The 70,926-nt window shown below is 33.1% G+C and overlaps 10 protein-coding genes across 12 annotated transcripts; 4 read left to right on the plus strand and 6 right to left on the minus strand.

The window, feature by feature from the left end:
* Positions 1-1,544: 1,544 nt before the first annotated feature.
* LOC122594022 (pathogenesis-related leaf protein 4-like) lies at positions 1,545-2,074 on the plus strand. Its single transcript, XM_043766497.1, has one exon. It carries the CDS (start codon positions 1,577-1,579, stop codon positions 2,060-2,062), a length of 486 nt encoding a protein of 161 aa, XP_043622432.1. The 5' UTR covers positions 1,545-1,576; the 3' UTR covers positions 2,063-2,074.
* A 5,586-nt stretch (positions 2,075-7,660) lies between these two features.
* LOC122593156 (protein starmaker) lies at positions 7,661-10,564 on the plus strand. Its single transcript, XM_043765521.1, has 2 exons — positions 7,661-7,899; positions 9,077-10,564. Exon 2 carries the CDS (start codon positions 9,137-9,139, stop codon positions 10,400-10,402), a length of 1,266 nt encoding a protein of 421 aa, XP_043621456.1. The 5' UTR covers positions 7,661-7,899; positions 9,077-9,136; the 3' UTR covers positions 10,403-10,564.
* Positions 10,565-14,659: 4,095 nt separating this feature from the next.
* LOC122593340 lies at positions 14,660-16,491 on the minus strand. The gene is made up of 2 exons (XM_043765734.1): positions 15,805-16,491; positions 14,660-15,510 (listed from the first exon to the last, which is right to left on the minus strand). The coding sequence occupies exons 1-2, from the start codon at positions 16,404-16,406 to the stop codon at positions 14,844-14,846; spliced, it is 1,269 nt and encodes a 422-aa protein (XP_043621669.1). The 5' UTR covers positions 16,407-16,491; the 3' UTR covers positions 14,660-14,843.
* A 12,413-nt stretch (positions 16,492-28,904) lies between these two features.
* Positions 28,905-32,262, plus strand: LOC122593531 (plastidial pyruvate kinase 1, chloroplastic-like). Of its 2 annotated transcripts, none has more exons than XM_043765951.1 (7): positions 28,905-29,535; positions 30,044-30,143; positions 30,215-30,405; positions 30,511-30,626; positions 30,723-30,966; positions 31,047-31,281; positions 31,757-32,262. In XM_043765951.1, the coding sequence occupies exons 1-7, from the start codon at positions 28,999-29,001 to the stop codon at positions 32,083-32,085; spliced, it is 1,752 nt and encodes a 583-aa protein (XP_043621886.1). In that variant the 5' UTR covers positions 28,905-28,998; the 3' UTR covers positions 32,086-32,262. The 2 variants fall into 2 exon arrangements, with proteins under 2 accessions (XP_043621886.1, XP_043621887.1); XM_043765952.1 differs by having other exon boundaries at positions 28,906-29,535; positions 30,044-30,131.
* Positions 32,263-42,220: 9,958 nt separating this feature from the next.
* LOC122593213 lies at positions 42,221-44,524 on the plus strand. 2 transcript variants are annotated; one of them, XM_043765592.1, is made up of 4 exons: positions 42,221-42,562; positions 43,473-43,687; positions 43,829-43,936; positions 44,031-44,524. In XM_043765592.1, the coding sequence occupies exons 1-4, from the start codon at positions 42,373-42,375 to the stop codon at positions 44,151-44,153; spliced, it is 636 nt and encodes a 211-aa protein (XP_043621527.1). In that variant the 5' UTR covers positions 42,221-42,372; the 3' UTR covers positions 44,154-44,524. The 2 variants fall into 2 exon arrangements, with proteins under 2 accessions (XP_043621527.1, XP_043621526.1); XM_043765591.1 differs by having other exon boundaries at positions 42,225-42,562; positions 43,467-43,687.
* A 403-nt stretch (positions 44,525-44,927) lies between these two features.
* Positions 44,928-48,820, minus strand: LOC122593210 (amino acid permease 6-like). Its single transcript, XM_043765588.1, has 7 exons — positions 48,122-48,820; positions 47,707-47,940; positions 46,789-46,882; positions 46,491-46,705; positions 46,190-46,332; positions 45,842-46,069; positions 44,928-45,449 (listed from the first exon to the last, which is right to left on the minus strand). Exons 1-7 carry the CDS (start codon positions 48,201-48,203, stop codon positions 45,039-45,041), a joined length of 1,407 nt encoding a protein of 468 aa, XP_043621523.1. The 5' UTR covers positions 48,204-48,820; the 3' UTR covers positions 44,928-45,038.
* A 100-nt stretch (positions 48,821-48,920) lies between these two features.
* Positions 48,921-50,585, minus strand: LOC122593212 (probable glutathione S-transferase). The gene is made up of 2 exons (XM_043765590.1): positions 50,208-50,585; positions 48,921-49,363 (listed from the first exon to the last, which is right to left on the minus strand). The coding sequence occupies exons 1-2, from the start codon at positions 50,529-50,531 to the stop codon at positions 49,031-49,033; spliced, it is 657 nt and encodes a 218-aa protein (XP_043621525.1). The 5' UTR covers positions 50,532-50,585; the 3' UTR covers positions 48,921-49,030.
* Positions 50,586-52,354: 1,769 nt separating this feature from the next.
* LOC122593211 (probable glutathione S-transferase parC) lies at positions 52,355-53,646 on the minus strand. The gene is made up of 2 exons (XM_043765589.1): positions 53,242-53,646; positions 52,355-52,904 (listed from the first exon to the last, which is right to left on the minus strand). The coding sequence occupies exons 1-2, from the start codon at positions 53,563-53,565 to the stop codon at positions 52,560-52,562; spliced, it is 669 nt and encodes a 222-aa protein (XP_043621524.1). The 5' UTR covers positions 53,566-53,646; the 3' UTR covers positions 52,355-52,559.
* A 2,150-nt stretch (positions 53,647-55,796) lies between these two features.
* LOC122593638 (probable glutathione S-transferase parC) lies at positions 55,797-57,534 on the minus strand. The gene is made up of 2 exons (XM_043766064.1): positions 57,201-57,534; positions 55,797-56,336 (listed from the first exon to the last, which is right to left on the minus strand). The coding sequence occupies exons 1-2, from the start codon at positions 57,519-57,521 to the stop codon at positions 55,995-55,997; spliced, it is 663 nt and encodes a 220-aa protein (XP_043621999.1). The 5' UTR covers positions 57,522-57,534; the 3' UTR covers positions 55,797-55,994.
* A 9,018-nt stretch (positions 57,535-66,552) lies between these two features.
* Positions 66,553-69,312, minus strand: LOC122590842 (tubulin alpha chain). The gene is made up of 4 exons (XM_043763018.1): positions 69,103-69,312; positions 67,963-68,197; positions 67,462-67,832; positions 66,553-67,377 (listed from the first exon to the last, which is right to left on the minus strand). The coding sequence occupies exons 1-4, from the start codon at positions 69,193-69,195 to the stop codon at positions 66,724-66,726; spliced, it is 1,353 nt and encodes a 450-aa protein (XP_043618953.1). The 5' UTR covers positions 69,196-69,312; the 3' UTR covers positions 66,553-66,723.
* Between the last annotated feature and the right edge of the window lie 1,614 nt (positions 69,313-70,926).

Genomic DNA, 70,926 nt, shown 5'->3' on the forward strand with positions numbered 1-70,926 from the left:
ATGGTACTTTGTAAATAACAAAGATTTCTTTAAGATAAGGAAAGTATATATAATTATATGGTAAATTAAGTAACAAACAAAGCATAAGCACTTTTATTATTAATAATAAGAAAAGAAAAAGAAAAAAACCTTCATGTGAAGGATGATTCAATCACATGGAGACAGAGGTCATGGGTTCGATTCTCATCCCATGCAAAGGTTGGAGGACATTTTCTACCATTAAGGTTGAAAATGGAAGCAACATCTTTACTTAGGTAAAGGTAAGGTCTATCTACATCTTAACCTCCCTCATTCGCCTTTGAGGTATTGAGGCTCAAAACCCACAAAAAGCGGCACTGAGCAGTTTATTTCTTTCTCTATTTGGAATGATGATTGATGAAGTTTTTGAATTATGGTAAAAAAGAAGAAAAACAATGGAGTGATATTTGGAATCCCTGTGTTATATTTTTAGTGTTTAAACCTTGTGTTTCTCATTGAATGGGCTAACTAGCAAATGGACTAAAGCATAGCCTAGTATATAATAACTTGGACTAAAGTCTTGTTGCCCCTAATCCATGTGCTGCTGTGGGCTTAAGCTCAGCAGCCTGCCCATAGCCAAGGTCGACACTGATCATCTGTCCCAACACCAGGGAGGGATACCATATACAAATCGTCGTAATGCCACAATGCACTTATGATAAATGCTAAAATAAGTCCTATATTTGCAATTTGGACTTGTCATCCAAAATCTTCTTTCAATATCTTCCTCGTTTTCTGATACAAAATGTAAATATTTCATTCAAGGTATCGAGTAAGTTATTTTAGATTTTAGTTTTGTTACCAATGGAGTTCTCCAATCTCCATAGAAAAGAAAGTTTAAGGGACTGTTTGGCAAGGGCTTTTTAGGGGCTTTTAAGGGCTTAAAAGCTCTTAGCTTTTAAAAATAAGCTCATTTGAAAATTATAACCCTGTTTGGCAATACATAAGAAATCAAAAGCCCTAACCCCGAAAAACTCCTAAAAGCCCCAAAAGGTCTTTAAAATAAAAGCTCGTGGGAAGAGAGTTGGAAAAAAAGCCCCAGCCCGTAGCCCCAACGTCAAGCTCCAGCCCCAAGCCCTTAACTACAGCCTCAGCTCCAAGCTTTTGTGTCAAACATACCCTAAGAGTGACAAAGTCAATTGTATTAAATGAGGATTAAAAGTTACATCATTCATGATATAGGGGTATTAATTCATACACAAAATAACAAATTACACTTCACCTCTTATTCTTTTATCATATTTGCAAAATACACAATTTTGTGTGCAAACGCTAACGGGTAGTCTACTTTAAAGCCCAAACGAAGAGTGGTATTTTAAAGCCCAAACGACGAATGAAAACTAATGCATAAAATTCCAACTTGATTTGTAAGATTTATGGGTTTAAGCCCAAAGGAGCGTTTTCTTGACTTAACTTCGATTGACATGCTTAGCTTTATGACGTGCAAAATAGCCGTGCCAATTTTACATAACATCCTATAAATACCCTGTTGTAATCCTGCATCTCCATATCGAACACCACTTAATTATTTACCATAGTTAATTACATATATATACATATGAGGTCACTCAAGATCTCATTTGCACTTGTTTGTTTCTTAATTCTAGCCATCCTCCGCACTCCTCATGCGCAAAACTCCCCACAAGATTACTTAGACACTCATAACTCAGCACGTGCTAATGTAGGTGTCAAAAACATGATATGGAACACAAGTGTGGCTGCATATGCGCAAAACTACGCTAACCAAAGGATTTTGGATTGCAATCTCGTTCATTCCAATGGTCCGTTTGGTGAAAACCTTGCTAAGGGAGATGGAACCTTTACAGGAACCGCAGCAGTTAATTTATGGATAGATGAAAAATACTATTATGATCATATGACGAATACTTGTGTTGGCGGACATGCTTGTGGGCACTATACGCAAGTTGTGTGGCGTGATTCGTTCCAACTTGGGTGTGCTAGGGTTCAATGTATTAGTGGTTGGTCTTTTGTTATTTGCAGCTATTATCCTAGTGGCAACTACATTGGTGAAACTCCTTACTAGTGAATACATACTGTAGTTGGGTATTTACATCATTTGTTAAAATAAGTGTAATTTTGATATAATAATACTAAGCTACAAGTAGATGACAAGGTTGAACTATTGATTGCTTTATAAGATCCATATTGTTTTTTATGTATTATGTATACAATAATAATTAACTACTCTGCTAATTTTTGTGAATAAACGTTATAAGTAACACTACGCCAATACACCCTAATAGATAAACTCTTCAAGCATCGCTTAGGTGGTGTTTGATAACCACTTAATCCATAAGTCATGACTTAATCTTAATTGCCTAAGTTGGAAATTATGTTTGTTTCAAACTTATCTAATAAGTCATCACTTAATTAAAAAGTACAACTAAAAGATATTTTACATAATTATCCTTGATAACTATCCTACTATCCACTCCCTAATTCCTATCAAGAGCATTATAGTATTCTTAATTATTCAGTCGGTTAATTCAGCACACAAAACAAACAACAATTATTTATTTACCGTCTTACTCGTTTCAGACACACTAAATTCAGACAGACACTTAATCCACACAGCACTTAATGAAAATAAAACAAACAGGCCCTTAATGGACCATCATCAATGTGGACGGATTGGGCCATAAAATTAACTGACATTATCTAACAGACCCTACCGGCCTACCCCTGGGCCCTACCCTTAAAAAGTTTTTTTTTAGAAATAGTCCAAAGAATACTTCACAATAAATACATAAAAAGCGATTAATCTATATCAACTTCAGAAATAAAAACATAAAATGCGGGGATAGTGCTATATGTTGATGATGATTTCGATCTTGGTACATCTATCTATATCTATTTTATACTATCTATATAAACAAACTACCCCTAAAAAATTTAACACTCTACTTTTAAAATCTCTAATTCACCCTTTTAATCTATACTACCATCAAAACACTTTATCCTGAAATTTCAAAAATACCTTTTAAAAAAACCTTACGCGTGTTCCTTCCCTTTCCTTCCCTGAAGTTGCTCACATAATATACCCAAAAAACACACATGCGTTACTGAATTTAATAATCAATTAACATAAAAACGCTCACTCTAAAACAACGACGACGGTTTGCACTTTCAACTTGACTAAGAAATACTTGAGTTGATTCATACATTCATGTAATAACACGGTACCGCTACTTAACCAGCTTTTTTTCATATGCCCCGCCACATCGCGCGTGTACAAGGCCAGTATGACTGTATGTCTATATGCGTCATCATATATAGAGACGATTTGAAAGGAGGTCAATCCGTTGAGCCCAAAGAAAGAGAGAATTCGGCCCATGAAGTCGTAATTTAGTTATCACGGGAAGGAACAGTTTTGAAAATCAAAACCATGCGAAAAATAAAGTACGTAGGGGTCTCAAATCAGGTCTAGTAGTAACATAGTTTGAGACCATATTTAAAAAAGGGTTAATTGGCCGGACCCAACAAGGTAGTGTGTCTGGACAACGAGCTGAAAACATAGGCGGTGCCGAAATAGCCATAGGATTAATAACATGGTTTAGCATCGAGACACGTCAAAATCAAAAGAGTATAATTTATGTAGTATGTACAATTTATGTTAATTAATAGAACCCAATCAAGAATCAAGATATTGCCCTAAATTAACGAGCATCCATACGTACATGTGTTGTTTTTATCAAAAGTCATTTTTCTAGAAGTCGATCACCTTTTAATTTTTGACCTCGAATATGTTTTTTACTTTATTCATCACTATATTTTAGACTTTTAGTGCAGCTTTGTAGATTAGATATATATTCCATATCTATATGAAAAGAAAAGTAGTTTTTTTTGGGATCCTATTATATATGAGACTTTTATAATAAATTACATATAGGAGTTGGTATGGTAAAATAGGTATTAATGTAAAATAAATAGGACAAAATTTTGACCTTTAGATCATGGTTAAATTGATACACGACGATTTTCATAATGCACGGTGATTTTTAGTGAAGAGAACCATATTGTTTTTTTTGTTTTACTTTAATACTTGTTTTATTTTACCTAAAACCATTACATATATTTACATCTAGCATGTATATAGACATATTTATCTTTATTATCGCCTCATCGACCGCCACACAACACTTCAAACTAGCTGACGATCAAGTACGCAATAATATCTTCATTAGCGATTCAAAATAGAACTAAAATGAAATACCAACATTTAATAAATATTTTATAACAATATCTGTCGTCGTCTGTTGCTTATTAGAGCATCCACAATCATCAAGTCATGTAATGAACTTTTTTTTATTTCCATGTCACATTTTCTTTTCTTATTTCTTTTACGATAAAGACAAATGTTGTTAGAACGTGTTCTTTATTAAAAATTAAAAGGTGATTAAAAAAATAACTATTTTAGGCTCATTAGATTCGTATTAAAAAGAGATTTTCAAATATAAATTTTTTTTGAAAAATAATTAAAATAAGTGTGAATATATAATAAATTATATTAATTAGATAAGTTTAAGTAGGATAGAAAATGAAAATGTGTAAAATCAAGGTTAGAAGTAAAAGTTCAAATTTTATGAAAAGAAAAAACTATTACCAATAGCTTGATATTCTTCAAGCTTTTGAAAAAAAAAAAATCTTTGTTTGCAATGGTATCAAGTCATTGAATGACTCAGGGCAAATTAGTTGTAAAGGTATATTACTTGTCACTTTTATCTATTAAAGGTGTCAACCACCCCTCTAATATAATCTAAGGATGTGTAAATTCAGACTAATGTGATGATCAAAACCACTATCCGGTTTTATACATCTTAGGTGGCAGCGGTATTGTATGTGTTTTTGACATATATGTATTACCACGTCATTTTTCATTATTACATGGCATTAAATCTATTTTATTATTATATCGGTAGGTTGTAGCTGCATAACTGATCCTTCCTTTTATTTAAAAATAGAAAAATCCCAAAGCCACTAAATCTTGTTGACTTGCTTAGTTAGAAAACAGAGAGCAAAAATTTACTCCCATCCGTAAATTACATCTCAAATTTGAAAAACCCAAAAGCCCTAGATTTATTCATCTAATCAATCAATCCAATCTTCCCTTTTTTTGTTAAATTTTCAATCTTTTTAATTTAGGGTTTCAACAGCACCAACCTTAGAACCGATCGATTAAGCATCGACAATTGGATCTGGAGCAACACCATCCCCGATCGAACCACCACCAGCCATCAATTGAATAGTGGCGGCCAGAGAGGGCGGCGACATGGTGGCAGAATCGGTTTGATCGGCGATTGAAGCAGAAGAAGTCGAAACAATTGATTTTGATGATGATCTAAGGTTGTATAACGATTGTACATAACGTTTATTGGCTTTCAAGATTTCTTCATCGGTTCTCTTTTCTTTTTTTCGAGAATTAGACATTCTATGTTACATGGATTTGTAGAGAATTGAAAATAGAATCGAATTGATGGAAAGAAGGATCGAAAATCCGGCCAAAAGTGGCAGGAATTGGCCGAAAAGATGGCTGCCAGCTATGTGTGTGTAAATCGCACCAAGCTTGGTTTATGGCCGGCGGGTATTTGTGATTTGGGTATTTGTTATACTGTTATCATAAAGATGATGTGGTGGAATAACAACATGGCATGCCACGGAGGACAAAACAATCAAACATGAAGGGTGGTTTTTCCGATCTCTAGCTTAGCAAAAATTTACACGGTCATAGATTATATTAGAAGGTTTTTTTGGTTTATACCTTTAATAGTAAAAAATGACAAGTAATATACCTTTAAAACTAATTTGCCCAATGACTTATTTGATAGAAAAAAGCTTTTGATCAAATGTCATTGGAGTTGCTCTAATTTAGCATGGGCGTTTTACTTCAATACTCAACAAAAATATATAGCATAACACCTATGGTTATACTGGCTAATAGCTCTTAACTTTTAGACATATAAATTAAATTGATTAATCATTTTTCATTTCTTATAAGCATGCCTTATGGCCTAGCCTTCAAATTCCATTATTGATCCTGCCTCTTATTTTAAATTTTTAAGAAGTGAATCTTTTATCGTTATTAGCTCATAAGAAAGAAAAACAAAGACAAAACCATATTTATTTACAATAATTATAGTATATATGTATGTGTGTAGGTTTGAATTGTTTGACTTCATATTTATCTAGTAGACATGAAAGGTCGATCGATGACAATGAACTTTATTAAATTAAAAGGTTATGAATTTGATACTCTTTGTTAAATCTTGTTTTTATGAGGGCTCTGTTATTTCATTACGACAAAAATATCATTTATTCACACTTACTTTTAAGATTGATGAAAAAATTTCTTAATTTACTCATACTTAAAAATGTTTAAAAAGTATACACATTATTCAAAAATATGAAGAAAATTAAAATATTATAATTTTTTCATACTTATAAATATCAGAAGAAAAAGTTCACACCTAAAAGTGTGAAAAATGTCAAACATATTCACACTTAAAAGTATGAAAGTTCAATTGTAACACTTAATTTCTTCACACATCTTTTGTGTGAATTTGGTGTTACAAATTAATCCTCTCACTTCTAAGTGTGAACACTTGATATACTTCTACATATGAACTTTTCTTTTCCATATATATAAACGTGAAAAAATTATAATTTTTCAAATTTTTTCATACTTTTAAATGTTAAAACTTTTTAAACATTTTAAATATGAAAAAATTAAGAAATTTCTCCACACTTCTTAATACTAAATGTGAATAAATGACATTTTTGTTGTAGTGAATTTATCTTAGAAGAATTTTATCTTTCTAAGAATACAAAACTGATTTTATTTCTATAACGATATATAATAATATCAAATAAGATGGTAAAACTTTGTTAACTAAAAGTATGAATAGTCTTACTTAGCTTGTCAACTTATGTACGTGAGAATTCTCCAAATATTAGTTATATTGTGTCTACAAAATCCATATGCAAGTCATTTTGATAACGAAAATTGTAACAAATATAAACTAAATTGGCATGTTAAAGTAAACTTCTCAAGATTTATTTATCCTTTTAATTTTTGAGTTTTTTGATAATTAAAAAGACACCAGATTTATAAGTGCTGGTTAACCGATATATAAATAAGTAGATTTTTTAAAAATAAACGAATGAAAAATTTGTATAACTCTTTAATAAAAAAAAAAACATTTTAAGAAATGATAAATTCCTCAAAAACAACTTTTATAAAAATGACACTAATTATGATTTAAAGTTTTTAAATAAATAATTTGTATATTATCTATACTTCTATACTATTGAAAGTATGTAATATTTTCACTTAATACCTCTTAAAATACTTTCATATACACTATCCTCTTAACATTAATGATTAAATTACACTGTCAGTCCTTTATCATTTAAAATATGTTCATTAACCTTTTACATCAATTATATACACAACTCACTGCCGCTCCACTAACAACAGTCGTCTAACCATCACACTGCTCGTGTACCGTGCTAGTTTCTTTTTACGAAAACATTGAAGAAAAATGTAAAAGTGAAAATTGCAAACAAACAAACTCATGAGATACCCACATTTATGGTTAAAAAGCTTGTTTCATCACTTCCACCCCCACCATTATTGAACTCCCATTCTTTCTTTCTTTCTTTCTTTAGATCCACCCCCACACAACACAAACACACACAAACACTCAGTTAATGTCATATATTTGAGAAATATATTCTCTGTCTCTAACACACACATACTAACACATAGCTCACCCTATTGCACTCTAATGTTGACAAACCACATATTTTGACTTTCACAAATCATCCAAACTTGTTTCCCCTTTAGTTGACTTCTATCTTCAGGTAATTCATCTTTCATTTCCTTATCATCTATTCTAAATTTAAGTATAATATTCATTATATTGTGTGTATATCTATATTGTATTTAATAATTTGTTCTGTTTTTGTATTTCTATCTCCTAAATAACTGTTTTTTATTTCTGGGTTTTGGTTCTTAAGATGATTGTTTGTGGAAATTTGTTTAATTTGTATAGGGATTGCTTAAAGTTTGAGACTTTACCTATTAGGGTTTATGTTTCCAAATTTGGGGAAGAATAAGATTTTTATTTTTATTTTTTGCAGCCACTTCGATTCATATTTGTTTTAGTTTGATTTATTGATTTATGGTAGTTCCCTAATTGATTAAAGTTATGAGCTTTAATTACTAAATTTAATAGTATTAGAGTTTGTACTGTGTGACATATATAGATGGGCAAATGGAGATCTTCCATTTTCGGGTTACCCAGCGATGGCGAATCTTTTTGACTTAGATATACACGGTCTAACAGGGGTATCGTTTGACTGTTTTCGACCATTTCCCTTGCCACCTCCAAGATATGTACTAGGTAGGTTTCGAACCTGAGACCTCTTACTAGGAAATGGGACACCAAACCGCTGGGCCACCTTGGTGATGGATTGCGTAGGAATTTGGGAAATTCACCTGGTTTTGTAGGGTAGAAATTTGGGAAGATCATCTTGTTTCCAAAGATGGGCGGATTGCATATGTTCTCTTTAGTTGGCCCTTGGAATGTGGGTCAGTCTTGAGAATAAGTTTAGCATTGATTCCGCATATTGTCTTTGGAGTGGGACATATAGACTGTTTCCTTCTACGTATCGTCAAGGGGTGGGGTGTATAGACTGGATGGACAGGAATGTTAGTTTATCACGTTTTATCGCGAAATACTTTTTTATCTTTCCCTAGTCCATCTCATGAATTTAGGAGTATGTTTAACTTTATTTGCAAAACGTTGTTTCAATTAAGGAGTAAAACAAGGGTATCTTTACAAGTTGTCCAAGAAGGACGGCTGATACATAAGTTAAATCATCAACATTTTTAATTCTAAGAAAACTCTCTATTAGGAGAATGATATGACTACAGAAGTTGAAATGACGAAATTTGAGATATGACTAACGCATTTGGTACATGTAATGATTTAATTTGTTTATGTATTAGATCAGTTTAGATTGTTTGTATTTTCAGGTGAGTTTATTCCTGATATAATCCTGCTAGACGCAGTAAGGGTCATCTACAAATATCAATATGTATAGGCACTCACCTGTTAGAAACCCGAGGTCCAAAGGAATTAAGATAAAACATGTTTTGCAAGGTTTTTTGTTGCTTGCGATTTGCTTCTGGTTAATCTTTCAAGTCAAAAGGTCTCATGACAAGAAGAAAGAGTTTGATGTTCATGATAACAAGATCTCTTTGAGTACTAGTACACGAGGTAGTGATGAAATTGTTAAATTGGGAAGAAAAGATATCCAACCAAAAATAGAGGAAACAATAAAGGAAAATGAAATACATGAAGAAACACAAGAAGATGAAGATGAACATGAGGAACATGAAGATACCAAGCATGAGGAGGAAGATCAAGAAGAAGATAAGTTTGAGGAGGAGAAAGATGACGGAGGAGGAGGTGGGGATGACGAGATTGATGAAAATGAACAAGAAAAGTCGGATGTTGAGATTGACCGTGAAGAGGTTGACATCATAGATGAAGATAAGGAGACTGAAGAGCGTGAAGAGAAGGAAACTGAAGAGAAAGATGGTCAAAGTCAAAGTCATACTGAAAACGGGGATTCTACAGTTAACCATGATGAAGATGGATCCACTGTACATACAAACGAGGCCCGTGAAGAAAATTACAAGGCAGATGATGCTTCTAGTGCAGTTACTCATAATGGTCGCAACCTGGGAACCGAAAATGAAAGTAAGAATGGAACTTCAGATAACTCAAGTGGAGATGTTGGTCTAGTTGATAATGGTCAAACATCCGAAAACACAACTTCTTCAAATGTCACCGTGACTCAAGAAAAAGACTATGAATCTATTGTTACTTCCTTAAATGCTACATCATCCGTAAATTTCCATGATAATGGGCCTCCTTCAGGTACTTCTGTGATGACCTCTGATTCCACCGAATCTCATAACATCACAGTTTCAGCGGAGCAGGATGGTAACTCAAGCGTTGATGCTTCTGTTGGTAATCAGTTGGTTCCTAATACGACACTCACAGAAATAACAGAAGGGTCATCTAATTCAACCGATGATACTGAAGAGAAAAGTTTGGATCCTTCAAAAACAGAGGATGGAACTAATGAAGGTGATAGTGAAGGTGAGAATTTGGACACTAACAACGTAACAGAAGGAACAGAAGTGATTTTGGATTCAGATGGCATTGAACGTGATGCTATCGATTCCACTGATCCATCACATTTAGAAGAAAAAGAGGTACGGACGGATCTAGACACATTGCCCGAGATCGAAACAGAGGGTAGCAACAGTGAAGATACTGCTGCAGAATGAAACACGACGAAAAAGGTTTTTTTTTGGAGATGTTATTGTATTAATTTAAAATTTGTAATTCTTATTTCCAACTTGTTTTCCTTCAGAACTTGTTGGTTGTGTGAAATGTTGGTCAAAAATGTAGGCTGCTAGTCAATATTAATAGCCCTTTGGTTTGTAAAATCTACTTAGTGTTGCGTTCTTGAATGCCAAATTTTTCTGTGAATTTCCATTTAACCATTATAGTGGTTTACGACCTAAGCATTTGTGCAAACCAGGCTCTAAAAAACTATCAAGAAAGGCATATATATATATATATATATATAGGGGTGAGTTAGAACTCCTAAAAAAAAACTCAAGAACCATTCTGGACCACATATTCTTTTACTCTCTCTCTTTAATTAAATAATAAAATTCACTCAAATCATTCAAAATGTTCTAACTCACAAACCGTAAATCGTTAGACAAAATAAAAAGCATGGGTAGTCTTAAAATTATGTTCTCTTTCATTAGAGATCCAATTCGATATACTTTTAACGACTTTTTAATTTTCGTTTTCTTTTTGGTAGTTACACATAACTTACACATGTGTAGGTTGAACTTACACATGTGTAGTGTAGGTTGAACAAAAATTATGATTAGCAACGGGCTTCGCCCTTAAGGATATTCATAAACCAAAGCTAGTGAGGGTGATAGGTCATAGAGGGTGATAGGTCATAGGGTGATAGGTCGTAGAGGGTGATAAGTCATAGGGGGTGACCAGTGAGAGGTGATCTACCTAACGGGCTCCGCCCTTAGCTGCTATTCCTCCGCTATGGACTGACGGGCTCCGTCCTTGGCTACCATGGCTTTGCCATAGATTGACGGGCTCCACCCTTAACCTTCATTGTTATGTACATATGTTCATTTACTAATTTACATGTGAAAACAATGATCTTACACATGTATAGGATGAACCTACACATGTGTAGGATGAACGCGATGGGAAAAAAAACGAAAATTAAAAAGTCGTCAAAATTATATCGAATTGGATCTTTAATGAAAGAGGACAAAATTTTAAGACTACCCATGCTTTTTGTTTCGTCTAACTATTTACGGTTTGTGAGATAAAGCAATTTAAATAATTTGGGTGAATTTTCTTATTTAATGAAAGAGAGAGAAAATATAATAAAATGAGTGATCCAGAATTGTTCTCGCGTTCTTTTTTATTTGTGAGTTCTCAAATAACCCTTCCTCTATATATATATATATATATATATATATATGATAGATATATAAGGGCAACGAGACATTATGATACAGATTCACATTTTGAGTTAGAGCTGAAGACCAAGAACGAAAAACAGAATTAGATATCCGAAGATGGAAGAATGGCTAGAAGACTTGCCAACCATCGAAATATTTACCGTATATCTAAGAAATCCTATCAACTAGTTACGGGTTAGTCTCTAATTAGACAATGCTAAGGGTGTGGGAGTCTGCAGTTAAAAAAATATAACTTTGCTCATCATATTTTTTGTGCATTGTTCGAATTTATGAAATGCAAAATTTTAATTGAAGAATGAAGCCAAAGTTTTCTAAAATAGTTTTTCAATTTTGAGCTCAAATACCAGATTATAAGAGTATTTTCAACTTCAACATTGTTGTTAAAACTTTACAAGTGATTTTTGGCAGTTGCATAAAATCCATATATGTGTCGAACAAAAGATTCTCATTGTTTATGACAAATTCCAAAATTGAAACATCTACATCAATTTCGATCACAACTTTCTAGGTTACATAAAATTTAACGATCAGATTTTTTGTTTTGTTCATAAACCATTACCAACATCTTTTGTTTAAAAAACGAAGGTCATTTTCATATCCACTAAGAAATTGGCTAGAAGAAACTATTCATATACACCAAAACTCTTGTCTTGGCACATCTGAGGTGCCTATAAACAAAAAAAGTAAGTCGCGGGTTCAAGTTTCATCTATGTGGCGAGTGGATTTTTGAATTTTTTTTAAAAAAATCACTCTTATACCAAAGTTTCATTACTAATTTTAATAAACATTTGGATTCAACCACAAGGGTTGTGGCCGCCTCGTAAATCTTGGGCTCTAAAAGTGAAATAGATGGAGGTCTCAAGTTCGGATCCTATGAACAACAATATATACCTCTTGTGGCTACATAAGTTCCACCGCTGACGATTTTGGGCTCCCCACAAAGCGGATGGTCACCCATGGATTGGTCAATTCATAAGCCGAACGAATGCTTAAGATAAAAAAAAACACAATTGGATTCACTAGAGAAATTCATTAATGATAATATCAATGGACAAACGGGCTGTCTTTCTCTATGGGCCTCGCACATAGCCATGGGCCGTCTTCCTTTATCAAATTTATAGAAAAACATAAATTTGATTAGCATCAATCTCAACAATGACTATATATACATCATGGATTCTTTAAAGTTGAAATGAACTTTATAGGTGAAGTTGATGAATTAAAATCATTGGATTAAAATCAATGGTTAAGATTAAAACGTCATCTTTGAATTTTAGTTTATTGATTTTAATCCAATGGTCAAGATTCCATTAATCTTCACCTATGAAGTTATTTGAACTTTAGAGAATCTCTATCCATATATATATATATATATATATATATATACGTTAATTAGTTAAACCAAACAAACTGCACTTCAAGTACAGGTCCGTATTAGTTTTGATGTACGAAGTTACTCCAATCGTTAACAGTTTTCAAAAGGTTGATATTTCGGCAACCCAATAGGTATTACACACATAAGATGTAAATGAAGCTCATCTAACGTGTTTAAAAGTTGGGCGTGTAGCTGCAGTTGGTTGAGAGGGTGCAACCCTATTGTCGGATCTTACAAAGTAAAAGTTTATTGCCCATCCTCATGGTCGAACTTTCCTGTACGACCACTAATTTCACATATATAATAGACTTACGACAACATTTGTATTAGGTGAATTTTCCTTGTATCTTGTTAGAGACAACCAGACATATAATAAACATGTAGTCTTTTCACACAATTTGTATTGGCGAATTTTTATGGTGGTCCTTTTTCAGTATCTCTATTTTTAGTAAGGGTAGGGTTGTCTACATTTTAACCTCCCATATACAGTACTGTCAAGACGGTATTGAGACCTAAAACACGTAAAAGACAGTATTGGGGTTATTTACTTTTTTGTATTAGGTGAATTCATTGAACTTAATGCAGCAAATTCATTCACTCGAGTTCCTTTCAGAAATAAGTTTAATTCGTGTTAGTAGTTTCATCAAGCGGACGGTATGGACGGTAATACAACACTTATTAAGATCATCCGACGGATTTAAGGCAAATGCTTATTAACTGATGCACCAGCTTCATTTGAGATATGAGTTTCATCATATATAAGAAAAAGAAATATTACCTGGCCTAAAAGCACCATTCGAATAATATATATTCTTTTATCTAAATTATTACTCGTATATTAGACATTCAAATTCAAAAAACTACTATTAAACTTGATAACAAAAAGCAGAAAAGTAGATAACAAAAGCACTTTTAGTAAAAGACAAACAAGACACGTCCGTATACATATTATTCCTATAAATATACTTTTAGCCAATTTGTTTCAAATCGATCTAATACTTGCCTATAGACTTAAAAAATTTGCTTTGAGGTGAATCACGAGACCACTAAAAAGTACACATGAATGCATATAGCTCAACTGAGAGTTAGCTAGTTTTACTATTTCTTTTATCTATACTTTATATATAATTATATATCATTATAAATGCTTTTAAGTTTCTGGCAAAATATTATGGCGCCTGGTAACTCGACCACCTTTTTGGTAACCCGACCAGACTTTTTGCAGCGACCTAAAGAGGGGGTCCGCTTTTATTCTGTCATATTTACCATTATAGACATGAGAGCCCGCATTTTTTTTACTTTTGTAGCGAGAGTCACTGCAAAAAGTGGTAATAGTCTAGATACTAAAAAAGGTTGGTTGGGATATGATGGTAGTATTCTAGATACTAAAAAAGGTTAGTTGGTATATGGAGGCGAATATTATAAGTGCTTAGTTTAAATCTATTATTTAGTTTTTACTAAATGAATGAATTGAATGCTTTCTTTTTAGTTTTAAAAAAAACATTTGAATCATATTTACAACCCATTTAAAATCATTGTCGTACAGAATAAAATACCAATTAAACCATTGGATACTCCTTTTTGTACACCTATTATGGAAGTAACCCATGTGGACGCTTGTACGACCCGATCCGAAATCCTACACCAAATCATAAATCTCTTTATTATAAACAGCTGTACATACATTAATCACCCAAAAATAACTCATTAACAAAATTTAAAGTAATTAAAAACCCCTCGTGAAGCAATCTCACTGTACACTCTCTGGCCTCAAAATTTAATAATAGAAATAAACCAAAAAGATATTTTTTTTAAAAGATACTATTCACCGTCGTGTCTGAGCTCCTTACGAAGCTTTTGAGAAAACGACTGGCAAGCATCCACACTCAAATCCACTGCGGCCGCCAATGCAACAAATGCGGCCGCATCCTCCGTACAAGTCACATGGTGAACCCCGATCTCGACCTCGGGCTTACTATATCGACCTTTGCCCGCGACTTTTGATGACATCACAAACCCATGGTACATTAACTGTGCCCATGATGAGGACCAAAAATCCGACCCGGATCCCGACCCGGAGTCAAAACTACCCGTTGGTGTAGTCATTGGTGAGGATCCATTTCCGATATCTATGGTGAACTTTCCACCATTTTTGGAACTAATAGTAGAGTTCGATAAAGTAATCGGGTCAAGTCCAGCTGTTGCTCCATCTGGAAGTAATTCAAATTTATAGCCAAGATAGTCCCCGGTGGACTCCCGCCATGCTTCTAGTCGCCCCCATGGCTTCCATGTGTTCTGACCCGGGCGCAGGATTAGCCATGCGCCCGGATTAGATCTCCGGACATCGTCTGTCCCATGTGATGGGACAAACGGTGTTACCATTGAAGCCATGGCCACCGGCGACCCAGATAAATCATGGATTGTGATCGACCATCCTTTTCGTTCTTTTACTACCTTTCCTTGGTTCTTTACTTCCGATAGCGTTGACCTGAATTATAACATTAGCCATACATTAGTAAATTATTTTATTCGGGCAAACCTATGTTTAAATAGTTACAACATATATAAACCATCATATGTTCATATATTTAATTATTAATATATCTTAGACCTATTTTACAATACTTCTATATACACATAACGATTTAAACTATGTTTAGCTATACTTTGTATACCTTGAGGGCTTATATGATGGAACTTTTATCATATGGTCACGTAATAAAAGATTTTGACTACAAACAAAAGTAATGCAACAAAATACAAGATGCCTAAATGAACTTACCCAGATCTCAAATTGCGATCATTGGAATTTCTGAAACTGAATTTGCAAGTAAAGACAGCTTGACGAACATTTCCATTAACCTGAAAAACTTGAGGACTACATTCAGGTTCACCATCAAACTCAAATACAAATCTCGGGTCGGGTTCAACCCGAACATTCAAATGCAACTCAACACATGATTTCTTGTAACTCAAGTCATCGCCAACTTTCATCCATCCATTTTTCAACACAACACCACCCCATGAGTTATTATTACTATCCAATATCTTTGAATCCAACCCAATAGAAACAACCCCAACAAGCTTACCCGACCCGAAACCACAAACCGGGTAACCACGTCCATTTTTGTTAGAATATATCTCAATCTTAAAAGTCTTGTATTTTTCAACATACTTGTCAAAATCTGATTTTTTGAAGTTGAAACATGCTTGAATTTGGTCTGATATTTGACTATCATCATTATCAACATTATTTGTAATATCAACTGTTTGTGTTGGCAAATTTTTGAGCTTGATCTTGCAATAACAAGATTGCGAATCGTTACCCGGGAATTTAAGATTTAAATTCCCGATAACAATTCGCACAAAAGGACATGGATCCATTTGTTTAGATGGATTAGTCCTTTTTTTGGTGCTAAGTAATATCGACCGAAAAATAAGAGCGAAAGAAAATTGTAATGGAAATGGAATATGGAAAGTGAAGTGTGTTTGTATATATTGTATACACAATTAGATGCCAGCGATAATAATAATTAGATGGATGCCAGCGATATATTATACGGTTAATAATAATATAATTAGATGGATAGATAATAAATTTTTAAGAGACAGCTGGAAATTGCGGAGAAGAATATATCTGTGATTTAATTAAAATGCATGGACATGCGTGCAAGAATGCGCTGGGTGCACGTATGCAAACAGAGATGCCAGCGATTGATGGAATCTATTTATATATCTGTTCTACAAAGTTATAAAAATAATTAATTTAAAGTAGTGTAGGGTTTTACGATAAAGGTCCATCAAATATTGATGGTTGGAATTTTTAATGGTTTGATTGAATGAAAGTGGTTGAAATTGAGCAATATAAACTTACAAGCACATATAGGTGAACTAGCTTTGTACCCGCGTGATGCGACGGGGCATAGGAAAAAAAACTGGTTAATTAGCGGTATCACCGCGATTACCAAATCACCTTATCTATGACTATGTGTGTTTTAGACGACGGAGACGACGTCGCTTTTGGGGGGCGATGGCTATATGTGTTTTAGAGGGATGCGGTTCTGAGGGGATGTATGTGTGTCTTTTTTTCTGGTGGAGGGGGGGGGGGAGTATGGGTGTTTTTGGGTATAATATGTGAACAACTGCAGGGGAAGGGAAGGGAGACAAATTGGACGTAAGGTTTTCTTAACGATATTTTTGATATTTTCAGGATTAAAGTGTTTGGTCGTAGTGTAAATTAAAAGGGTAAAATAGAAAATTTAAAGGTAGAGTGTTTAATTTGGAAAGGGATAATTTATTTATATAGGGAGTATAGATAAGTACGTGACATATTACGAGTATTATTTTTATGGAAAATGACTAATCATCTTAATAAAATAGCTTAAAAATCTTTCTAACACTCTAAGATGGTGACATATGGTATCTACTAATTCTCTTTCCTAATCTTACCTTCTGATTTTTACACATGTCATAATCCAATAGTTAACATGATTTTTAGGCTAATTTGTTTGGAGGATTAATCATTTCTTTATTTTTATAATAACAAACATATTACAATATTCGGTTAAAAATTAGATAGAATGGTGATCATAACCTTTTTTAAATGGGTGAAAATTTACATATTATTTTTTTAGACATATATACATATAATATATATATATATATTCTTTTTTCCAATATAGGGGATGGAAACATAAGGCTATCGGGTATCTAACCTTAGGTGTGGAACACTCACATATTGTTTTTTTAATCCATAAAAATTATGGGGGCTCATGTATTTATTCATTAAACAAGAAATAATAAAATATTAGTATGTGAGGGTTTCCACACCTAAGCTTAGGTGCCGGATAGCCTTATATCCTCTTTTTCAATATATATATATATATATATATGACCAAACATGATAAAGAATCTCCAATTCTAATGAACTGAATTGAATTGAATGCTATTTCTCAAGAAAAATTAGGATATAAATCCTAGTATAAACATAGTTGTTATAATACGTACATGAGGTAGTTTAAGGTTTATGTAACATTTAACTGTCTAAGACAAGTGTTTGAAGTGTGATATTAATATGGAGAATGATAAATTTGTAACATAATTTAGACATCAACAAAAATGTATGTTTTATATATTTATAAACTACAAAGTATAATATGTACATTTGTTTTAGATGTAAAAAAAATTTATTGTTCGCCTATTAATATTTGATTAAAAGGTTTTCTTCCACCTACTGTGGATTTAAATGTATATGATTGGATAGACCAATGTCTCTTTAGACTTTTTAGTTATCTACATATATATATATATATACATATACCATTCAAAAACAAATATACCAATTGTATTTTAAGATATTGTATATATATTATCGTAAAATACTTTTGGTATACGATATCTATATATATATATATACATATATCATTCAAAAACAAATATACCAATTGTATTTTAAGATATTGTATATATATTATCGTAAAATACTTTTGGTATACGATAATTAAACTTTTGTGATTGGATGATACATCTCCCTTGGAACATGATCCAGTTTAAGATTAAATTAGTCAAATGGCTTTGTTGTTAAAACATAACCAACTCCTTTGGAATTGACTTAGTTTAAGGGCAAATTAGTCAGATGATTTTGTTGTTTAAAGATAACCAACATGGAGTTACGAGTTTTCCCTTTATTAAAAAAAAAAAAGTTGTTGATGATTTAGATAATCAAAAAGTAACTGCTCAGTGCTGTCTTCCGCGGGTTTTGAGCCCCAATACCTCGACGGCCGCCTTCCGCGGGTTTTGAGCTCCAATACCTCGACGGCCGCCTTCCGCGGGTTTTGAGCCCCAATACCTCGACGGTGTATGGGGGAGGTTAAGATGTAGGCAGACCTTACCTCTATCTAAGTAGAGAGACTGCTTTCTGTTTCTACCTAAATGGTAGAAAAGACCCTCCAACCTTTGCATGGGATGAGGATCGAACCCATGACCTCTATCTCCAGAGGCAAGGGTGTTTACCACTGATCCAACCATGCTGCTTATTTAGATAATCAAATAATCACTATTGTATTATATATTGTCAAGCAATGTAATGTATGTTTATGTATATAAGTTAGCAATTACAATCGTCTTTGGTACAAGTAAAAAAAATATTGCTACTTTCTTTCCTCGTCCAGTCATATAGTTTACCAACATTATATGGTGTATTTAAACTACGAAATAGTTTTGTCAGGCAATTTCAACATAGAATGAAGCGGTATTCTCCGATGTTCGTAGTCAAAGTAACGAAGTGTTTCACTCGATTGTGTCTATTTCTTTCGTATCATTGGATATCGAGTAGAAATAGGAAAGTTAATTTACCTTGGACGTGTTTGCTCTATAGTCCAACTAGTTTAATGTAACTCTTCTTTAATCTCTAACGTTTTGTCAGAGACTATCTATTATAATAGAGTTAAGTACTTTTTTCGTCCCTGTGATTTATCGTCTTATACTTTTCGTCCTCGCCGTTAACTTTCGGCTAAAATCATCCTAGTGGTTTGCATTTCGTCCTTGGATCCGTTAACCTAGGGGCATTTATGTCTTTTCATCCATCTTAAGTGCAAAATTCGTCCTTATGGTTTGTCATTTTCGGTATTACCGATAACACCGACTAGTACATACCTGTATTTAAAACATTGTATGTACATGTTTGCATTTGAAAGTGATTGAGTAGATTCTCAAATATATATGTATGTATAAGTTTTTGTTTTATTTGGATAAGTTACCATTATTTATTTTTTTGTAACGTAAAGGATGAAAAATGCAAAAACGAGAAACCACAGGGACGATTTTTGCACTTAATTGGGTGAAAAGATGAAAATGCCCCTCACATGACTTGCATGTGAGGGGGTTAACGACAAAGTTATAACGGTAGGGACGAAATGCAAACCACATGGATGATTTTAGCTAAAAGTTAACGGCGATGACGAAAAGTGATAAAACGATAAACTACATACAGGGACGAAAAAAGTACTTAACTCATAATAATAATAATAATAATAATAATAATAATAATAATAATAATAATAATAATAATAATAATAATAATAATAATCAATCCCTTATTTTTAGAAAGTTTTAGAAAATAGTTAAAATGCAAATGTGTTAAATTACCCTTAATAAATATCCATTATGATAAAAAAAAATTTTATAAATTAACAAATTTGCACTTAATGTTTACATTCTAACCCTTATTTTAATAATTAATACTTTAAGCTTTTATCTTCTAAATATTCCACTATCATTTTACATCAACCTACACTTGACATCGCCACCACCAATAATAACGTTACTGACACCACTATATCGCCGTCTCTACCACCGTCGCCGCATTGCGCAGGTAACATATTAGTTATCAATAATATTAATGTTGTTAAAAAATAGATTACTATTATTAAATGTTCCAAAGGTTGAAGGACATATCCTACAATTTAGGTAAAAACTGGAAGCAGTCTCTCTACTTAGATAGGGGTAAGGCTTGCCTATATTTTAACCTCCCGCATATACCGTCGAGATACCGGGGTTCAAAACCCTAAAAAACGATACCAAACAATTTCTTTCTTTCTTTCTTTTTAAATGGACGTATCTCCAATGTAAGTTGATAAGTAGCTTTTATTTGTTAGCAAAAAATATTTCAATTGCTTTTTATCATTAAAGAAGATGCTTTTTTTTATTATCATTATCTTTGCTTATAAAACAAATGGCCTATTTTTATTTTAAGTAATTATATCTTTAAATTATCAGAATTACCTTGACTTTTTATGTTTTAAACTTAATAAATTATAATTACACTCTAAACCTTTATTTTAATAATTAACAATTTAAGTTTTTATCTTTTAAAAATTTTCACTATCATAATTACATTAACTTACACCACTTGACACCGCCACCACCAATGGTATCATCACCGACACCACTGTACCACCTTTCCCACCAATGTCACTGCATTGTACGGATACCATGCTCGTATAGGTTAAAGTTTTTCAATATGTATATCAATGAAATTGTACACTCTCTCATCCGCTTTTATTATAATATAGTGGGTTTAAAAAAAAAATATATTTCAAAGGCTTTTAACTATTGGAATAAAAAGTTTATTAACTATTTCATAGCTTTTTATATAAAAGTTTTTAGACAACAACTTAACCATGAAGATGCACTGAGGTCATTCATATTCTATATCAAATTATTTGGTTTCAAACCCTTTTGAACATCAGTATATGTCCAAAAGGTTTTGTGATGTTATATATTCATCTAAGACATGCAAAAAAAAGCCCATTTAGGTTTGAGAAAGTATCTTGATCGACGTTGGCTACCTAGCCAGCGCCCCTCAATGTACCTGATGGAACTCTTTTGTGCCAACTAAAGCCAATGTTTTTGTATGGAGACTACTATTGAATCGATTGCCTACTCGATTGAACCTCTGTTCAAGGGGTTTGGACATTCCTTCAGCCCTTTGTCCGCTTTGTGAAGAAAATTTTGAATGCAGCTCTCATGTCATGGCTGGATGTCGTGTGGCTAGAAAAGTTTGGGCATCCTGCTTAAAAAAATGGCTCGACTTTGATCCGCCAACTACACTGGATCTGTTGATCAAGCTAACTTTGCTGCACTCGATACCTACATGGCCATCGTAATGCACTAGCATGCATACGATTAAAGTTGTAACAATTTATGACTACCAACAATGTATGTGGATTTATTATTATTATTAGTGTTATCAGTGTGGTGAACTATAAATGGACAAACCTTAAATAAATAATGAATATATATATGCTCTTCAGTCTTCGTCATACCTGAATCACCATCATAAAATCAAGAAAAGTCCAAGATAAAATAGAACCAGGCCGCGAATTGAAGATGATGAATCCATTGATTCTTGGGAGAGAATTATAATTAGGCTTGCGCCACGTCAGCTTTTCTTGCGCATAGCTCCACCCTCGTCTAGTAGGAGGGGGAGATACGACCTTTATACTAGAATATGCATTGTTGTGGAATAATATATATATGCAACTAAAACATCAACAGAAGGCGCACACACTGATACGTACAGAGACATAGTTATTACAGCATATATATAGGTTTACGTAGTGTACTAGCTAGAAATCGTCCTGGCTAGCTTGTCCTCGAGCTGAAGAAATGACAAGTGCGTAAGGGTAACAAGAGTAGGCTATACACACACATATAGACACACAATGTTAAAGCTTACGTACAGCATCCTGAAATGAGATTTCGGCTATCACGACCAAGTCTTCTTCAAAATCAGCTAGCGGCTGAGGAAATGGACAAGTACAACAAAAATAGCAATGTATAAGTTGATCGGCTTAATTACTTAAGAGTGTTACCAAATCAATGACGTATATATATATTTATATATAGATTGTAAATATTAACAAATTATAAGAACAAAGGAAGGAAACTATGATAAACGTAAATGTCCAAATTATTATTTATAAAAATGCTGATCAACGATAACATATATATATCCTACTAAATTTGCTGCTAGAATAGTGTGACATGTCTAGAGAACCTCACAATAAAATATGCATATATATACACATACATACATACATATACATCTCAAAATTTTGAACTGTTTTATTTCGATATTTAAATATTCCACCAACACATAACAAACACAATCATCCAGAGTCAGCGAAGCCGTCAAAGAGGCGAAGGCCCAGCCACCATCACCTCTTTGCCGGATATAGTTACTGAATTTCACAATATATATTTTTAAATCTGCTCTAGGATGAAGAAAATCCACCACCGCACAGTGTATATATATATATAAATAAATCTTCAAAAAAAAAAAAAAAAAAAAAAAGTCTTGTAAAGACATTATATAACAAAATTTGTCTTAGTCAATTGATCATTGCTTATTAGTTTTAAATTTGAGTCATAGTTTGACTAGTGGGGGTCCGGAGTTGATGTTCTTCTCTACGATTGTACTTATTGGCTATGGTTTCGGTTTAAAACAAAATGAGTATTATTCCGGAACTTATTTAAATACTCATAGATAAATGATCGCTCAGTCAAGTGGGAGAATGTTGGAACCACGTTAGTGTGACCGTTACTGATCATGTATCATTCCTGATATGATAATTGACAATAACTGAAATCCCTATGTCTAGGTAAATATATGATGGACGTATTTACTCTTAGAGACGTAGTATAGGGTTTCCCATTAGGTGATTGTAAATAAGAGGACTAATGGTATACACATTAAACACCACAGGGGTTGAATGTGTAATTACTAAAGGGTGGTAAGTGTAATTACTCTCATTATAAATAGAGGGTAATTAACCCTAAGTTAAGGTTAATCACACACACATAATCCCACACAAATTCGTGTGTTTACTCCTCTCAAATTCGTGCATAACATCACAGTCGAATTACCCATCTCATCCTATCTCAATCACCTTGTTTTGGGAACCCGAAATCAGTAGCAATTATGCTTTAATGTTCTTACGGGTTCCGCAGGACGATTGGAGATGTTTTATCACTCGAATCGAATCATGTTTATTCCAACAAATCTCCCGTTTGATCATAATCCCAAACCACCAAACAAAATCACAACACAATGACTGATCAATTTGTTGTTGCATGTTTTAGTAGCCACAAAACAAAAATATAAAGGAGAACATATTTTGCACTGATGTTTATTACGTATTATGCGTTAATAAGAAAAAGAAGAGAAGGAAGGGTATGTCTTGATTTGCATGTGTCCATTGTTTTCTTCATAATCAATTTTGTTTTTTAATTGTTTTTTGGACATAAAGTGAGTGAAAAGAGTTCGTAGGGTTCATCTTTCCTTGTTTTTTTCCATGTAGGTAACTTTACCCGTTTTGTGATTCATGTCAATATGATTTGATTAAGTTTCATTAAACATATTAAAAGAAATTAGATACGCTAGTTTTTTTCGTGTATCATGTCGAAGTATTATACGAAATGAGACCATGTTTCGGAGTCTATTTATGACCACAGTTAGGGCCTATTTGTTTTTTTAACTTTTAAGTGACTGAATTAAAAAGTAACTGAACGGATAAATACGTCTGTATGGATTACGTCAATACAACTATTTTTTGTTTATTAAGTCAAAAAACAAACACTCTTGATGACTTAATGGATTAAGTATCTTTGATTAATTCATAACTGAGTATATAAAGTTCTAAACAAACACCACCTTAGTTGATCTATATGAAAAATCCTGAGGATGCATTGTAAAATACACTTTCGTTATACGTATTTGAAGACCACTATTTATATTTTGATAATGGAGGCTTTTGGTTTCATGAAGAAGGTGATGCATGATTTGTAGTTTTGTCAATTAAAGTCTCGGTTTAACAATATATTAAACACTTATGTTTGAAAAATATAAGCAAAATTGATTTATGACTAGTGGCATGAATCTTGCTTATCAAATTGAACATCCTCGTATAAAGCTTCACAACTATTTTTTGTTAAAACTTATTATGTTCAGTTTAAGATTATTCGAGAGATACTAAAATTCTATATTAAAACATATATGTTTTCTATAAATGTTTAAATGTATGACCTTTGTTTATCGATTGAAAAGAGATAGATAAATTTCAGAGATAAAGACTATATATTAAATAACATTAAACGACTTACCATGTTTACATAGTTAAAGTTGACTTTTAATTTTGAGGGTTAAGATTGATTTGACTTGATTAAGATTGAAAAATAGCTTTATTTTTTTTCTTTTAGTTCTACCAACAATATATACATATAATATAATTGTGGGCTTATATCTAACGGAGCATGACGGACCGTTAACTTTGGTCATGCGCCGCTCACATGAGGGGGTAAAATCTTCTTTTTTCACTACTTTTTCTTCCTCAACCTTATCTTCATCTTCATAATCAATTAACAACAATCTCAAACACCAAATCTTAACAAACAAAATATAATCAAAAACATAATTTTTAGTTTTAGGTTATTATATTCATTACAATTTTTTTCCAGATTAGTCTATTTTAACACAAAAGTGATACCTTAAGGAAATACCAAATTTGCTTTTAATGAAATAATTTACTCTCTAAACCTTTATTTTAATAATTAACACTTTAAGCCTTAATCTTTTAAATAATTTCTCTATTACAATTACATCAACCAACACCACTTGACACTGCCGCCACCACCAATAGTACCAATACCAACATCACTAAATCACCTTCCTCACCACCGTCGCTGCATTGCGCGAGTACCATACTTGTATATATTTACCATTCCGGGGTTTGAAGATTTTGAAGTTGCATTTGTATACCCCTGAAGTTATACATTATTTGCTCCAATACTCCGCTGATATAAAAATTAGTAAAGTAGATATCTTTTACAACTGGTAAAATGAGAGCAAACCCAAAAACAATTTTAGGATGCAAAATAGATTAGGCAAAAGGTAAAACCTAGAAATAAAAAATGAAAAAGGGCTTAGACTTTAGAGGTTCTTCCAATGCTTTACACTAAATACAAGGAAACCTTTTCATTAACTAACTTTTACCTAAATAATACCATATTATGTTGTCTGTTATAAGTACAAGATTATGTGAACATGATTGGGAATAAAGGTAAAATGTCACGTCACACGTGACATTTACAAAAATTACTTTATTTATGCATATTAAGAAATTAAATGCATTTCTTAAATGCACAACCACATTTGTATTCATTATGGACTTTACTTATAAATTGAAGACATTTCACAATTGCAAAGTACTTGAAATTGTGAAATTTCCTTTAAGATATTTCTTAAAGTTTGTACATTTCATTTTTGAATCTATTTAAATATTTTCAATTATTTTAATCACTTGCATTGCAGAGTTGTTAAGATATCACACATAGGTGTTCATCTTTATTCTGCAACAAACTTTGTATTTTATTGAACATAATTAATAAAATACACTTAAAAATTATATATTGTGTTCTAATGCTACTTACTTTATTATATATTGTTTTATATAGTTTCTGTCTTTAACTTATTGCATTTACATTTAGTTTATTTACATGACTAAAATCTGTCGTCAGTTACCAGATTAACAAAATTTGTCCGTCGTTATTATTAATGAACATAAAAAAGTTTATAGGTATCCATACAATTTGGAAATTACAGTGCATCCTATCTAATCTTATTATTTTTACGTTTTATTTTTTAATAAATCATTTTACAGGTTAATTGTCCTCATCACCTCTTAATGCATGCACTAAGTTAATCTGTGATCACTTAAAAAATTTTTTTTTTTCTCTAACATAGCCATTTATATTTTTTCCATCAACAGCTCTTAACGCATGCACTAATTATTAGGGTTGTGGAACTTTATTTTTAGATGTTAAATGTTAAATTGAACTCTTTTTTAATTTATTCCATCCATATATTATTGAATATTGGAATGGTATGATTCTACTAACTTTTAATCACTAAATAGTAAATATATAATCATTTTTCATTCAACCCAGCCAGGCAATATTAAATAAATAAATTGAACGAATAAAACGAGCGGCAAAGTGAAACGAAATACGTCCATCGCGAATCATGAAATGTTTGATTTCGATACATTAGGTGGATAGATTGTGTTGATACATATACACAATGGAAAGAATAATATACAAATACAAAACATATCCTGTATACAATTACAGTTATACAATGGTATTGAGGTCCCAATTTGTATTCTAGCACAAATTAATGAGAAAGGAATCCAATATTGTAAATTCTAAATTTTGTCTTCTTTGAAGTTTAGGATGTACAATTTTAGTAGTATTTTTATTTATATATAGCTAAATAAATTGAATACTAGAAGAAGAAAAAAAAAAAAAGGAGACGTGTTTAAGTGGTAGGGTTTAGGGAAGTTGGGTAAGCAAGCAAATACTCGTAATAGACAGCTGTGATAGATAGCTCCAAAGAGGATCTAGACTTCAAACTATTTTTCTTGTTCCACCCAATCCTATCCTCCTCCACCCCACCCCACCCCACCCCACTTCATTTTGTTTAATTTTTTATTTTGATTTTTACCTTAATCCTATGCAAAGTTGCTCACCGAATTATTATAGTTAAATGTAAGAAAGGTCCCCATAATTTATCACTTTTTGTAGCAATAGTCCCTTCTCTTGATTTTTTAGCAACGATGGGACTCGACGATCAGGCTGTCGATGAATTGTTGGGAAAGGCCTAATAGAGTAATAGTTGGTTAGTGAGATCTCAAACCTAAGGTTTGAACTACTAACCAACTAACACGTCGTTTTAAAAAAAATCGTTATACGGGGATGAGATATGTGATGAGTTGGGACTTGGGAGAGAGGAATTATACATGAGGCTATTTCCAATGCTAAGGACGTCTAAGACGTCCTTGATCTGCCTTACAAATCCTTATACATTCTTATAAATCCTTCGAATCCTATAATTTTATCTCCAACCATACAAACATCCTTACATATCTTTTTACCTTTACCTTTTTTTGAAAGGTGTATTTCAACTCAGACGTGACTGGAGGTAATTTTAACCAACTACCATTGGACCTCGCGAGATGCTGAGCATAAGTTGCAGTCTCTCAGCCCCTCTTCTTGTGGAAAATTTCTAGATGGGAAACCCAAGGATTGTGTCAGCCGAGGCTCGAACCCACAACCTTAGGAGAAAATCCACTGGGGCCCCACATAGTGGGAAAAACAAAAAAGTATATTCGTAAGGACAAGTAAGGGCATGTCTACAAAAAATCCTTAGTTTTAAACAAGTTTCAACGACAAAAGATATCCAAGGGCACCATAAAAATAGCCTGATGGGTTTATGATGTTGATAGAATGAAGCGTTGATATGTAAAGATAAAATAAGATTATATAAAATGTGACTCATTTTCTCATTTCACAACTTGTATTGCATACCACATAGGCACGTACCTTCTTCCTTTTGTTACACCTCCATCGACAATCATTCTTTCCCCATTCGATATCTTCAACTGTGGCGTCGCGCCTCCATGTTGAAGAAAACATCAGAATTTTAAAAGCATGTAAAAGTCCTAAATAAAAAGATAAAGATAACAAGTATCAAAAAATACAATGTAATAAATGGGAAGGGATTCCTTTAAGCTGTTGGAAACATTTTGACATTTGGATTGAAATCAATAGTTAAGATCCAAGGGTTAAGATTTGGCTAACATGTGTTGGCCAACTCGAGGGAATCCCTTGCCATTGGGGTGTTAGCCCAGTGGTCAAGGGGTTTTCCACAAAGTGGTTTCCTCTTGTGGGGTTTCAGGTTCAAATCCTGTCACATGCAAATGTGATGAGGGAGCCTGCTATACCCATCTAACATATGGGGAGTAAACCTTTTAAGGCATTGCCAGGAGACGAACTGGCGTGGGTGCATCCGCGTGGGTGTGTTAGCCATTTATCCGTTACTGCCTTTAAAAAAAAAAACTCGAGGGAATCCCCTCCCGTAATAATTACATGTAGTTTTCAATCCTGATTTAATTACTGATTTAATTGAACTAAATTATAAGAGTCTTGAATTGCAATGAACAACTTATTGAATCGCTACCAAAATAGGTTGAAGTTGAGTAAAGCCCCAATTAATCCATGGTGATTAATTTCTTGTTGCTATCGTATACTTTTATGATTATGTGGTTACGAACGAGGCTAATTAACCTTTCCTCAAACCTAATTTGGTTGCCAAGAAAGATTTAACAAATCAAACAACTTTACAAAGAAACAAAAATTTCGATTCTCTTGAAATTCTCCTAAATATAAAATAAAATAAAAAAGATCCCCACCAAACTGCAAAGTCCCGACTTGTCACATTCACTTTTGTAAAACCCTTTGTTCATGTAAAACAAAAACCCTTACGGATTAACCAATCCATAAATATATCAATTTTTTCACCACAAAAATCCCTTAAAACCCCAATAAAACATTTGGAATAATTCCCAAAAACACAACAATGGCTTCAATGACAAGTCATATACATATGTTATGTAACAACAATCTCATGTCAAAAACATCATGCACAACTTTGAAAAATAATGTTACTAGGGACATGGTCTCATTTAATTTCACGAACATGGTCCGGTCTAGTAGTACGATGAAGTTGAAGAAAAGTTTAGCCACTCGGGCTATAATGCAAGTCGATAAAGTGGTCGAGGTAACGAAAAATGATGATAGATGTATGGGTTTGGATGTTGTGGTGGAAGCTGAGTTGATGGATAAAGGTTTTTTGGGGTTACGAAAGACTAAGTTGGTTTGTACGGTTGGGCCAGCTTGTTGTTCGGATGAAGCGTTGGAGAAACTGGCATTGGGTGGGATGAATGTAGCTAGGCTTAATATGTGTCATAATACGAAAGAGTGGCATCAAGATGTTATTAGGAAAATTAAGAAGTTGAATAGTGAAAAGGGCTTTTGTGTTTCGATTATGATTGATACTGAAGGTAGTCAGATTCATGTTGCTGATCATGGTGCCCCTTCATCTGTTAAAGCTGAGGTCTAATCAAATTTTTTCTTTCGTACTTATTGTATTTGGTTTTGCGTTTTGAAGTAATTATCTGATTATGTGTTGTGAAATCGTAATTATTATTTAGAAGTTTAAGTACAGTGAAATTGGTTATCTAGTTGTTTAGGGTGATTATAAATGTAAATCCTAAAAGGGTCCCCTGAAATTATTACCCACTTTTTCAATTGTCCTAATTTAGGAATCATAGAAATTTTTAGGCCAAGCAGACTACTAAAAGTTAGTTTTGGACTTTTGGGCAACTTTTGAACCAGATGACCGTAATTAAAGCTTCCGTCGCTAGTCATTTGGATAATTGATTTCTCTGTGATTGTTACAATTTAGAACCATAGATAGAAGCAAATGTTCTGCAGCCCGTTTTGATATAGCCAAATTTCTGAGTTTGGTCATTCTGTAAATGTTATTGCATTCAAAATGCAATTTCAAACAGCACCTTACATGTTAAGTTTATGACTTAATGTAACGTTTTTCGTGCGTTTAGGATGGATCAATATGGTTCTTCACCACTGAACAATTTGAGGGATGTCGTCCATTCACGGTTCAAGCAAGCTATGAAGGATTTTCTGAAGGTTGTCTAGATGGTGATATTCTGTAATTTCTAATTCTTATTGTCATTTGTAAATGCAGTGGATTTTTACACTTTTTGTTACAGGAATCAAAGAGGGTGATGAACTAGTGGTAGATGGAGGAATGGCGACGTTTGAAGTCATTGAAAGGGTCGGGAATGACTTACGTTGCAAGTGTATCGATTCTGGTTTACTTCTGCCTCGAGCTAAAATTAGCTTTTGGAGAGACGGAAAACTTGTTGACAAACATCATGAGCTCCCAACCTTATCAACAAAGGTTTGAAATTTAGAGTCAAATCGGAATGTTGTATCATTTTGAGTACATAAATATGTTATAGCCTGTTTTGAGGACTTGAATATATTCATAGTGTATGATTAACAGGATTGGTCAGATATCGAATTTGGAATATCCCAAAGCGTAGATTTCATTGCCATGTCATTTGTTAACGACGCTGATGCTATCAAGCATTTAAAGAATTACCTATCTACTAAAAATAAGTAAGTGCACAAAATCAGAACCAATCCTGCTATTGGAAATGTCTGGGTTCTTCATGTCAAGTCTAGTTTTAAAACATATGAGCCTTTTCTGTGTAGATTTATTAAGGTTTTGGCTAAGATTGAGACTTTGGAATCTCTCCAAAAGCTTGAAGAGATCGTGGAAGCATCTGATGGAATAATGGTGGCAAGAGGCGATCTTGGAGTTGAAATTCCACTCGAGCAGATTCCAACTGTGCAGGAGGATATTATTAATCTGTGTAGGCAGCTCAATAAGCCTGTGATTATAGCTTCACAGCTATTGGAGTCTATGATTGAATATCCTACTCCAACACGAGCTGAGGTAAATGCTTATTTAATTAGCCGTCTTGGAGATTCTAGAATCATATTTGAATAATGACATTTTGTTTGCATGTGAAAAAGGTTGCAGATGTTTCTGAAGCGGTTAGACAATATGCTGATGCCCTGATGCTATCTGGCGAGTCGGCAATTGGATCTTTTGGAGAGAAGGCTCTGTGTGTGTTAAGAATGGCTAGTAACCGAATGGAACTCTGGAGCCGTGAGGAGAATCAACGACCGTCCATTCCTCAACATGAAATTGGAGTCTCATTGCCTGATCAGGTTGCTGAGCATATCTGCAACTGTGCTAGCCAAATGGGTAATTCTGTTTTTTCACACTGTCAAAATGGGTGGGTTGTGTTACTTGTGTAATGGGTAAAAATGGAATTGGGTCGAAATGGGATGACCCACAAGACAAATCTTTTCGTTTACGGAATTCTTTTGAGAAAATTATTTATACATTAATTATAATTACAATAACTTTAATCTTATGAGAAGAATCTAAAAATTTACATAAAATGATTCAAAACTATAGGTAAAAAGAAATGGGTTGACTTTGGTCTTGTTTCATTTTTGGTTAGTTTATCTTATTTGATCCCTTTGAGATAAAACATAACCCAAATAGACCCATCAAGATATAGATGGGTTGAAATGTCAGTTCACAGTCAAGTTTTCGAGTACCAGATAGTTTATCTGCAATGATGATATCAATGATAATGTAACTTGTAAATTTTCCACACAAAAAAGAATATTAAAATTGTCAGATATCTAAAATTTCTATATTTTATGCGCAGCAAATAACCTAGGCGTGGATGCAGTGTTTGTGTACACTAGGCATGGGCAGATGGCATCACTGCTGTCACGCAACCGACCAAACCCTCCTATATTTGCATTCACCAACGAGAAAAGCACACAAATGGCTCTCAATTTGCAGTGGGGTGTCATTCCCATTTTGGCCGACTTATCAGATGACATGGAGACCAACATTGCCAAAACAACTGAACTTATTAAAGCAAAAGGGATGCTGAAAAAGGGTGACGCGGTTCTAATAGTTTCAGATGTTATCCCAACCCGCTCGTCTCCAACCATTTACCAATCACTCCAAGTCAAGATTATATCTTGAAATGTTACCATTTACCAATCCCAATTGATGTTAATACATCTTTCCTTGTTTACTAGATGATATTTAAGTTTTTGCTTGCCCTTTGTTTGTACACATATGTGGAAGTTTATTTAGTTATTAATTACCTCAGGACTCAGGTGCTTTGACTACGTTGATTAACTACGAGTATTATTTAAACTCCTTCATGAGGTGGATTAACTACGAGTATTATTTCATGAGTTCATGTCATTATTTAAACTTCCACATACGAGTATTATTTACAGCTCGAATACTGCTAGCCCAAAAGCCCTTTCTTTTTAACATGACCTTTTTAATTTTATGTTTATTTGGAAGATGTACAGAAACTATGTTCTTTGGCTTCTGGTTTTATAAAATGGATTGTAGTTTCATCTGTATCTAAATAAACAATAAGATTTTGTGTTCCAAAATGATTAGTTTAAGGCTTTGACATTATTACTATTTTAATAATGGATTACTTGTGGAGCTATATAAGCTTAATCATTGACTTTGGCAACTTGCAATATCTTAGCTTTATTATGAGTTATTTGGCATCTGTTTGTAGCAAGTTGCAATGTGTTATTTTGAGTTATTTGGCATCCGCTGGAAAATAGGAATATGAGATCATATACTGTTTCAAAATCCAATGGATCCAATGGAATATATATATTGCATGTGACTTTTTATATACTTTGTTTGAAATGGCTTTTGTTTAACATTTTCCTAGAAAATATTACTCGTATTACTTTTTTGACAATAATGTATCTTGATGCGCTTTCTTCAGGAAGAATCAATTATGTATCAGGTTTTGTTGATACCAAATCTGGCTACATATCTTTTTATTTTCAAAATATAATATATATTGGTCTGAAAATCAGAGTACATATTGTATCTTTTAGTATGGTTAATGCAAATATCTTAAAATCTTCATTTTCTGACGATACTCATTGTTAATGGAAAGACAAGTAGAAAATAATTCAAAAGTGAGTCATATGGTAGTCTAAAATTAAGTCATGCCGAATTGGTATCAATATGCACATGCCACACAGCACAATTTAATTAATGTAACACCCCAATTATTTAAGGTAAAAGAATTAACCCCTTTTTATAATTTTGATATTAAATTAATTTCCTAGTATTTTGTTTTTAGTTATGGGGTTAATTTAGTTGGAACTTTAGCGGATAGCGGGTAAAATACCCATTTTTGGAGTGATGAGTCGTGGCATCTTCAGGAAGTGCCAGCCACCCCTTTTGTTTGTGACTCATGTTTCCATTTCATTTCTTTCATGCAATTCCTCTTGTTCTTTTCAAAAATCAAGCTAGAATCTCTCAAGTTCAAGAATAAGAACATCCATAATAATCATCTTCATCCTGTATCAAGAATTCAAAAGCTAGGGTTTGTAGGTTGGTGGTGGTGGTCGAAATTGGAAGGAAAAAGGGGAAGAAATTGTGCCTTGAAAACCCTAATCTATTATCTTCTATTGTTGAGGTATTGATTTCCCCTAAATTTAGTTTCCTCTTTCTTTTGAAATTAGGGTTCATGGATGTGACATCCGTCACCAAAGCTGGTAATTTATTTTAGTCTCTAACTTACATTTCAAATTTCTTGACTAGTCAATGTACCTATAGAGTATAGCAAGCATAGAAATGTGGTGATTATTCCAATATGTGGCTACTTTTATTACTTGGATTCGAATAGTTTAGGATTTAGACATTTGATCTTCCTAAACATTGACTATAACTACTCCCAAAGTTTTTAGATGTGTAGTTGTTAGTCATATTTATTTCTAGACATTTATAAATCGTTATACTACTTAGTAGTGTGATGAAGTCTACGAACATCCGAATGAGTTACAATAACTATATGTGGTGAATTAATAATAATGATAATACTAAATTACTATATGGAAAATTATCTAAGACCAACAAGATCATATATAATAGAAATACTATATATCAAAAATATGGAGGATAACCTCCTGTTAGTTTGGTTCGGCCAACAACAGGGATTTAAATTTCCATATTAAGTCATGTTACAATAATAAGGATAACTATAACCTCCTAAATCAAATATATGGATAACCAAGTATCCTTATGATACATGCATGTACTAAACTAAATGCAAGGGAGTATGTAACGACTGAGGATACCATCGAATGTCGGTCAAAAAGGAATTTCAATCTTACTAGAATTCTTGGTATGGACTAAGTCTAGTTATGAACAAACTCAAATAACTTATCTCCATAATAATAAATATAAACTAAATACCCTAAACAAAACAATAACACTTGAACTTTTGCTCTTGCCGTCGAATTGAGTATACACCGTCAAAGCAATTTTAATCATCACTTTGTCAAGCAAGTTTGGTGAGTTTAAGTAATTTTTATTATTATTTTAAAAGATCTTTTATATATATATAAATTTATGGTAAAGTTCATATGAGTTATATCTATTTTTTTTATTTTTGTAAAGGTACTTTAAGGAGTGATCAACAACTTTGGTGGTAAAATTCTTAATCTCTATCTTTTATTAAATTATATGTATATATTTATGTATAATCTTTGTAATCTATTTGATGAAGTGTATACGTATGGCCAATTTCAAAAGATAATATAAGGTTTTTTTTTTTAAATTAAAAGTATGGTTAATAACTAAATAAAATTTAAATCGGTGGAGCATGGTAGAATTCATAATGTAAAAAAGCTATGTGTTGTTATAAATTTAAATATTGACAAAATCTGAAAGATTAATATAGCTATGAAGATGTGTTATTTACTGACTTACATAGGTGTTGGAAGGATTTGAAAGTTTTTATATAAGTATTTAATTGTAGTAGTCTTTAAAACAGCAAGTTTGAGTTATTTCAGAATCTGGACAGATTCGGTTTGTTAACTTTGAAAGGTCGTATCTTGGTCATGGAAGATGGTTAAGTCACGTTTTTAGTGTCTAAAATTAATTTCAGGAAGTCTACTTTCTGGTGGAAGTGGTTTTATGTCAAAATATGAAGTTTAAGGTTGTCAAACGAATTTTATAACAAAACTGCGCAAAGCTGAGTTTTCCGAACAGATTTTGGTCGACTTCAAATAGTCATATCTTGGTCGATTTTATGAACTGAAAAATAATTTTTCTCCAGAAACGTTTTTGAGATATTAAGATTGTACAGTAAAAAAATTGGATTTTTTTGAAGCTTCGAAGGCCCTTAACTTTTATAAACGTTTTCTGTGCGCAAACAGTGATTTTTCTGACTAGTCTGTAATCATTGAATTTTTAAAAATAGTTAACGTGCCAAATAAATTATGTAAAAATTCATGTAAGTATATAACACTATAAGGTAACAGTAGTTAAGATTTGGAATCTTGAATCGTTCGTTTCATCCTAATAAAAAATAGATAAAGTTACCAAAAATTTCAGTGAATATGTGACTTGTAGCTTAATAATATATAACAAATCAGTTGTGAATATTTTGAAAGTAGCCATATGTGTATTACATCAAATATGGGTTACAATGGACGGTTCTTGACCATGTCCATAATTGTAACTTGTTCATATTTATATGTTGTGTAGATTCTAGCGACCTTGTTGGATTTTCATAACTACTTGCTTGTTGAGGTGAGTTTCGTGGCCCCTTTTTATATTATTTCTTTAGGGGAAAATGATGCTCAAAACACTTTTCATTTCTTTACTATCTGTGCCAAAACTTGTTTGTTTTCATGGACAAATACGTGTAATTATGAAATTGTGTATGCTAGCTTGCTTGTATTGATTTCTTTGATGCAATAGATGTCTTTTGATATCTATTGAAGACTATTGGAAAACTATCGACCAACTTTATACTCCAGCTGGTAGTTGTTGGTATTTAAAGCATGATTGAGTTGTTAACAGGAGTGATGGGGATTGTGTTGTTGGATAACTATGATGACATTGATCAGTATTTAGTACGCTACTACATGTTTATATTTACACTATTGTCTAAACTTGATATATCATGCACAGCAAACTCATCTGTATTACTTTAAACCTACGAACTCACCAACGTTATGTTGACATTTTCGAGCATTCATTTTCAGGTAATAACAATGCTTAAGAAGATTGAGCTTATGGACTTTAGGAAGACCAATAAAGAGATCCTTCATGGACTACTAGATTGCATGTGAAACATTGAACACTATTTGCAATTGTTACTTCTTTGCTATTTGAGGCGTGTTGCCTAGACTTTCCGTTTGTGAAAATTACATTTATTTGAATTTCATTTAGTATGACTCTATTATAAAGTCCATGTGCTATAACTATACCTTTTCGTCATATCCTACGATTCCACCTAAGGTGGGGTGTGACAATGGATGAACCAAATTGGGGGTTTTGCTAGAAATTGAATTATGGTTAATTTTTCCCAATTCCTTAGTTAACCTAGTTGTCATTGAGTTATATAAAGTGTTTGATTATGAAATTGATAAGCTCTTGTGATAAATTGAAGTTATGAGAAAGGATGAATCTTTTGCTAGTTATTGAAAAGATGATGAAAATGGTAGAATGAGCTACCTAGTGTTATTATAAGAATGAAAGTAACTCAATGACAAATGGGTTGGGTTTTGGGTTTAGAAAAGGCTAGTGATTTAGAATGACTAGGTTGAACTAGTCAAGTTGTGAATGTAAGCTTATGCATTTTTTTTCGATATGATTTTAGGTTGAAGCTTGCTTGTGCTTGTTGTTTAGCGTTAGTCTCTTTGTTGCGAAAGAGGTGAGTATATTTCCATACCTTTATGTTTACATTGGGTCAATTACCATGAGATGTGAATGTTCCAAGCATGGTAATTGATTTGGCATGAAGCCCATGTGGGGCATTGTTTATGAGGACTAAGAACCTCCGGGGCCTAAGAATCCCGATAGATATGATTGTTTAGCTCATATGGATCCATATATGCATTGTTTGTGTGCAAGGTGAATATGTAAATATGACATGACGATGCCATAGGTTACATGTGAAAGTCCTTGTACTATGCCTCCTTCGTATTCGTAAATGTATGCAAGTATATTCACTAAGCCTTTGCTTATATTTTAGTTGTTTACACTCTTATAGGTAGTTCCAGAAGAAGGAACTAGTGTTGTTGATTGAAGAAAATTGATTTAGAGCTTGAAGTAATCTTTGGAAGTTCTTGAAGGTATTTAGGTCATCCTTGGATGGATGACAATCTTTTGGTGTAGATACCTAGTTGTCCCTCTCCTTTGGCTCATGGTACATTTGGTTTTGGAGTCATGTTTCTGTAACAATTCTGTAAATGCTCAAGTTGTGAAGTTTTGGAAGTTGGAAATGCCGTATTTGGGAGATAATGGTGCCAAAACGGGTAAATGACCCGTTAGGGTTGACCTTGGATTTATGAAACAAACTATGTTGTAATTGTGTTTGAAATGTGTCTATGAAGTCGTTATAAATCTCTAAAAAGTGTCTTTCAGCTGTTGGCACGAAATTTGATGGTTACGATTTGTTCATGGTTGAAATGAGTTTTAGGGTTGCTGTCTGGTGGTCCACTGCGGCGCAGTGGGGGTGACTTTGCCCACTGCGGCGCAGTGGAATCCCACGGATACAATTTTGGTTCTTCCCACTGCGGCGCAGTGGGAGATGTGTTGAACCCACTGCGGCGCAGTGGGGCTTGTCCAAGTTCTGGCCGAGGATATCCACTGCGGCGCAGTGGGGAGTCCTCGACCCACTGCGGCGCAGTGGGGTATATAAAAAAAAAAAATCTATCTTTTCGGTTTATTGAGTCTAGTCCTTTCAATGAAATACCTCCACCCAATACCTTACACTTTAGCAAATACTTAAATATTTCTCAATCATGCTTGCAAACGGGATAAAACTTGTGTCGCTTAAAGAACATCGCATGGTGAGGCCTAAGCTTTGTAGGTAGTCCGTTTGAGCTTAACTCAAGTGGTTTTGGGAGATGATAAACTCACCATAAGTCAACCATAACATGCAACTTTGACAAAAATTGTACAAATTGAAACTAGTAATGGATGTTTGTGGTACATAAATATAAACTTGTGATAACTTTATCACCTCTCTTAAGCTATACGTATCCAGGGCCGGCCCTGATGCCGGGCGAAAAAGGCGACAGCCGTAGCATCAAAAAAATCGAAAATCTTGAGGGCAACAAAATCTTTTGAGTCGAAGTTATGTAATATTAGGTTTTTTAGGCATCAAAGCCTTGGTATATATTGTTCATTTAAACATAGTTTAAAGGCTAATATTGAAGCAGAAAAAAAAAAAGTCTATGAGTTTTAATGGCGGAAACGTATTGTAGGCGTGAGGAACTGAGGAAGACAACTAGACAAACCAACATGATGCTTTTTTTTTCTTTCATTTTTTAGTTGAAACCCTATACTTTTGAATTTGTTAAATCTAACCCTTCAAACTAAAAAGCTTTTCCATTTTAAACACACAATGTTATATATTTCAGCGTGTTCTTAAATGAACTTAAATATGTTGTCATCTTTATTTTTATTTTTTTTATAACTAGCACGTTACCCGCGCAATGCGGCGGTGATCGTGACGGCGACGATGTGGTGGCAGGTGCGACGGTTGGTGACAGATGAGACGTCGATTGGTGTAGATTATTGATATAAAGGGTTAATGGAGATATTTTAAAAGATAAATGATTAATAGTGTAACGTAATCATTAATGTTAAGGGGTAGTGTAACTGAAAATATCTGAGTGCTAAGTGAAAATATTATATATTTTAAGGGTAGTAGATTAAAATATTACATGGAAAGACATTTTAGACATTTCCCCCATGTAACTTTCAACATTGGGTATTTTCTTTAATAAGTAATATAGATAAAGCATAAACTAGGTGCCTTACTGCTAATCATAAAATAAAATCGAAGCATCACTTTTACACATTGTAAATATAATACTGCTCAGATCCTAAATTTTCTAATTAACTCTATAAAATTATTTTAAGATTTTTGTTTAATTAATTTGATATTCACACTCAAAAAATAATTACATACACATACAAATCATAATAAAAAATATATTTTTAAAAAAATCATACTCCATGTATGTAAAACTCTATTAAACTTATTTTGTGAAAACCCTTAAAGTTATAGAACTCCGGTAAAATATTTCAAATAAAAAACGAATAACGGATTAAAAAAATGGTGTCTAAATTATTTTAGAGTTTGAAATTTTGTAAGATATAGTAATATATCAACATAATATGACTATCTAATTAATGTTTGTAATTATAATTCGACTTGATTATCGACCCATTTTGGTTTTATTTTTATATGGGCATATTCTGGCTATCATGTCCTGAGCATTAGATAACTCAGGACCGGCTTTGTACGTATCACTTTATCATCTTTCTTAAGCTATACGGGGTAGATTTGATAAAGATAATGTCAATTACTTGTAAACATCCTTTAAGATTTAGAAGTTCCGCACTTGATGACTCCTTTGACCAATAGCAAGACCCATTTTATTTTATTTCTTTTTCTTTTGGTGTTATCGATTGCCATTTATATTTCTTATAGAAACTAGATGAAGTGAGCATAAACAAAAGAGTATTATGAGACTAGCTACATATAGATTAAAGTGTATCTAGCATCATGAAATTCCATTATGCAAGGCCTATAACTTTTCTCGAGTTTATATAATTACTCTAATTGTGAGTTGTTTATTCGTAGTCTCTAATATCTTTGCTAGTTCTATTATTTTTCGCAAAAGATATAAATTAAAAACTAGCCATAAAACAAAGAAAATACAATTGATTGCCTATGTAGTACACATTTTAATTTTAATAAGACTTGAATCATAAAGAGTGAAGGGAGTGAGGTGAACCCCCACCCCCCCCCTATTCGCAGCTTCTATCGCCGGGTACACCGGCCCTCGTGGGCGATCCAGCCAAAAAACAAACCAGCGATCGATTCTTATCGCCTAAAACACATTTGACCGAAGTCATTTTTTCAATTTTCAACGCCTATTTTATTTTAGTTGTTTTGTGTTTTTTTTATATTGAATCTATAGTTTATATTTTTTTTTTGTTACAGGTGGAGATATTGTTGAAGATGAAGTCAAATGGGGGGATGGATACAAATGGGGGGATGGATACTATTATATAGGGGTGAGCAAAAATCAAACCGAAAACTGAAAAATTCGAACAAAAGAAACCAAAAAAATCATTGGTTTTGGTTTTATAAAAAACAAAAGTTATGGTTCAGTTTTGGTTTCTAATGAAAAACCAAACCATAAAAACAGAACCGAACCAAAAATATATATTATTTACTTTATATTATATTTATATCGTTTTATTTATTAATTTTTGATAAATATGTTAATATATTTGCATTTTTAGGTGTACATAATAATATCATATATATGTTTTAAGGGTGAAAATACGCAATAAGATTGATTTGCTTTAATAGTTGCATAATTAAACAACGCATAAAAGATATAAATAGTTATATATAAAATTTGTTTGAAGTTTGTACAACTTACTTTTATGAATTTGTTGTCATTGTTGTAATGTTATTGTTACTAATATTGTTTTAATAAACTTATTGAAATTAATTATGGTGTAATTATATGGTATAAACTTATAAACTCTTCAAGCTCAATTTAATCAAAACCACAAGTGGTTAAAAAACCGAACCGAAATAGACCGAAACCGAAAAAACCAAAACTGAAAAAACCGAAAACCAATGGTTTTAGTTTTCAAAAACCGAATTATAACGGTTCGATTTTCGGTTTTAGTCAAAGACCGAGCTAAACCGAACCGTACTCACTCCTAATAATCCCTATCCTAATGTTTGTATATAGAGGATAGGAACTCTGAAAGAAGTTCCTTAAAAAGAAGGTTGAAAAAGTTTGTTTTTGTTATTTTTAGCTTGTTTTTTTGATTTTTTTAATGATACGTGCTTCGCCCATAAGGCTATTAATAAAAAGGTAGCTGATGAGAATGATAAGTATCCAAATGGTTTTCACATGAATCTTTTCATATATATATACATATATATATATATATATATATATATTGGTTTTAGGTAAAATAAAACAAGTATAAAGTAAAACAAATAAAACAATAGGTTTTTGTTATCTGAAAATCACCGTGCATCAATTGCTTCGTGCATCTGCGTGCATCAATTTAATCATGGTCAAGATCTTGTCTTATTTGTTTTACCTTAATACTTGTTTTACAATACCTAACCCCTATATATATAATATACATATATACACAGGTTAAAAATCAAATACATCCGTTATTAAAATGAGAACATGATGAGACACTTAAAAAACTTCATTTTAATGCATTAAAAGGCCATAAAATCAACATAGTATATAACTAATTAATTATCATTATTTAAGTGTTTAACAATACATTGATCCATCAAAATAAAAAAAAATCACGTTTTTTGTTTATGTATCCATCTTGGATTCATATCTATCTATAACCCCTAATAAAACATATTGAATTTTCTAATTTAGGAAATTCAACACTTTTTTATACTCAAAACACCCCTATTTCTTAATCCTAATTTCCTTAATAAAAAAAATAACTCTCTCTTTAAATGTTACATTTGGAAATTATCTAAAATAACGTTAATGATTAAATTACACTATCAGTGTTTTATTTTTTAAACTATCTTCATTAACCTTTTAAACCAGTTACTTTTACATCTATAATCTACACCACTTGATTGAATTGCTTGGGTACCGTGCTAGTTCATCAATAGTCGCTCCCACCACTACACTGTCACTACTACGAGCACCGCAGCATTGTGTGGGTACTGTGCTAGTTCATCAAAATATAGGTTCTATTAAGAATTGCTTTATGTTATTTTCTAACCTATTACACCATTTATGAGAACTATATCCTAAAAAGTAATCGGATAACACCAATAAAACTTTTTACGATACTCTGCTAGTTTTTACTTTTGATCAATACTGTAAAAAATAATTAATAGTGATTGAAAATGCTCTAAAGTCAGAAAGCAACCTAGTAGTATCATGTGGATGAAGTTTTTTTCTTCTTCTTATTATTATTTTTATAAAAAAAAAAGTTTCCAATGATTACCATCAAGTCCCTGGCTCTAAACCATGTACGGGTGTTTTTTGTAGCCACGAATCACTCACATTCCCACCACAAAATATTTAGCAACATTAACTAACACATGAACGAATTTCCACATCTTCACTGCACAACTTCACTTGTTTCTAAGATAAATGATAAACAAACAACAAAACAAGAACATACAACCTATTATAATATCAAAATTTTGAAGAACATTAACAAATGGCTTCCATTAAGATGTTGAAAGCCGGTTTATATCCCTTTTCGGGTGGTTCACAAACATGTTTTCGTAGGAATGAACTGTTTGGTTGCTCTGATACAAGAATTATGGTTAAGTTGAATTCAGCTAATAATATGTTTAGAGTTGCTTGCACGATTCGAAATGGTGATAATAGCAATAATCAAAACAATGGTATAGTAACTTTTCTTTGTGTATTGTTTATGTTTTACTCAAGCTGTAGAAATTTACAGTAGTTCATTTCTAGTTACTATTTATAAGTTACCTTATTGCAAAATTCAGAGGTAGTGGACTGCTTATTTAAGGAAAGTACTGTAAATTAAGATGCCAACATATTTTCATTTTTGTCCTGAAAGAATCGTTGCTTCGATTCTAGCAAGTCATTCAAATATGTTTCTGTGTATCATTTAGGTCACATGTCATAGTGCTGAGTTAGTAACATGTCATACCAATGTAATCTTATATGCTATCAGTCAAACAATAAGTTGGTATGTTTATTATAGGATTCATTTCATTAGAATGTGTCCAACTTGCTACGTTTCATATATTTTGATGCACTTAACCCCCTTTATTATAACGCCAGCCCTCTTTCTTTGTATTTTTGCAAAATTTTGTACAATTATTATCATGTAAGAGGTTAATGTGTTTAGGTTAATTAGCACGAGTATGTTGTATAATATACTCGGTATAGGATGATAAAGCATGATCAGATAGAGTATTGTTATAGCTTTACCGAAAACAGAACAAATTTGGTCTCTCCTAGTTGCTACTTGGGAGTAGTTATGAACAATAAATGGAAGTCCATTATCTAATTTGTACTTTGAAAATGTGGATAACAGATACCTATATAGAAGTGTATTCTAGATTTAGTTTGATGAAACGGAATCTGTGAGTGTGAAAGTTTACCTATGCATTCTGTGAAATCATACGTTGTTAGACTCTGCCTGTTATCATTCATGCTTCTAAAGGTTCTGACAACCTGTGGCAGTTAACGATTTAGGTTGAATGAGGATATTTTTTTTTATGGTTTTTGATTTGATTACCTAAACTTGCATGTTTTCTTTTCTGTTATTATAAGGTGAAGAACCCCCAGAGTCTTTATTTATGAAAGAATTGAAGCGACGGGGTATGACTCCCACTTCATTGCTTGATGAAAACTGGACGACTTCCAATGAGGAGAGTATGTATAAGGAAGACGATGGGAATATTTCAAATAGGAATACTGTAATAAACGATCTTGAAAAAAGCCTACTCAATCAAAGGGAGCAATCCATGGCCTTGAACAGCGAGGGCCTTGAGGTTGATTCTTATATTTTTACTTTTGATGCCTTTAGGATTTCAACCAAGTCTTTTTTTGTAACTAAATGCAGCCATTATGTCGGTCTTGTATTGCTCCTCTTTTTGTTATTTACAAGACATCGTCTTCTTTCTGCATTCCAGGGCTTGATTCCACGTGCTAACATCTTGCTAAGGCTTGGAGGAACATTCTTCCTAGCATTTTGGCCACTGATACTTGTAAATGTTGCTTTCTTCTCTGCTATTTACCTTGTAAGTATTTTTGACCCATTATGATGTTTTTCCTTCAGTTTTTTTTTTTCCCTTTAACTAGCGATCATCCTTGACTTCTGTTTCGCCTCTGCAGTACTTCGGACCAAAATTTGTCCATGATGGTTCCACAAAACTGATACAGCTACCTCAGTACATCGATCCATATACTCTTCTAGAAGATGAACCGCTGTCCCAAACTTCACCAATGTTAAATTGATGTGCAGTAAGAATTTTCATGCACATCAGGTTCCTGTAAACTTGTTTGAAAATACATATATATTTTGTTGTACTTTTCTGTTTTTCTTTTCATTTTAGTTCTAAAAATTATGGTTATGGTCGGCAATCACTGCGCAAATTTTAAACCTATGGTCGATAGATGTCTCATATACTGCATGGAAGAGTTGCATCATTTGACAGCTACATCATTCACATTGCAAGTTTGGTGCTAAGAGTTTGTGTAACTGGTTACGGACTTCATTCCATGAAAGTGAAGATAGTAAATTATAAATGTAACTAGCTTTCTCAGTGTTCTTATATTCTACTACGTTGTTCCAAAAAGTTCTTTATATATAATAAATCTCTTTGTCATAAGAATTCTTTCGTGAATGCTTGTAAGTACAATTTTCTGATTGTATATGTATCTTCAAAAACATCTTAAAGAGTGGCCAACGACCTACCTCCAAGGTGGCCTGGTGATTAACATCTTGAAATTCATAAGAAATCTCAGGTTTGAATCCCGTTAAAGGTTTAAAAACGGGATTGGGATACCCGGGTTAGGCACTTAGGCTGTGTGCATCCCAGTCAAAAGACTTGCCCTCCCCAAATGTGATTTTAAAAAACATCAACAACCATTTAACCTTTGATATAATGTTAAGTATCATGTAAATGAGTTAATTAAGGTTCGAGTCATTTTAGTTGGATGATCAATCAAGATAGTTTATCGAAAGGAATTTGATATACACACTTAGTGTTTTCCTAATAACAACAATTCTTGGTATGCTAGTCTACCGAAAAGCATCAAATTTTGAGAATTTAACAAATGCATATTACATCACATCTGGGATATCCTTTATACAGAAGGAAGAAAAAAAGGTTTCAGAGTCTAAGACACCGAATGGAACAGCTTGAAGGACTCAACTGACACAGCGAGTCCTCGGATAGAACCAGCTGCAGCAACAAGTGATACAATCAAACATGCCATGCTTAATACTTTCATCCAAATCCAGGTGAAAGAATTCTTTTGAATCTTTGCTTGGGAAATATACATCTCTATTGGGAAATAAACTGTTAGTGGCCAGAATGTAGTAGCACCGATAAGCCCAAGAAAACTATTGAAAAACGGAAAGATCATGGACACCAGTGTTGCTAAAACCACATATGTTGACCTCCATGTCAACCTGAAGATGTTTAGCTTTAATTTACCAATCGAGTATTCTCTAGTTATTAATTTGTTTTGAGGCCATTTTTCTTTGCTCCAGTCTTCCACGAATGCAAAGAATGGCTGGATGTACACCTACATAAGTAAATTCATGAGGTTTAGGATGTTCTCTTTGAATAATTTTCATTTAGAGGTGGCAAGTCAGGCGGGTTGGGTAATGGGTTAAAATATGGGTCTATCTGAAACACTTTTATGTGAATTTTTTTTATATCATTTCAAAAAAGCATAAATAAGTGTGTAAAATATGATAAAAAAATATTATTTCAATAAAAAAATGCTAAATATCTTGAATACACAGCTATTTAAGAGGTTGTACCCATTATAACTAAAATTTTGAATTTTGTCTTGTTTGACCCATTTTCTATTTAGCTGATAAAGTTAAAGAATTGACCGACCCGAACCAACCCGTTTATAACTAAACAAGTCGACATTACCACCTCTAACTTCTTTGATTAGAAACTCTTTACCTGGTAAGCTCCTAGAAGATGAATTACAATGCACAAGTTACCGAAGTCAATAAGCCAAAATGGCTCATAAAATCCAAACCCAGTCAAGTAATTTCCAGGTGCATCGTTACCAAATGCTGCATAACCAAGTGTACCACATATCATGTAGAATAAGGTGGAAGCCGAGACCCCCACAGTAGATGCCCTTTTCATGACTTTGTTTTCCGGAGGACTGGATCTAAGTGTGTCCTGCATTTGTAAATTTTTATTAGCAGAGTTGATACATACATATATGTAATATATCTAGACGTAAATCAGCGTGTATATATATATATATATAGAGCGAGAGAGAGAGTAAGAGGGAGATGCCTGTATCTCAAGGAGGACCGGACAGAAAGAATAGGCAAAAGCAATATCTCCAATGGCCGAAAAAGTGCTCCACATTTTCTCAACACTTGGCATATCTTTCCCAACTGGTATTCCTGTTAAGCTTGTTCTCGGGTGCCCACCTTCTTTACAAGACCAAAAAACACAGATGAAAGAAACAAGTTTAGTATAAGTCCCAAGTTTAGGTGATCTTAAGTGCTGGATCTTTATTTATAAAATTTATTAAATTTGTTCTGAATTTGGTAATTCGATAAGAAAAGGCAAACTTTGTAGAGACGCTGACCTGCAATTTTGGCAATGGAGAGAGCAATGCCAATGGAAGCATAGGTAAACGACATGATGGTCGCGACAATGGAGATGAGTGAGAGCTTGTGAAAGTTTGGAATTTGGCTTAAAACAATTTCTATAATACCAAATATTAATAAATACGAGTTGTTCAATGTGTGACACCCATTGTGTTGGCCGCTCTTATGGAAACAGTTTGAACGGTTAATTGCCCTGATGAGCCAAATTCAAATGAAGAGTCAGAATAGTTAAAACTCATACACAACAGAATGTAAGTATATCGTTATAGAGCTTACGCCATGGATATGGCGGCAGTGATGGTATATCCAATGGTAGCACCAATAAGAATTCCATACTGAGCTATTCCGCAGAATTTGTACTGAAGTCCTCCTGTGATCAAATGTATAGAGAATTTTGGTAATGGACTTTATACACATGTTTTAGGTTCATGAAATATATCTGAAGACATAAATATTCAAAAGGGCAGCATATACAATATTATAACAAGGCCATTTAAGTTTGTCCTTTGAACATACAAAAAATTTGCTGTTTAAAAAAACTTGCTACTTTTGACCAACTTTCATGGCGCTTACTCTAGGAAAGTGATGATGCCACAGACAGAATGAGCCATAGTTAACTTTAGGACCATGGTGTTTTTTAAGATTACATGGGGGGGCTTCTTAGTCCACTAGAGAGAACTAGACAACAAATATGACTTATGTTTGGTGAAAGTCTTTTAGTGGACTCATGTCATAACTCATGATCATCTAATAATACAGTAAACTAGAATCTTAGCTCCCATTTTCATGGTTGTATACTTTTTTATTTCTATAGAATATTAAAAGATTCTTCAACATGTTTCACATTAAGTGTTAATTTATAAAGCACCCATGTGTTTTAATAGAAAGAATGTTAAATAATATATAAAAAAAAAACAGAGTAAAAGCACCATAGAATAATGTATATGCAAGTGCTTACTAAAGCTGTTAGTCTTTTTTTAACTTTATAAATACTATTCCCTCGTGTAAAAGAAGTTAAAATATGTCAATTTGTTTGTCTACCTTCTAAGTCATGTTTGTATTAAGCATAATTTTCTGTAGAGTCCAATAATTTTTCCAGGAAACAAAGAAGAACCAACTTTGATACCATAAATATAAATGCATAAGCGCGCAAATTTTGTTTAATAGAAGGATAAATATGTAAAACCGACATACCAAGATTAGCTTTGACTGCTTGCATATAATTGTAGTTTCTTGCACCGGTTACAGGATCAGGGGACCTGTAGCAGTCTGAAAGCAAGAGGCAAGTGAACCAAGTAATGACTGCAAAGATCATAAGGGAAGCGGTTCCGGCAATCCAACCCAATTGTCCAAAACACCAGGCTAGTGACAACACTCCGGATCCTATAACTGCTGTTATGATGTGTGCACTTGCACTCATTAAGGTCCCTTCAAAACCACAATAGTTTTAAAAGTTAGCTACTTTGATGAACCCATATTTACTAAAGAAATTAATTATAGTTAATAACTTAAAACTTAATTTATTTATGCATGCCTACTGTTTCTCGACGGCCAAGAGTAAATATTCCTGGCCGTTGAGAAACAATATAACCATGCTTCATGTCATTACCAGTTCTCTTTATTCTTCCATCGTCATCATATAGATCGTTGGAGTCTCCTTTTTCCATCGATAAACTTAATTGTTTCTGCATTTCTTTGTGTGTGCTTCACTTAACAAATTAAGAAATGCAATGGCAAGGAACATATTGGTGTCAATGTAGATATTAATAGGGGAAGAAAGCATAATTAATTAAGTGGATGTGGCTGATGAAAACACTACCAAAATGCAACTTTGTGTTAAAGTGTGTGTTAAGGAGTGTGTTTGGTAGTTACTCTTACTTTATGAGAAAAATATATATATATATACATAACATTAATAATCACACATTTCATTTGACTTATTATTGAAAGCTCGAAATTTACTAATGGAGATCCTACTTAGGTTTCCACTTCAATTTCAGGTCCATTTGTTTTTAAAATGACGGTCTTAACTCACTCAAATTTATTTATTTTTTTCTTTTTTTCAATCATTGCCTAAATAATTACTATTTGTGACAATTTTAATAGTAGTTTTCTAACAACATTCCACCATACTTTAATACATAGTATATATATTTCATGCAAACGTGACGATAATTTCCATCAAACTATCAAAGTAAGAGGCCCCACCCAACTACCATACACACCACAAAAGATTTAGTCTACATTGGCGTCTCCAATGACGTTCAAAGGTAAAAACGGCCCGACAACTTTATTTAAAACTGACTTTGGTATAAATTAATAGTTCGAGATGGCCTTATGACAATGTTAAAGTCAAAGTCAGCAGTCAACAAAACTGTCTGCCGGCACCTCTAATGGGGTCTCTTAACTGAAATTAACAAAATATTTTTAATATTAAAAAGTTATTTCGGGCGATACAAATTCTGTAGTGCGTAGTAGCTAGGCAAGCTAGTGATCACTAGCTAGTGACCTTGTTTAATTAATTCTTCTGCATTTCTATCAAAAGGTCGTAACACTTTTGAGGATCAGGGAGTGTTTTAGCGACACTTTCTTTTTCCATGCACCTTTTAACCCAAGAAACCAGCTTTGGACATTCTTTCTCAAAATCTATTTTCGCAATCTTCTCCAATGCATAAAAACACCAGCTAAAGGGTATCAATGAGATGTCTGCATACCCAAAGCTCTCCCCAATCAAATACAGCTTATCACCGAGTTGTGTGTCCAATACCTTCAAGGAATCTACGAATTCTTTCTTTGCAACTTGTTGATCATCTCCTTTTGTCGTCCATATCTTCTTCCCACCTTCATAGATCTTTTGAAGTAACAAAAACAACTAAATTAATAAGGTTGGCAGTCCTATAAAGGTGTAACCCAATATCATACCTAATCGATCCATTGTACATACGGAACATGAATGTTTAGCTTTGTACGTATGTTATACACCAAAAATAGGGGTAATTAGAGAAAGAAACTAAAAATTAAGCCGAACCGAATAGACAAAAATTGATACATCAGAACTGACCCAAAATGTTATATTTTATATTATGTACTATGAGTAATCAATCTGTATACAGTATACTGATTAATTACACATAGTACATATTATATAATATTCCATGCATTTTGGGTCGGTTCTGATGTGACAATTTCTATGATTATTTTTCACCTCAAGTTGTATGATTATTTTTACTACATATAGTTTACGTAGAATCAATGAGAAATAACATAAAACCGTGCACATGCAATATATATACATGTGCACCTATGTTTATAATACAATAGTTTGTATATATATATATATGTGAAAAATAAATTTAAAAGGGGGCAAAATGTTTAAAATTTATAAAAAAAATTTATAAATCTATAAAAAAAATTTAAAATACATGACAAAATTCAAATTTTAAGAATACTTTCCCCCCTTAGTATCGTCCCTGTATGAACCCCATTTCTATAATTTCGTTTGAGGCCTCATAAACTTTATCCAAACTTTTTGGTTAAACTGCTTTTCTTCAAAACGAATGACAAGAAATAAAAATGTGTTAGTAACACGACACTTTTCAGTGTCTCACTTACTACTACATAAAAAAGTTACATTATTATTATATATCAAATATGTAGATGTAAATAAAAGTTTGAATATACGCAAATTAGATTACCTTCTTATCAATGAAATCAGCCCAAAATCTAGCTTGAGCTCGGAGATAAGGATCAGAAGGCAACAAGGATGGAGACTTGTCGTTCCACGCCTCATCGATATATTGAACAATGATGTTGGATTCACACACGGGTTTGCCATGATGGATGAGAATCGGTATTTTCTTGTGAACCGGGTTCATCTCAAGGAGCAATGAGCTTTGGTTTGGAAGGTTTTCTTCACGATATTCATAATTGACACCTTTTTCGGCAAGAGCAATTCTGGCCCTCATACCAAAAATACTGGCCCAAAAGTCTAACAGAATTACATCTTTAAAACCCTCCATTTTTATTTAAATGCGAATTATAGCTATGAAGTTGAAGTGATTACAGCAGGTGTTGGTCTTTGGTATTTAAATGAAGTGAAAGACAACGTTCAAAAGAAGTTTGACTCAATGATTTTACAAATTGCTCAAATATTGGAATTTTGATGTCACTGCTTACGTACGTAATCAGAATTAGCTATAATATAGTGTGGTGTCAAAAACTTTCGATAAATTTTGAAAAGAAAAACAACAAAAATTTAAGGTTACTAATAAAAATGAGAAAAATTTTCAAGAATTAATTAACTAATTAGCGAGCCTGCGTCAATATTTAGTAATGCTAGAATCAGTGCAACAATCTTCCTCCGCCATTACCACCGACGGCTTCTTTGGCTGCCTCAAATAGCTCTTTCAGCTCTGTCCACACAATTATAGGGCTTCCCCGCTGAAAATAGTGAGATAAGAAAAGGTTTATGTGAGAACCATTTGAATTGAAAAACCATTAGAACTTATATGTGAATGGTATATATGAACACGTTCGTTCACATATGAATAATCAAATTATACTTATAATTATTTATGTTGATACGTAAATATTTCTCACATTAATCTTATCCGAAATATATAAAATACTAAAATTTGAAACGATTAAGATTTAAAAGATAAAATAAAATACTAAAATGGCCATCGAGATTTAATTTTGATGAAACGATTAAGATTTATAAGAAAAATTTGAACCGTTGATTAAAGTTTGATCATCAGGGTCATTGAAGATAAAAGATTTTTTTCCTTTTATTTTAATTACTACCCTAGGTATATTTGGGGTAACCACATATATTTTCTCATGGAGGGTTTAAATTGATGATCTATTTGGCAAGAGTCTCATTAATTAGCGCAGACTAGATTAATACAGCGTAAGCTAGATATCTTCATATTCATGAATAATACTTCACAGCTTAAAATATGATTTTTTGTCATATGTATGGAATACTGCTCTTGAAATTTTTTGTTATCATAAATTCTATGTACATTAATTAAACTTTGTAGTATATAAATATAGTTATATTTAGTTTGTTATATAAAGTATTAATTTATGGATTATTGTTTTTTACACAAACTAGGTATTTTATCCCGCGCGATACGTGTATTGTTATAAGTTATTGTTCAATTAGTGTTGATTTAAATGTTTTGATGTAGATATATACAATAACAAATATTTGTTTAATTAGTTCAATGTGGTTGTTCTTATTAATTTCGTGAATATAAATAAAACAATGTTAAATATGGGTATAATATATCACTATCAAAATGTTATTAAAGATAAATATGAAAACAATTTATGTTTACACTTGAATATTTTCAAAATGTTCATTGGGCATTATGGAGGTTTTTACCAACTAAGTTGATAAACATTTCCTTCAACCTTAATCATAATAATAAGAACATATATAAAAATTAAAGAGAAAAGTCCTCCATGTTTATAAAAAAATTTAAAAAAAAAAAACTTATATTAAATAAAAAAGAAAATTGCTTTTACATGATCACCAAGAAAAAGATAATAAAAAAAAAACTAAATTAATATATCAAATGATAAATATGATATAGTTAGAGTTTATAATACGTAAGATTGAATATAACTATTTTGAAAACTAAATATTTTTCAGTTTTAAAAGTATATTTTAAGTTTATACAGTTTATGATTTTTTTTTCTTTTGAATTTTGTAAAAGACATATATAAAATAGAAATAAATATTGTCAAAAATTATAAAGATGTCACATAGGATAAAAACTTATGTGGTAAATTTTAAAAATAGTTTTAAACTTGAAGAGACCTTTAAAAGGCTAGGTTAACTACTGTTCTAATAATAATTATATAGATGAACAAATGACACACATTTATATAAGTTGATACATAGATCATCTCAAATAAACAATAAACGTACAAACTAACAGTAAAAGACACATCAAAGTATCTTTTTTCCTTATTACATTGATTACTCATTACCAACCTTAACACGGAATATATCATGTAGTAATAATTATAATTAGCTACTAGTGACCTTGTTTCTTCTGCCTTCCCATCAAAAGGTCATAAAACTTTTGAGGATCAGGAATAGTTTTAGCGACACTTTCTTTTTCCATGCACCTTTTAACCCAAGAAACCAGCTTTGGACATTCTTTCTCAAAATTTATATTTGCAATCTTCTCCAATGTATTAAACCACCAGCTGAAGGGTATCATTGCGATATCGGCATACCCAAAGCTCTCTCCAATCAAATACGGCTTGTCACCGAGCTGTCCTTCCAACACCTTCAACGAATCTACGAATTCTTTCTTTGCAACTTCTTGATCATCTTCTTTCGATGTCATCCATATCTTCTTCCCACCTTCATAAATCTTTGAAACAGCAATAACAAATTAATATATATCATTGACAAACAGATTTTCACATACTGGTTACTTTACCTGAAATTAGAATTGGATATACGAACAAATGTTGCTGAAACAATTTTGTCGTTATAAAAAAGGTATTATATGTTATACACCAAAAGTAAAGGTGAAAAAGAAATAGTTTGTCGTTTAGCTTAGGAGTAGTAAGACTGTGATACTTTCATCAACTACGTAACGAAAAGACTTTGAAAGTCAAAATAAAATAATTAAAATGGGACGGATAGAGTAGTGTTCTGCAATGGTAAATAAGGTTTTAAAGTTATATATAAATTAGATTAATTACCTTCTTGTCAACGAAATCAGCCCAGAACCTAGCTTGAGCTCGGAGATAAGGATCAGAAGGCAACAAGGATGGAGACTTGTCGTTCCAAGCCTCATCGATATACTGAACAATGATGTTGGATTCACACACGGGTTTGCCATGATGGATGAGAACCGGTATTTTCTTGTGAACCGGGTTCATCTTAAGGAGCAATGAGCTTTTGTTTTGAAGGCTTTCTTCATGATATTCATAATTGATACCTTTTTCAGCAAGTGCAATTCTGACCCTCATTCCAAAAACACTAGCCCAAAAGTCTAACAGACTTACATCTTTTGAACCCTCCATTTTTATTTTTGTATCAAATGAAATATAACTGTAAATTCGTACAAAATGCGAATTGAAGCTGTGAATTTGAAGTGATCATCAAGTGTTGGTTTTCGGTATTTATATATGTAAATTAATAGGCAAGTGATCTAAAGTCAAATGTTTGAAAGAAGTTTGAAGAAGTTCCTAAAGGTTTCTACATGGTACTCTTTGTTGGAATTTTGATGTCACTGCTTACGCAAACATATATAAAGTACTTGATTTTTTTTACCCGCACGATATGCGGATGTTAATCAATAAATGTTTATTTGTAATGATGGATGAGAGTGCGGATGTTAATTAATAAATGTTTACTTGTAATGATGGATGAGACGTGTTATAAAAAAAAGTTAATGATGACTAAAAGTTTACTTAAAATTAGCTAGAGCACAATCCTATTAATGACATTGGGTATTATGCGTAGCAGTTTCATAGTTTTTTAAAAATTGTCATGACGTTTTTAATTTTATATAATGACTACATATAAAATGATATGATCTCTATACATAAAAATAGTTAATAATTGTACAAAATATTAATTGATTTATTAATGATCATTTTCTCGTACAAAATATTAATTGATTTAGCAATGATGACTTTCTCGTGATTTAGTTTGCCAAAACTAAGCGATATTGTAGCTTAGTTGTTAAAAGAGAACCAAAATTCTAGATAACCAAATAAACTGTATTAATTTATCATATATCTTTACCAAATTTAGATCTAGTGCATCCAATTTTAATACAGGGGGTGTTTTTTTTTTAAATACGTACCTACATTTTAATATATTTTTCTTATTTAAAACTTAGTAATTTATTTAATTTAAGATAAATATAGCAAAAAAATATGGAGATATCACGTAAAACAAAATCCTATGTGGCAATGTTTAAAGCTAGTTTTAAATTGGAAGAAGGCTTCAGAATGTTAGGATTCTTACTGTTTTAATAATTATATAGATAAGTTTATGATTAGTTTAATCAATAATTAAATACGGCTAGACTTGTGGTATGGTGTCAAAATTTGTCATTAAACTTTGACATGGATTTATGGTGTCTGTTAATTGGTTAAAAAAGGAAAAAAATCAAATTAAATTCCAAGAATCAAGCAATATTATAAGTATATGTATGTCCAGCTTTTTATCAATAATTTCACGGAAAAAAATAAATTAAAATCTACCGTTAGTTCCTAGTGCTGTTTTAATTTACATTAGCTTTTTTTTATAAATTTTTTTTTCTTAATTTCTTCCATAAATTAAAAGTTCTCGCCGGAGATGGTCTCCATCGTCGGAGGATCATGGTGGTGGTCGGAGATAATCATGATGGTGGTGGTGGTCGGAGATGGAAAGAAGAAGGAATAATTCAAAGGCTCGATCTTCATGTCCGAGAAGGATGAATGTCTTTTTTTTTTTACCTATGGTGGAACCTGAAAGCCAAAGCCGGCTCCTAGGGTAGGCAGCCTAGCCCAAGCTGAGGGCCCAATACTCAAGTGGGCCCAAAAGCACTTAACTCTTTAGCTTTGGATTTATGGAGGTAACAAGATCACAAAGGCCGAAGTTTGATTACATAGTTAGGCCCAAACAAATGGGATTTGTTTCCTTTGAACATAAGACACTGGGATTTTTAACAATTTGTTTTAGTTTCTTTACTTTATTTTAATTAAAAATTGGATTTAATTCCATTATTTTAGATTGACTTTCAGGTATGAATGCATGGAAACTATAGTTTATAATCTTTAACCATATTTATTTGTTATATTATTTTATTGAATTATTGTTATTATGTTTATATTATATTATTGACTTTTTTTAATTTTTAGATTATAATTTTAGGGGGCCTTTTTTTGTGTGCCTTGGGCCTTTTTTTTTTAAAGCATTCTCGGAGACGGGCCTACTAATAGCACCTCTTTATCTTAAACAAGGTCAAGTTGTCTGCATCTCAACCTGCGTCATACATAATCGAATACGGTATTGGGACATAAACTTATGCAAGACGACATTGCATGATGCTTACTAGGTGCAACTAAGAAATACTAGTAATAAATTGTAAAATGGTTTAATGAGAGAGATGTGAACTTATTTCTCGTTTGATGGTTTAATCGTAGAAGGGTGTAAAGTTAACTAGACTAATTGGAATTGTGAGCCAAAAATGTGATAGCGAATACGAATACCACTCAAATAAAACATCACATTGCGACAGATAAGACTCAACACAAATTACTTCCAATTAAGACCAATTTACTTGTAAGTTAACTGAAACATTTATAAATTAACAAGTACTCTTAACAAAAAGTATTCGATTAGGACCAAATTACTAGTAAATTGAAAGTTCGAAACAACCATACGAGCTAGACACAACCAAGTATCTTATTCTTATTACTTTTACTATCCTAGCTCATTACCTCAGTACGGTGTAGTATTAGTGACCTTGTTTCTTCAGTGATTCCATCGCCAACTCGTAGAACTTAAGGGGATCAGGAATAGACTTGGAGACGCTCTCTCTTTCCATGCACCTTTTAATCCAGGCAACCAACTTTGGACATTCGTTTTCTATACTCATATTCGCCATCTTTTCCAGTGTATAAAACCAGAAGCTAAACGGTATCAATGCGATATCTGCATACCCAAAACTCTCCCCGATCAAATACTGCTTTTCACCAAGCTGCCCTTCCAACACCCTCAACAAATCTATGAATTCCTTTTTTGCAACTTCCTGCTCTTCTCCTTTTGAAGCGGATATCCTCTTCCCAGCATCATATAACTTTATATAATTAACAAAACAAAAGTAAATATCATAAACAAAAGATCTACAGGGGTTCCTATCCAATTACCTTTTTTTTTTAAGTAAAAAAGAGGTGCCATAGCAATTATTTTTTGATCAAATCTTCATTTGTTATGTAACGGGCCAGAAAAATCAGATTTAAAATTTTTATGAGTATAAGAGGTGATGTTGGCTTGGAGGTCATGGGATCGAATCTTGTATTCCCCATTGACCCCGGACATTTACCTCTTTAGCGTAAAATGGGCTCCCTTTGGGTGTACCAGCAGTGTAAAGTGTCTCGAAACCTGAGCATACTGTCCGTTTGGATGTCACTGCTCAGCTCGCTGGAACGACCTTCCCATCCGCCGTTAAAAAAAAAAAAAAAGAAGGTGGAACTAAATTGAAGGTAAGGGTAGTCCGGTCTACGGGTCTGTTCAACTCATTAGTGCTTTCATTATTAGTGCCATGATTAAAAAAATATGAAATACTGATCAATGTAGCTAATTTAAAATTTTAAAACATTGTTATAGCAATAAAACATATAAAGGCGTATATTGTGCAACCGAATGGAAAATAGGAACCACTAAAAGTGCCAAAAAACACTTAAAACTGCTTAAATAGCCGAAACCCTTACAAATCATAATACGTCGTATAATAATCTAGCTAGTCGTTATTATTACTTTGAGTCGATAAAAGGCTCGTTTTAAAATATTTGTGTTACGGACACTTTTACAACCTCTTGACATTAGAACAAGTGAGGTTAAGTGGAAAAGCATGCATAAATCCTCAATCCTAAGAACTTTGAGATCTAACAATTGCTCTAGCAGGAAAAAGTCATAAAAACATACAAATTAAATAAGGTACCTTCTTGTCAATAAAGTCAGCCCAAAACCTGGCCTGAGCTTTGAGATAAGGATCAGAAGGCAACAAGGTTAAAGACTTGTCATTCCAGGCCTCGTCGATATACTGAACAATGATGTTGGATTCACATATGGGCTTACCACCATGAATGAGAACCGGAATTTTTTTGTGAACTGGGTTCATCTCAAGGAGGAGTTGACTTTTATTGGCCAAGTCCTGTTCTTTGTACTCATAGTTCACACCCTTTTCAGCCAAAGCAATTCTGACCCTTATACCAAACACACTAGCCCAAAAGTCTAACAGTACTACATCACAACTTTCCATTTTTATTTCTTTAAGAAATTTGACACTGTGAAGTGTAGTAATGGTGGTTCATATTTATAGGAAGTCTAGGCGGTTTAATAAATGAGGTAACGTGGCGATCTTGCTTGTCGTTTTCATGACTTTTTTAATGTATAACTTAACAATAGATAGTCCTTTGAGTTTTAGTCAATGTTTGAAAGTTCAAACTTTTACATAGGATCATATGTTCAACCCTTGGAAGAACATATCTTTTACGCTTGGATATACAGGTTTAAGTTTGAAGGGACATGATTGCCTTATTAATTATCATAGGGGTTTTCCCTCATTGTGTATTTAAAATAGGTATTTTTATTTCGAGAGACCTCTCTCTAACACGGACTCGGTTAAGACAATGTATGTTAGATCTCTCGCTGTCGAATCGCGACACAAAGTTTACAACGAAATTCACCTTTTAAAAAAAAAACTAACAAAAGATAAATGAATATAAAAATGCTAGATTAAATCGGACGCAAATTGTAAATTATTATTATTTATACTATCTCTTTATGCTTTCATACAAATTGTTAAATCTTATATTTAACCACTCAAAAATTGAATTGGAGCTACAAATCCCATGGCTAGTATACACTAACCGTGTAATTTTCATCCTAGACTAACGTTAATTATATTGCATAGTATCATGTCTTTTAGTCCTATTTAAAAGAAATGAAGTTACACAATCACTACCAACAAGGCAACAATCATTGAATAATGTAAAAACTGTCATTTTAAACCCCCTGCTTTTACAAAGATTGCATGCTAGTTATTGTTAATCTTTGTGGAATTTTAAGCATCAAAATATTAGAAGTGTAAGGTACAAACATTGGCTAAAGATTATTTTTACCTTGTCAGATATGTAGTAACGTATATATGATCCAAAAGAATAGATTTTTAGTAAACTTAATGAACTACCTAAAATAATTTACAGTTGACACAGCTTTATGCTTGTTATATATCATAACTAGTCCTAAGTCTTGTACGATGTACGGCTTTATTAATATATATACGATAAATTTAGAAAAATTAGCTTTCGGAATAATTTATTCAATGTATTTTCACAACGGGAAACTGATAGAAGCTACATGTATCATAAACGTATTAATTGAAACATGATAGTATATTATTAATATTACGATCTTAAAGTCATGATAGTGAAATATGAGTAGCATTATTTTAAAATTTTGCACTTTTTTTTAATTAGATTAAACTTTTTAATTATATGCTTAGTGAAACATTCATTTGCAAACTCTTTTTTTTTGTGAAAACCAAAAAACTAATCCTAACCATCCATCCATCATGATCTATGGTCCAGATTGAAAGTTGACCTCTACATACAATTTTAAACACGGAAGGGTATATCCGTCATTTTACCACTTGAACAAAACCCCCAAACACATTACGATTTCTCATTCTTTCCTGATCTGAAAATTTTGTAACCTAATATTCTCTCGCCCTCCCTTTCTTCTCCGGCCGCCATCTATTATCCGGCCTACTTCGCGATTAATCATGTTTAATTGATTCTTATCTCCGAAAGCCGTTTCTTTTCACGCGAAATCCACCATTTTAATCAAATCAAAACCTAGGGTTTGCTATCAAAATTTTTAGAACCCTAAAAAATCAGCAAAAATTGAATCGAATTGAATGAATCCAAGTTAAGACGACGGTTACATCGGAAGCGAAGACAATAGAGCATAAGAAGATGAAGAAACCACTAATCATCTCCGTGATCGTTTTCGCCTTTCCACTATCTCTATTGCTCAATCTGAAGATCTATATATATATATATATATATATATATATGTATATTATATTTCTATTTAGTTGAATACATTTCGTTTAATTTTTCGAATAAAGTAATTGATTACTAATTGTGTGTGTGTGTTTGGATACAGCTAAACAGAATAACATGGAGATATCGCAATCGGTTATCGTTTGCGTATCGGATTTAGCCTTCAAGTTTGCCGGTACTGCTTCCTTTCGATTTTTTATTCTCTTTCGTTAATTTGACGTGTTACTTGCTGAAATGAGTTTGTATAATCTATCATTAGTTATGTGAAATGAAGTTTGTGTTTATAGTTAGGAACAAAATTGTTTAGTGTTGTGATTGTAATAACTATATTGATTTGAGGTTGATCGGTGATGGATTTAATCACAACTGTTAATGCTTATCGATCATTTCTTTGAAGATCGGAAGTAGTAATATATGAGTGGTATTTAGGGGTTATTGGTTTTGGAAGCTGCAAGAGAAATGAACATGTCAAATAATTGGACTTTGCTCGTTTTGTGGCACATATGTTGGTTGATTTGTAATTAGGTGTTGAAGAAAACGAAATGACTTATGAAAACTAAAAAAAGATATGTGCCAAGTTATCCGTTAAAGTTACTTAATTGTCTTCTTTCTGTAGCAGTACTGTTTTATAGCATTAGCCATTAGGAATGTAGTTTCAGTTCGACTTAAAAAGTATGAACAATTAATCACGGACATGGAGCAACCGTCATGAACACTCTCTGATAGTCTACTCACGACCAGAACTTGTTTCTAAATTTAGTTGTCAGTTTAATTACTGTGTGACAACAACTACTAAATCATACAATAGTCGGTTTACTCTTTCTCTCAGAATTGATAGCTTGTCGACTTGGCTGCTGGATATAAAACTTTTTTGTTGTTTTTTTGTTTTTGTATTGTACTCTCTGATGGGATCAACTGAACTCCATGACTTTTATAATGATTTTAGTGTGTTCTGATATCCCTGAATTATGTGTCTACTTTTCTCATCAGCTTAGGCCCGATGAGTTTGTATTCTTAAGTGATTAATATGTTAACCTGGGTAGACAATAAATGATACATCGTGAGTTTTACCCTATTATGGTTTTCATATGAATGCATATGGTCTTGTGCTTGAGGATCAATTTCCTGCTGTGTATATTTTGCGATTAAACCTGTAACTTTATTAGTTAAAGTTTTACTTAAGCTCATAAAACCTTGTTTTGGTAATCTGTGATTAAGATAGCTGGATTGAATGATGTTTGAGAAATCCTGAAGCTGTTGGTGTTTTCAAAAAATGTGTCGTCATCGACATCTTTAACCAATTTATTACCAGGAATCCAGGATAATTTTAAATACAGATGGTAAAATGGGTGGGTCACTAACAGGTAATTTCGATAGGCCTGAAGCTGGTTGGGTTGGTTCCCTTTTCCCGAATATATTATATAACCACATCATGCTGGCCGAAAGTCTGTGAATAATTTCTGGTATGTCTATCAAATCTCTAAAGCCTTTAGTACATTTTTTGTTTAGTGGAACTCTAAATGCATATTTAGTTTGACTGGAATTACATTTTTTGTTTCCAGCACATAGGAACAAGCATTTGGCTGATTCGTTGAGGCTGTTTTCATGCAATCTAAAAGTTTAAGAACCCCAGTCCGAGTAGAAGATGAAGAAAAGTTCTCACAAGGAAGACAGAGCTCCGCCTCCGGTACTTCTCATTGATACATAACATCAACAGGCAACAGCCATAGATCTCTACATCTTGGAATAGTGAATACTCTCTGCTTACATGAATTGCTCGTTCTGAGGCTTGACTTCTTGTTTTCAATGTAAATATGGAAGGCCTTTTAAAATTTCTCTAGTGAATTAGATATGGATTACAGTTTTGTTGTGATTGTAATAACTATATTGCGAGGGTGATCGGTGATGGATTTGAAACATCTTGTGTATGGCCACTGTAATAACTATCGAATTGAAAACACAATGTGTTTTGGGTTTTAAGCATCTTGTGTATGGCCACTGTAATAACTATCGAATTGAAAACACAATGTGTTTTGGGTTTGAAACATCCTGTGTATGGCCATTGTAATAACTATCGAATTGAAAACACAATGTGTTCTGAATTAGAAACACCTTGTGTATTGGGCCTTTGGCCCACTATACCTCCAACAAATATGTGTTTTGTACTTGAAACATCTTGTGTATGACCATTTATGAATTATCGAAACAAAAACACAAAGTGTTCTGGTTAGAAACACCTTGTGTATAGTGATTGTAGGAACTACTGGAAACCAAAACACAATGTGTTTCTTATTAGACACACCTTGCGAATTAGGCCTTTGGCCAACTTTTGCATTTAATCTCCAACAAATATGAGATAATCTTCATCATATATGTAAAGACTATTGGGCCTTTGGCCCATGTATTTTAACATTTAGTATTTAGGGTTTAGATCCTTCCCAGGTCTTTATATGGTATCTTAGGGTTTATGGTTTGAAGCTGTAGGGTTACGCTAACCCTACGGCTTCAAACTCTAAAACCTAAGCGTACCGTATACATTTGTAGGGGTGTTCACGGTTTGGTTTTACCCGGTTAAACTGTAAACCAAAACGTTTAAAAAACCGAAAAAAACCAAACCGTTTTTGAATTTGGTTTTGGGTTTGGTTTGTAACCGAAACCGAATTATATATTCGGATTTTGGTTTGGTTATGGGTAAAAGATAATGAATTTGGTTAAACTGAAAAAACCGAATAACTTATATTACTATTATGTATTATTAAAAATATTTAATTCGTATATTTTTTTTATGGACAATTATTAATGTATTTTTTACATTATCTGTCTATTTGTTTATCATATTAACTTTTTTTATGAAATTAGATAAATTCAATTTTGATGAATAATTTTTAATAATGATGACAAACAAGAGTTTAGTTGTTTCACTTATGTTATTTGTTTATCCATATGGTTTAAATTTACTACTTTGGTGAAAATTGAAATTATGAACCTATTTTGGTTAATCACAACTTAGACAAAAAGAAATGGTAAATTTGTGTTTTTCATATTTGGTTTTTTCGATTTTAAACCGAAACCGAACCGAATTCTAATTTGGTTTTCGGTTTGGTTTTTTTATTTCGAATTAGGTTTTGGTTTTGAAAAATAAAAATAAAAAAACCGAAAAACCCGAACCAAATAAACCAAATAATCGAAAACCGAACCGATGAACACCCCTATACATCTGTCCCCCTCGTGTAGCCTTTAGCATTCTAGGGTTTAGCATTTAGGGTTTAGATCTTTCAAATCTGTTTTTAATGGGTAGCTTAGGGTTTAGGGTTTGAAGCCGTAGGGTTAGCCCCTTCAAACCATAAACCCTAAGCGTACCGTATACATTTGTCCCTCTCCTGTAGCCTTTAGCATTCTAGGGTTTAGCATTTAGGGTTTAGATCTTTCAAATCGGTTTTTAATGGGTAGCTTAGGGTTTAGGGTTTGAAGCTGTAGGGTTAGCCACCCTACAGCTTCAAACCATAAACCCTAAGCGTACCGTATACATCCGTCCCCCTCTTGTAGCCTTTAGCATTTTAGGGTTTAGCATTTAGGGTTTAGATTTTCCAGGGTTTTTATATTGTAGCATAGGCGTACGGTATAGCCATACACAATGTACGTGTTTTGGATTTGAAACATCTTGTGTATGGCCATTTTATGAATTTTCGAAACCAAAACACAATGTGTTTTCGATTTGAAACATCTTGTGTATGGCCACTTATGAATTCTTGAAACCAAAACACAATGTGTTTTGGACTTGAAACATCTTGTGTATGGCCCTTTATTAATTCTCAAAACCAAAACACAATGTGTTTTAGACTTGAAACATCTTGTGTATGGCCATTGCAGGAACTACCTGAACCGAAACTAATATCCACACATTAAATAACAATTAATCTCATAATACAAATAAATACACAAATAGCAAAAGAGCAAATTTCATATATATCAAAACAATGTGTTTTATACAACTACAAGTTATTTTAAAATTCTAAAATTAACCACAAAAGTAAAATTCTAAAATTAACCATATCAGGGATGATATAAGTTTTGACAGCAAAAGGTTTGATGGTTCATCTGCCTTAATAATTGGATGAAGAGGGATCAGTCTATCCTCTCGGTTGCCAATGCGGTTTTCAGATGCTGCAAGACACCTTGAGCAAGCTTTTGGCAAAGTCAGGCTCTTGTACATTGCAGAAATGTTAGCTATAGCAACCTGGAAAACAAAACATTTTAGAAAGTGTAAATAATGGTGCATTAGTCTCAGAACCTCCCAATTATATAATTTGTAATGTTGAGATGAATATGGACTCCAAAGGGCTTATATTTTGATACGGAAATGATTTTTAATGCAATTTTACAGATTGATGTGATGAACCTGGTTTAAATGTGCTGCAACACAAGGACAAAACGAGCAAACTCGATTCACCAAATGCACCGCCTAGTTGATCCATAACAGCAACACCGACAAAGTTTTCTGAAAATATTTTGCAACAGATTTAGCCTCATTTAAAATATGACCATGACAAATAGAATCAAAACAACTTACAACTGCTACTTTCATTTGAATTCTACACAAACCTGGTATATGCATCAGTTTAAACACGAGACCAGGAATGATAACTCATTCTTAAGGAATATAGGTCCTTAGCTATTAAGAACAACTTCAGAATTTCAACCACCTACCAGATACTTACAATACTCGAGTAGAACTTACCACAACATTAATAAAACAAAACCCTTGGCAGATTTATTAAAAAACATACATAGTTTAAAACTTGAGGTGCAACAGGCCCTACATATATCAAAATACAAAGAAGCTTTTCAGAACGCGACCACTATCATTCAGAACTATTTCTCTTAATAATCCTGAACAACTCTCTTAATTACTATTTAATCGCAGAAACAAAACAGAGTTGCCATGCTGTAACTCATTTTTAAGGAATATAGGTCCTTATCTATGAAAGTATTGAGAAAAACGTCAAGGTTTTGCATCAATCAATTACTGTAGTTGCATGTAGCTTCAACCCAATTACCTTAAGATTTTCAAGCTTATATTATAAAGACTCCTCATTAGATGGAGCTTAGCCATAATGGTCTGTAGCTCCCTTTTAGCATTTTTCATGTTGTTTTCTTTAGCATAAACAAGGGGTATTTAAGATTGTTCTAAGTACAAAAGCAGCCAAGCAAACATATATTCATTCATTCTTGAAAATGTTTAACTCTGTTAATACCTAAGACTGGAGCTTTTGTCCTTCAGAATGGCTTGAAGGTTGACGATCCAATCCTATACGTGGCAGTGGTATCTTTCCGAGTTTCTTCCTGCTAATTAGTAACAGCCTCTTAATTAGTCATATACTTTGACTACAAAACTTTCTATCGACATCAAATATAATTATCGACCAAATTTCTGTATAATAAATATATGCATATCTTTGGTTTCAAATTAGTAACAGTAGTCAGGTTGATATATCATATATAATACCGCTAAAGAAGAAGTCGATCCTCGGCTTGAGCCTTTTGCAACCTATCAATAAATGGAGTACCACGCAACTTAGGTATCGTATCCTGCATAACCCAGTAGTCAGGTTGATATATCACATATAAAACCAGTTAGGCTTTCTAAACATAACCAGAACCGGACCTAAGCTAAAATAGGCCCAAGGCAGTCACTTCCAGATCTCTGGGTTGATGCGATAACAAAGTATCGAACAGGATTGCATGCACATTCAGCCCTAATTATATACTCCAAAGCAAATAGATCAGCAATTCGCGTTACAAGTATAATTAAAGAGATTAATCTTCACAAGAGGGAAAGCATACCGACTAAAAATTGTGGTTCGGGTAAATGCACATAAGACCTCTCCCATTTTTCGACAGCGGGCACCTCTCAATGCCAATTAGCCGATTTCTTTTTTCTTTTTAAATATGCCAACTAAATGGTCTTTTCAAACTCTAGAGCAAAGAACATGGTGTGGTTTTTCTGTTTTGTCAATTTAGACAAACTTTTTCATAGTTAATTAAAAGCTCACAATACTGCGAAAAAAATGGCGCAACCCACTGGTACATGATCCAAACTCCAAATATGCAGGTTATAAAGAGAAAACTTTGACCACTTGAGAAAAAAACATAGAGAGTAGGTAACATGTATTAGGAACAACATTAACCTATACAAGCATCTTGTGTTTCACACTCTACAAACAATCAGTTTTATTCAAAACTACGAATAATCACAGTTTCGCTAAATCTAACTGTCATTAAGCAATAAAATACGATTAATAATGTTATTCGATACAATCTGTCTTTCATTGAATCCATTAAAACGTACAAACAACTTGTGTTTCTCATTCTAAGCATATTGAGTATCAAAGAGTTTGAATCAAACCTAAAAATTATCACAATTACATGAAATCTAACTGTCATTAAGCGACACAAACACCTAGTGATTCGGATTGATCAACGATAAACAATATAAACAGTATAAACATATACAAACAGCTTGTGTTTCAGATTCAGTTACCGTATACTATTTGTTCGGGTTCCTCATCGCTTATCACGTCGTCTTTCTCCATTGATTAACAATCTGGAATCAGTTACTGTTTTTATTGACGGCGGCAAGGTTAATTGAAGGTTAATTTTCCGGCGCCGATCAACAACACGAATCGTACAAAATAGACCGAAGGAAGATGAAGATAACGGCGTGGAGATTGTTTGATGTTGATTTCCGACGGCGATGACGCCGTGTAGTTTGTCAAATAGGAATTTCCGGCGGTGGTTTCTTTCATCTAGGGTTTTCATCGCCGGAGAAAACGAGAAGGAAGGAGGAGCAGTGTGTGTTTTTGGGTTTATATATGGCGTGTAAATTTACCTTTTTGCCCCTCCGTGTTGTTTTTTTTAAAATGATCTTGGCCTTACATTAGATCTGATCCAACGGCTTACATTTGTTTTCTGGTTTTCACAAAAACCCATATCCATTAATAAAAGTCTTAATCATGTTTTAGTATATTGGTAGATATGTCATGAATATTTGCAAATAAAACATCAAACATAAATGAAATGGATATTATTTCGTTAAATTTGGGTGGTTATAAAGTTTGATACTCATCCAAACCATGAAATAAATCGAATTTGACTTGTCACCAAAATGTGTTTAAAACCTGTTGGAGATTAAAATAAAAAATAAAAATAAAATAAACAAATAAATAAAGTAGAATATGCAAGGATTGCAAAAGAGGTTGAAATTAACAATAAGGATTTGAAGATAGTCTAGTCATTCATCACACACGTCACAAACACATTGAAACACAACAAACATAGGTCCATAGCATCAACAAAAGACATCAAACAACCACAAAAAAACACAACTGTAGAGCTCTAGTATTCGTCTCCTTCATCGCCCTCATCCTCAGCGCCCTCGGCACCAACCTCTTCATAATCCTTTTCAAGAGCAGCAAGATCCTCACGAGCCTCAGAGAACTCTCCTTCCTCCATTCCCTCACCAACATACCAGTGAACAAAAGCACGCTTAGCATACATGAGATCAAACTTGTGGTCAATGCGAGAAAACACCTCTGCAACACTAGTCGAGTTGGAAATCATACAAACCGCCCTTTGAACCTTAGCCAGGTCACCTCCAGGTACTACAGTTGGTGGCTGGTAGTTGATACCACACTTGAACCCAGTCGGGCACCAGTCCACAAACTGGATGGTTCTCTTGGTCTTGATTGTTGCAACAGCAGCATTCACATCCTTAGGGACAACATCACCACGGTACATGAGACAACATGCCATGTACTTTCCATGACGTGGATCACATTTGGCCATCATGGAAGATGGCTCAAATGCACTGTTGGTGATCTCAGCAACTGATAGTTGCTCGTGGTAAGCCTTTTCGGCTGAGATCACAGGAGCATAGGACGAAAGCATGAAATGGATCCTCGGGTATGGAACCAAGTTGGTCTGGAATTCTGTCACATCAACGTTCAAGGCTCCATCAAACCTCAAAGATGCAGTCAAAGATGAGATAACCTACAGAAGCCATAAAACAGGTTCATCATTAGCCAAAGAATAATTTTAAAGAATAATGTAAACACAAACTTTTGTTAGTATTACCTGAGATACAAGGCGATTGAGGTTGGTATAAGTGGGACGCTCAATGTCAAGAGAGCGCCTGCAGATGTCATAGATAGCTTCATTGTCGAGAAGAATGGCAACATCCGTGTGTTCCAAGAGGGAGTGAGTGGACAAGACACTGTTGTAGGGCTCAACAACTGAGGTGGAGACCTGTGGGGATGGATACACGGTAAACCCAAGCTTGGACTTCTTTCCATAGTCAACAGAAAGACGTTCCAAGAGAAGGGAACCCAAACCAGAGCCAGTACCACCACCAACAGCGTTGAAAACAAGAAAGCCTTGGAGACCAGTGCAGTTGTCAGCTAGCTTTCTGATACGGTCCAAGCACAGATCAACGATCTCTTTCCCAACTGAAACACAAATGTTTTATAATCTCAGTTGTCATTCTAAAGTCTAAACTAAAAAAATAAAACCGGAATATAAACAAATATAATGGCAGCATCTTCGTTGCCAATTATAAAATACTTTTATAATTCTTACTTGTGTAGTGTCCACGAGCAAAGTTATTGGCAGCATCTTCTTTGCCACTGATCAGCTGTTCAGGGTGGAAAAGCTGGCGATAAGTTCCAGTCCTGATTTCATCAATCACAGTTGGCTCAAGATCAACAAAGACAGCACGAGGGACATGCTTCCCTGCACCGGTTTCACTGAAAAAAGTGTTGAAAGCATCATCACCTCCACCAACAGTCTTGTCACTTGGCATCTGGCCATCAGGCTGCGCTCGAGCAAAATTCAAATCATCAGTTTCAGACCAAACATACAACAAAAAACGACATTTTTCATTACAACAGAAGACAAAAGTTGGTCCCTCAAAGTGTTGACAAAGAGTCTAATACAGTAATACATACAAAAAACAATTTAACATGATATGTTTTTTAAAAAAAAAATTTTTTTTTAAAAGTGTCAAAACAAAGATATGTTTTAAAAAAATTGACCTCTCTTGGTTATAAATCTCTTCATAATTTTATTTTGTCAAATAAATAGACAAGTTTTAATCCCAAAATTAATCAATCTAAATTTTATACGTAATTTGAGTCAAAACAAATCAACAATCACGAAAAAAACTTCACAAAAACATACTAGCCTAATGTCAGCGCGATATATGGCGCGAGTAAACATCATTCACTACTAGCTATATTAGACAAATTTTTATGTGGACAAAATACAGTAACTCTTTTTATAGACAACTTAACATGTGATCAGTTGATAGTTCATACTCAATAAAAATCATTTATTCTATATAAAAAAAAAAAGTTTGAGATTTTCATAATCAAAATTTAAAAAAAATACAAGTTGAAATAAATTAGTTAATTAAGTTACAAAATTGTGACAAAATGTATGTTGTCAACATTAATTAGTAAGATTTAAAACCTGAGAGTGTCATATACACACACACAAATAACACACATACTTTTCACCTACAAAATCCTTGTATACATTTATATCTATATATATATATATCTATATACATGTTTACTTTAAACTATAACATATATATAGTCTAAAAACATCAGATCTACAGTTAATCTATACATACAAATTCAGATCTAGCATATACACACACAATTATATACATATATATAGATATAGATAATAATAAAAAAAAGGAGTGAAGGAGACCTGAATGCCGTGCTCAAGACAGTAGAGTTCCCAACAGGCGTTACCGACTTGAATACCGGCCTGACCGATGTGAATCGATATGCATTCTCTCATTTTCGATTACTTTTTTTTTTTTTAATGAAAATTGATGATTCAAACAAAATGAATATAGAATAGAATCAAAAGGCGTTTATCAAGACGCCTGGTGAGACCAGATGTGTATGTGTGTGTTTTTCAGGGTTTTTGTGTTGGTATTTATAGTGGGGATATAACTTTTAACTTGCTATGAGTACACTACAAGTCAGTTTGTCGATTATTTAACTGCGGTTAATAGAGTATTGTGTTGTGGACGGCAATTAGTGTTAACCAGGGTTAAGGTTTCTTCGTTTTTTAATATCTGATTTTTTTTATTATTATTTTGAAAATTTATGTATCAACTCACTTGTTATAATGCATTTCAATATATAATAGAGTAAATTACATTTTTCGGCAGATACGTATGATTTTCTATACATTTTTCATTTTCCGTCTTGCACTCCTTTGTGGCCGGAGGTCCCTATGGAAGTAGTCTCTCTACATTTGTGTAGAGGTAAGACTGTTTACAGCTTACCTCCCTCATACTCCGCGCAGGGATTGGGTCCTGTTGTTGTTGTTGTGTACATTTTTCGTCCCTAAAGTTGACACATGTTTCACTTTTCATCCCTTAAGTGAAAAAATTACAATTTTGACTTTAAACTTGACATAATTTTACAATCGACGTCCTTTGGCCATACGGCGTTAACTTTCAGCCGTTAAGTCCCACACGTGCAAAACACATGAAGGACGAAAAGTGCAAAAGGTGACTAGTTCAAGGACGAAAACTGAAATTTACATTATATATTGTCATCATCTTCATCTTCTCCAGCTGAGTGGCCGGAAAATTCACCGGAAAACATAAAATGTCGATATCTCACTCATTTTCTTCGAATTAGACCACGAAACAACCACCAAACTTCTCAAAATTAATTTTCGCACGAATCCTAACCAAAAGATTTCAGATTCAACACTTGCCGGAAAACTCAAAATCTCGCCGGAAAACAAACTGCCGACCACACTCAACGAAATGAAGAAATCATCACATCAACATGCTCAGAATTCTATCGCGAATAAAATCTTGTGATTTCTAGATCGATTTGAGACAGAAGATCAGTAATATGAAACCATGACGTTTTGTTGCTTGATCTAAATCCAATGTGAAGTGTATCACTAGACTTATGAGAGTCTTTTTTCTTGTTTTGGGGTTAAAAATAAATTTCTACAAGTCTAATCTTTATGGAAGAAGTGTTGATGACACGAAATTTCTGAGCTAGCGGATAAACTACATTGTAAGTCATACTTTTCCTTTCACGTATTTGGGTCTTAAGGTATTAATTCAAGAGTTGGAAACCAGTATTTGATTTAGTGTAGGCACGACTCTCGTTATGGATGGCCTTGGTTTTATCTAATTGGAGGGCGGGTTACTTTATTAAGCTCGGTTTTTGTGACCACGGTGTTTTAAGTTTTCTGGCAAGTGTTGAATCTGAAATCTTTTGGTTAGGATTCGTGCGGAAATTAATTTTGAGAAGTTTGGTGGTGTTTCATGGTCTAATTCGAAGAAACGAGTGAGATATCGGGATTTTAAGTTTCCCGACGAATTTTCCGACCACTCAGCCGGAGAAGATGAAGATGATGACAATATATAATGTAAATTTCAGTTTTTATCCCTGAACTAGTCACCTTTTGCACTTTTAGTCCTCACGTGTTTTGCACGTGTGGGACTTAACGGCTGAAACTTAACGTCGTATGGCCAAGGGACGTCGATTGCAA

The sequence above is a fragment of the Erigeron canadensis genome, chromosome 3 (assembly GCF_010389155.1).
Source record: "Erigeron canadensis isolate Cc75 chromosome 3, C_canadensis_v1, whole genome shotgun sequence".
Taxonomy (NCBI): domain Eukaryota; kingdom Viridiplantae; phylum Streptophyta; class Magnoliopsida; order Asterales; family Asteraceae; genus Erigeron; species Erigeron canadensis.

Excerpts from the sequence above, each read along its gene's own strand:
- LOC122594022 (XM_043766497.1), top strand. The coding sequence starts at position 1,577 with ATGAGGTCACTCAAGATCTCATTTGCACTTGTTTGTTTCTTAATTCTA.
- LOC122593212 (XM_043765590.1), bottom strand. The coding sequence starts at position 50,531 with ATGGAGGGTTTTAAAGATGTAATTCTGTTAGACTTTTGGGCCAGTATT. Across the intron at positions 49,364-50,207 it reads CTGATTTCATTGATAAGAAG|ATCTATGAAGGTGGGAAGAA; the intron begins GTAATCTAATTT and ends TTACTTCAAAAG.
- LOC122593340 (XM_043765734.1), bottom strand. The coding sequence starts at position 16,406 with ATGGATCCATGTCCTTTTGTGCGAATTGTTATCGGGAATTTAAATCTT. Across the intron at positions 15,511-15,804 it reads GATCGCAATTTGAGATCTGG|GTCAACGCTATCGGAAGTAA; the intron begins GTAAGTTCATTT and ends GTTATAATTCAG.
- LOC122590842 (XM_043763018.1), bottom strand. The coding sequence starts at position 69,195 with ATGAGAGAATGCATATCGATTCACATCGGTCAGGCCGGTATTCAAGTC. Across the intron at positions 68,198-69,102 it reads GTCTTGAGCACGGCATTCAG|CCTGATGGCCAGATGCCAAG; the intron begins GTCTCCTTCACT and ends GCTCGAGCGCAG. Across the intron at positions 67,833-67,962 it reads TGCTCGTGGACACTACACAA|TTGGGAAAGAGATCGTTGAT; the intron begins GTAAGAATTATA and ends TTTGTGTTTCAG.
- LOC122593638 (XM_043766064.1), bottom strand. The coding sequence starts at position 57,521 with ATGGAAAGTTGTGATGTAGTACTGTTAGACTTTTGGGCTAGTGTGTTT. Across the intron at positions 56,337-57,200 it reads CTGACTTTATTGACAAGAAG|TTATATGATGCTGGGAAGAG; the intron begins GTACCTTATTTA and ends AATTATATAAAG.
- LOC122593210 (XM_043765588.1), bottom strand. The coding sequence starts at position 48,203 with ATGCAGAAACAATTAAGTTTATCGATGGAAAAAGGAGACTCCAACGAT. Across the intron at positions 47,941-48,121 it reads TGGAAGAATAAAGAGAACTG|GGACCTTAATGAGTGCAAGT; the intron begins GTAATGACATGA and ends GTGGTTTTGAAG. Across the intron at positions 46,706-46,788 it reads ACTGCCGCCATATCCATGGC|GGCAATTAACCGTTCAAACT; the intron begins GTAAGCTCTATA and ends TTGGCTCATCAG.
- LOC122593213 (XM_043765591.1), top strand. The coding sequence starts at position 42,373 with ATGGCTTCCATTAAGATGTTGAAAGCCGGTTTATATCCCTTTTCGGGT. Across the intron at positions 42,563-43,466 it reads TAGCAATAATCAAAACAATG|GTGAAGAACCCCCAGAGTCT; the intron begins GTATAGTAACTT and ends TGTTATTATAAG. Across the intron at positions 43,688-43,828 it reads TGAACAGCGAGGGCCTTGAG|GGCTTGATTCCACGTGCTAA; the intron begins GTTGATTCTTAT and ends TCTGCATTCCAG.
- LOC122593531 (XM_043765951.1), top strand. The coding sequence starts at position 28,999 with ATGGCTTCAATGACAAGTCATATACATATGTTATGTAACAACAATCTC. Across the intron at positions 30,144-30,214 it reads TTCTGAAGGTTGTCTAGATG|GAATCAAAGAGGGTGATGAA; the intron begins GTGATATTCTGT and ends TTTTTGTTACAG. Across the intron at positions 30,627-30,722 it reads TACCTATCTACTAAAAATAA|ATTTATTAAGGTTTTGGCTA; the intron begins GTAAGTGCACAA and ends TTTTCTGTGTAG.
- LOC122593211 (XM_043765589.1), bottom strand. The coding sequence starts at position 53,565 with ATGGAGGGTTCAAAAGATGTAAGTCTGTTAGACTTTTGGGCTAGTGTT. Across the intron at positions 52,905-53,241 it reads CTGATTTCGTTGACAAGAAG|ATTTATGAAGGTGGGAAGAA; the intron begins GTAATTAATCTA and ends GCTGTTTCAAAG.
- LOC122593156 (XM_043765521.1), top strand. The coding sequence starts at position 9,137 with ATGTATAGGCACTCACCTGTTAGAAACCCGAGGTCCAAAGGAATTAAG.